Source organism: Photinus pyralis, unplaced genomic scaffold, assembly GCF_008802855.1.
Source record: "Photinus pyralis isolate 1611_PpyrPB1 unplaced genomic scaffold, Ppyr1.3 Ppyr1.4_LG5, whole genome shotgun sequence".
Taxonomy (NCBI): Eukaryota; Metazoa; Arthropoda; class Insecta; order Coleoptera; family Lampyridae; genus Photinus; species Photinus pyralis.
Window position 1 is genome coordinate 10,057,385 of NW_022170596.1, and position 72,089 is coordinate 10,129,473.

A 72,089-nucleotide genomic window follows, 5' to 3' on the forward strand; every position below is an offset into this window, starting at 1 on the left:
CACGTGGAGATGTATTTTTATCCGAGTGCATCAGCCTCGTCCTCCTACTGTTAAAAATATCTACTATACTTAATAAAAAGGGTTCCAATAGGTACTTTACATTTTGATTTTACACAACCCCCTGACACAGCAATATTTCGATTCCTTGGAGCAAAGACAATGACTTCTAGAATCAATCTTGATTAAGCAAATTAAATTAAATGAAGCGTTATTATAGTGTTTGTTGAGCACTCCTCTTAAATAATGTGAACTATGAAGTGAATGTCGTTACGCCTTCCGATTCTAGTAGTAAACTTAAAATCAAAGCCCTGCTTCAAATGTGGAGCGGATTCACCCTAATGGCCAACATTCATAAGGTCAGTGCCCGCCCGCCACGACATACATCATTGACTACTAATTACTCTTACAGACTTTTCAAGCATTCTGTTATTGTAATCAAATTCGTATGTAGCGGAAAAGCAGAAGCCTTCTCGGTGGGAATGTCGAAAAGATTAACTCACATCGCTGAAAATATGCGAGAGTGGTGCCGAAAAAATTTGGGCTTAGGCGGCCCAATCCAGATTTATTTTTAGCGTCACTTGACTATAACTTAAAAATCTTAATTTCGAGTGCATCTTAATGACGCAAGTAAAGCAAAAGGTCTCGGGTCAGTTAAATTACCCAAGCTATTTTTAGGTGCCGCAGACACGTCTTATAAAAAATTAGTGAAAAATCGTTTACCATAAAATAACAATCAAATCTTTATCTATTCTTCCTGTGATACTTGCCTACGTAGGTTGCATAGCACCTATAAACCAATGGAAAATGTTGTAATTTATGGTACTTCATCACACCGATGAATAATGATATTCAAAATGGTTTTTGGCATGGAGTTGCAACATTTATATCTCGGAAAGTGTATTGCAGGTGAGCCCATAAATCAAATTGAAAATCTTGAAAGCTACCGAATTATACGCTGCTCGTAACGAAGAAAGTCATTTAGGTGAAAATATGCAGGAAATGCGTAACTTACACCCAACTAAGAAATGAAACTGTCATCCTTACTAAGTATGTGTAAACCGCTATTTTAGCATTCAGTATTAGGGGAGGCATGTACCTAGGATACAACTTTAAATCGGTTAGTCAGACTTTTTCGACAAAAAATGTTTTCAAGCAAAAACTGACATTTGGACATTTAAGCTTCTTTATATTTCGACTAAGATCTATTTTCCAGGGTGATTATTTCTTGAGGCACACCGTTAGCGCGTTTTCCAAGGAAATATCTTCATTCATTCACTTGCATTTTGGTAATTGATTTATTTATTTATGTACTTTTACTTAATATACTTCAATGACGATTCAAATTTATCAGTTAATTGGGGCACAATTACTATTATCGGGTACTTGCGTATCCACATTTTTGAGATTTCTGTTTGCTGGCATGGCTTTTACAACTTAAACATAAAACGTCACTTCAAGAGGCAGTTAAAATCTGAAATAAAAAGCCTGGAAGCCGACCTCTCTTATTACAGATCTCTTTTATGGCAGACATCTTGAGAACCGAAGGTCACAGTAGGTTCAATGGATATCGTCGGCGGCGTCTTGGTTAGCTAATACCTTAGTGTACTTTACACTATGCTAATACTAGAACAGAATACATAATCAAAAGTGGCATAGCGCTGACATTACATTTGATATGGTACTGGCTATGCTCAGTTTGAAATTCATTTAATTCGGTTCATAAATGGTCGAGATGACAAAAATGATCGAGAGTCCTCGTGTGAGATCATTGTGTGGCAGATCAGTATTCTATATTACCCATGTTTGAAACCCAAACCACCATCAGTGGTTGTCGGGGACTACCATTTTCCCTTTGTCGGTACCCAGCTCCGACGTCCCGTTTTCCCGCAATTTACGTTTGAAGTTTTGACTCCATCATCAGTAAGATCTTGTAGGGGGCTATCATATTGGCTTTGTCGGCACCCACTTCCGGCGTCCCGTTCGTCCGCAATTTGTAGTAGGTAAACAACACCCACTGAAGGTAATCGTGGTTGTTGCTGTCTAATTAAAATGTCCTGGCTTCCTATTGGTTTGAAGTTTTACCGTCGAGTTGTTAGCGAGATGCTTATGCTTTCTCCCAACCGTCCGATCGCATGTTCATCGATTTAAAGGAGAACGGATGGACCAAACTGGTAGATCGGAGTTCGTGAATTGGCAATTTAGGCAAAAAATAAGGAAGGCCATCTCTGTTAGTTATGAATCGAATTGCATGAAAATCAAACTGGGCATAGCTTTAGCGATATAACGCGAAATACCAAAAGTTGAACCTAATCGATTTGGCATTCACAGTGCCCTTTTGGCATTTCGACCATTTATTGTACGAAATTTAAATTGGGAATAGCCAGTACCATATGATATGCAATGCCAAACTGTAAATCCATTCAATTCAAAAATACCATTTGGCCTCTTCCTCATTTTTCGATCGAAATTGAAACTGGGCATAGCCAGTACCATATTAATTGTAATGTCACCGATTTGGCACTTTTGATTATGTATCGTCAAGGTGGCTTAACTCGTGCATGTTCTGCGTCCGGCTCGAAGGACCACAATTTTCCTGCCGCTGGTGTTGGCTCGAAGGACCTCGAATAATATCGAGATTTGCTCTCAATATGATTTAGTGTGAGCAGGAGTGGTAGACAGTCTCAGGCACCGAGTTTGTAGACATAGAATCCCTATGTCAATAGTTCCAGCTTGATTTCCTGTAGCTTTAAATGTAGCTGCATGCATGCATTTTTTTACCCTTGGACCGTTTATCTATAATATTTATTTTTTTTACCTCCTGTTCTTTATTGCTTTATCTCTGTTGCTATATGTGGCGTAAATCCTCATAACTTTTACTTCTTAATTTGCAATACACCTTTCCATTCGTATTTGGGTCGTAGTTTCTTCCTACATACATACAAACATTCATTTTTATTTATTTATTGTTGAAAAAATCGATTGATTATCGATTTTTAACATTGCGTTAGTAGATTGCATTGGATTGGAGAATGGCAATTTTTTCCTTTTTTTTCCCCCCAATTGCAAACGCTCTTGACTTCGCGGTAAACCGAACCTTTTTGTATTTTCCGAAGAATTGTTTTTATTGCAACATACGTAAACCACTAACTGCGAGCGTTACCTCGACAAGTCACATTTTTTTCGAGGCCAAAATAGTAAAATTATATTGTTAATAATCCAAATTAGCTCAATTAATTAATTTTGGAGCAAATGTGAGCTATAAAACGTAAAAATAGTTAATGAAACGGCAGTTGTACCATGTAAATAGTGTAAGTAAAACACTTTTTTTCATTTTACAAACGATTGGTAAAGTTTCGTGATTCTTCGTACTACTACAATTCTACTAAACAATTAATGCAAATATGACAAATGCTTCTTTCACATACAGGGTGTCCCAAAAGTATAGAATGTCGGAATTTTTTATTTAATAAAATTTTTTTATTGACTAGTTATATCTATTGTCAACTTATTTGATGGCGTTTATACCCTTTTCCAAAGTGTGAAGTATTAATACATTTGCCTTGGAAATCCGCGAAAAACTGCGCGTAGGGGTATTTCAACAACGTTGAAAAACTTGTCACCCTCGACCGTTTTATGCTCATCTAGATATAATTACAAGTGAAGGCACCTCCTCCTCCTTCTTCCTCCATATCTATCCTAGCAGGATTAAAAATTCAGTACGCTGCCTTTCGGATAAATGAGCCATTTCTGTTTACTGCAAAAAGGTATTTTATTCACCAAGTTTCCGTACAACTTTAAAGGTTCTAAGGTGCAATCGATTGCTTCAATATCTAGATGACAAAATGGTGATGAGTGACTAAGTTAATGAGCATTGTTGAAAGTTGTTTGCAGTTTGTTGTTGCGCTTTGGTTTTAAACAAATTTACAAAATCAAATTTTAATGGAAAGCACTTTTTTTAATATGACAATATTAATATGCCACTGTATAGTTTTTAAGTTTCTAGATTTGTTGAAAATTGTTAATTATTTATGCTACAATAAATTGCCGTGAGAAATCTAACAATAGATTAACGGGTTTTTTAACGCAACTAGGAAAATTATAGAATTATAGAATTGAGTTTTTTGTGTTGCTAATTCCAAAAAAAGTATACTCTTTAAGAATAGCTATTGCAAACTAGAAATCCTCATTGAAAAAATGCAAAGTGATTTTAAAAAACTGTTCGACAATTTTGTTCCTTAACTCATCAAGTATCTAACAGTTTCGTGCAATTCTCTCGATTTCGATGTCCGGTCATGAATTGCAGTAGAATTTTTTTTTCGAATTTGCAAAATTTCGAAATTAGAATGTTGTTTGCATCCCCATTTAAAGGTGGGCCTTTTCCGAGGCCTTTTCGTGGTAGGTATACAAAAATGATTGCAAAATCGGAAAGGACATACCCCAAAATCTATTGAAAGACGTGCAACTAGTCTTTGTAAGTCTTATGGTTCCTGAGTAAAAATTAAAGATGAAATGCAATTTTCACCACTTTTTGTGAATATCCCGCTCTAGTCCAACTGAGACGATCCATGTTAGTGGTTTATTGGCCGAACATGACTACGATTAGAGCCGCATCCTCCTTCTTGTCGGCCTTTCTATCGTAATCCAAAAATCACCCCTTTTGAGGATAGATACGAAATGTAACACGTTGGACTCTCGGTTAATTTGGAAAAAGTGCTTGTTGATCCTCTTTACCACACAATTTTTTTTACATACTTAAGGACTGTATAAAAACGCATATTTACAGGCATATTTATTGTGCCGAGAAAAAATTATAGAAGGAATTCACGCTTCCCACTTGTTTGACATTATTGTACTGCACTTAATAAAAGTGGCACAATCGTTATTCCAACATTTATATTTCTTATACACGTCCAACAAAAATAGCTGCTGGATTGTTCTAATTTTGTAATGTGTGTATTTTTTCCCCAGTTTCCTTTGGCGGTACGTTGGAAGAAAATAATACGCGGTTGAAACTGTTTTAATGTTAACTATTTAACCCCGTGACATATATATTCCGTGTGATTCATGAATGAATTCATTATGTTTCGTAACACGCGCATCCATTTAAGGAAACGCCAGGTGATGGATTCTTTTGAAAATCTCATCCACGCGCACCTGTTCTTATTTCGTACAAGTAGTGTAAGTATTTTCATTTGCACCGAGTTAATAGAAATTCAGAACATGCGAGAAATAAAGTAGGCTACTATATTATTTTTTTCTGAATAGGAACTTTTTTGATTTTTTGTGGCTGGTGTTGGATGGCGAGTCTGCTCAGAAGTATACCTATGTCTCAACTGAGAAGTGATGAGCGAAAATATCATTTTCAGGTTTTTTTGGTTTTAAGTTTATATTTCCTGAAATTTATTAGATGCACTTAGTTTTAGACTTGAATAAGGATTTGTTGAGCACTTTCGACAAAGAAAATTTCCATGGTTCCTTAAAAGCTCTCTTAGTAAAAATAAATCTTTGGTAAATACGCTACACAAGAGGTACGTACATCAGGTTATGTATCTACGTTATTTTAATAATAGAGAATGACCTACACACGTCTGCATTTTTTACATGTATGAATACACGTCCTACTTTTCATTTCTTGTAAACAAGCCATAAAAGTAAACATATACAAGATTTGGAATGTAATGGCGTCCGTTCTAATTAAGATTCGCCATTTTGCAATGATCCTTGCGAAAATATTTCGGTACCAATTTAGCGTAATTAGAACAGGGAGGATTGGCAAAATTGTTCTTTAAATATTACACAACTGGGTGAGCGTAACTGTAACGCACTTTCTTCAAACGGGAACCGCTTTCAAGAGCACATTGGTAACCTCGTTGGTATTACACAAAACTCTCTCCTCTGGTGTCCGTGCATATGTGGCTCAATCTCACGTTATCTCCTTAAACGGTGGCAATTATAGCATAAAATTGCTATAAATAACACGTTTTTGTGAGCAAAAGTAACACATTTACAAAGTAGGGTGCATTCCTTCAGCACGGTGGGGTGTTTTTGGACGTTTAGCTGCCGAGTGTGCGAAGCTCGCACCTATTTCCGTTGTACAACGTGTGGGTCGTGTGTTGTTTTCCCCTTCTTTTGATTTCGGCTCGGTCGGCTTCTGTTAATTTCCTGGTGCTCGATGCTGATCATCTTCGACCTCGCCACTCCCACATATGTCTTATATTTTACTTGTCTATTCATATCATCAATTATTAAACGTTTATGTAACTAAACGAGGTCTTAATTATATTCGCAGCAGCCTATCCTTTTCCTTTGATTTTAAATGCTGCATACTGATACATCTCGTAACCATTGTTTCACATTTTTTCCACACAGCTAACTTTTTAATTTTGCCACGCAGTTTTAATCAGTACAAATGCGCATTTTTAGAGCTTTGGAGGGAAGTTCTATATTTTCATGCCCAGAGCAGAAATAATAGTTCAACTTAGAAACAATAAACATTACAGATTGTAATTTATCTTTACATGCAACCCCTTGATTTAGTAAATACGGAAATGTTTGTTACATATCAAATTGACGATACTTTTTTTAAGATTCCATAGCACTAAGGGGATAAAAATCCAAAGGGACGAACGATCTAAAACAACATTTGCAACAACAATTATAATGTACCTTTCAAAAAAAAACAATAGGAACTTTAAATAAAAGCTACTTTTACATACCTATAATCTAGGGCGAGGTCTAGGGATTTATTAAAAGGAAACTGGATTTTATGTAGAAATCAAGCAGTTTTAACTTATTGTGGTGCCCAAACGGTTCCACCGATTAATAGATTGGTAGTTGTCAAAGACGTCTTTAAGTACGTATTTTGTATTTGATTGGTGAAAAAAGCAACGCAGGTACTATTTAATCTAATATCTATGTCATATTACTTATACACTAAACAATATAAATGAATGTGTTCGCTAGTTCGTGAATTGTAATTGTAACATACCGGGTGGCGTGTCGAAATCGAAGAGCTTATTTTCGAATAATTCAGTGAAGACGCTCGAAGGTGGCTCGTTTGCTCTAGGTTATCTCTTCATTCATTAAACGCTGGAGGGACCATTCTCCTAGAGACCTAGATTTTTAGGTACACACATCGCTGCAAGTACTTGAATGTTACAATGTTTGCTTGAACATGTAACCCTAATTTTTATGGCTTTCATCGTTTACTTTGTATAAAACATTTCACATTGACCAACCAGGTTCTTCGTTTATACCCATTGGAATCGTAAATATTTATCCTAAAATTAATATGGCGGAGCATTTTTTGGCAATTTACATTTAGTACAGTAAGTTTATAAGGCCAAACTGGCACAAAGGCAGCTCGTCTAAACATAAAGTTTCACAACTGTTTCATGTACAGGGTGACTAAATTTGGTCGTTAGTAACTCTTAGTGTTGTGAGGTGCGAATAATTCGAAGCGAATTTTGCAATATTTCCATTTTCCCGAAATATACGGGTCTATTAGCATTGCTAAGAACGAATGTTCGCACACTGGAAATTTTAGGCGAATAAATACTTCCCATAAATTCTTGAGTATTTTACGAAAACATTCTTCCAAAATCTCCAGTTTTAAACTAGTTTTTAATGGACCAACCCCGCGAGCTTTAATAAGCTTCAATCCTTAGGTTTTGAAGATCTGCATCATGGAATTTTCTGCATTTTCGTGAATGTTTTCGATGTTTAATGAAGTTTTTGAATTTGCGAATTTTTGAGCGAGTTTTCTTTAATTTGTCTAAATGTTTAGTTTTGGCCGAGGTTTTGGCTTGAAGGTACAGTATTTGTTATGGGATATGAACTGAATAGCAGAGTTTTTCTTTTTTATATAAATAAGCCGCTTTGGTTTTGCTCGAACTGGTCGTAATGAATGGAGAAATCCCTCACGACACTAATTTCGTCCAAATGGTGGCACAGTTTTTCCTTAAAATTCGGTATTTAGCTTCAACTTTCGCAATAAAATATAGAATTACGATTATGCGGGTGACGATTATTTGATATACTTCGCGTTGTCTCCAACCTTTAATTGAGAATGAATCTTTACGCGTGATGTTATGTTTCATTAAAGCTTTTTCTACATTTCTCGCGAAAGGGAGAAACACTATCTTTGCGATATTCGATTTGCTCAATGACTTTCTGCAAGGAAAATTTCGCCAATTTTCTCGTAATAAACTTTTATATACTATACAAAAGGAGCGCTCTAGAATTCATTAGAGAGTAATCGGCGAAGAAAATGCTAGAGCACTTCTTAAAAACAACTCGCAAAAGGATAACAATCTGCTATTAATAAACCATTACACATACAGAAGGAAAACCCCAGTGCTTATTTGGTTAACCAGTATCACTAGAAGTAAATGGTTGATAATATTGGTATCGACGACAAAAGCAATGTTACTTCCTTCTTATTCAAAAGCTAAGGAGCATCCCGAAGACCTTTTAAATATATGAAGTAAACTGAGAAACTGAGATTAATGCTAACAAAATTCATACAATACCAAATACACATCTCTTCATTAAACGTACAATATGCCGTCTGTTGAAATATTGTGCAAATTCCATTAGAAAATACCCTCTAACGGCTAAGGTTAAAATTAAAAAATTCTAACAAAAAGTTAATAACAATAAAATAATTACATCACCAAGCTGAAGTGATTCGTCGTACTTATTTAGTCAGAGTTTGAAAAATTCCAGAATTGATATCGAATTTGTCAGCCATGAATGAATAAGATTTAAAATATTTAGATTTATACTTTTTTAATATTTGAATATAAGCAAAATGCGATAATGTCCATCCTATATACTGTTTATGAAGGCCAGTTCTTTGTGACATTTCAAAAACACTTATATGACACAACCTTTTATAAATGTTAATTATCTGATTATAATGATTGCTCACTGATGGAATATATAATTTTAATAAATATTTTTAGTGTTCGTGACGATTAAATTATGCGTAGCACAAGTTATGCCCCGCACCCTACAGTCACGTTAAACACTCGAATTAGTCGAATATTGTATTAATTCGTGTTTCTCTTGTTACAGAAATTGCAAAAGTTCGAGCTAGTTTATTTCAAATAAATGGAGTCAAAAAGGAACCCCTAATATTACCAGAGCCAGATGGAACGGTCACGACACTTACAGAAAAAGTATATGTTCCAGTTAAGGAACATCCAGATGTAAGTATTCAAGTTTTGTGTAGAATCCGCATACTCAAAGCTTAAGAGTTGAAATACCTAGAATAAGTAATAAGTTGCGGTTTAAAAGTATTTCCCCTCCAACACCAAGTCAATTGCGTTACTTATTTGTCATATTTTTATGTCTCTACATTTGTACGTTTGTTTCAGTTTAATTTTGTTGGAAGAATATTGGGTCCAAGAGGAATGACAGCTAAACAATTAGAACAAGAAACGGGTTGTAAAATAATGGTACGGGGAAAGGGATCAATGAGGGATAAAAAGAAGGTAGGTAATATTTTCTGTTCTCGGTACCTTTTCTTTAATTTTCGATTAACATGACATACCAATTTTCACTGGCCAGACAATTTTTAGGGACAAATTTTTACTTCACCTTTTGGAGCGAAGTTAGTAAATATCTAATGTAATCATGGGTAAGTTGGTGCCCTGAAAAATTTGCTAGAGAAATTTATTGCTTGGAGTCAAAAGTCTCATATGAGTCAGACAAAGGAAATCGTTACTTGGTAGGAAGGTGAAATTTCTTTAACAATCAAGCATTACTTCAAAGTGACATCAATTTAGATCTACATGGGTATCTGGTGCGGCTGCGTTATCTTGAACTTGTGATGAACAGCGCATGACTTAGTTAATTTTTTTTATGGTTAATAGATTGGGTGATAATGTGTTTTAACGAATCCCGAATGACAACAGCAGAAAACAGCAGACATTCGGAATTCATGCCCATTGAAGTTGTGATGCTCAAACAATCAGGTCAACTCAGCATTTGCATTCTCTCGACTAGAAAAATATCAGACCTTGCATTTAAATGTAGCATAGATTATGTTTTTTTAAATCTATGAATGTAGTAGGAATCGTGTCCCAATCGCTGGTCAAGATTTTTTCGTCGTTTAAATTTTGTTCCAAAATGGACTTGAAGTAAAGATATTCATCATATAATATCTACAGTTCAAAATGTTATGGGAGATTCAATGATTTCAGAGTGAAAAAGTCACTGAACGTTATATACTCTTGATCTGTAGATATTAAAAAATGTTGATGACCACGTCACATCTGTTTCGAAACGTGTAATTTTCTAAGGGATAATAGCTCTCTTCAACGAAAAATGAAAAAATTCGGCTTTTTAAATGCTTGAAGATAAGGCGCTTTTTGCTGACTGACAGAATGCTCTTCATTTTTGTAATATATATTAAAATATTTAAAAGGTAAACCTTTTATCAATTTTTCCATCTTACATTGAATACATTAGTTCCTGAATTAGGTTAGGTCTACGTTTTCCTAAGTACAAAACCTACGTTTTTCCAAAATAACTTCCAGAATGTTTCATGAGCTACGTATCCAAAACTCCCAAAATGTGCGTTTCTTTAATTTTTTGCTCAGAAATACACATATCGAAGGCGGGAACCGAGGGGGTGTTTATTTCAACAAAAAATGTAGGTAGGCACATGTATTGCGGACATTTTATGGTTTCTTTACAATTACTGCGGTTTCTACGGTGACACATTTTTCTCATTATGTCTTCTGCAACTGTGAGCGGTTCCAAATTCTCTATTCCGGAGTAGATTTCTGGAGATTACGTAAGACTACTACGTAGATTCCCAGTGATTTCCTATGAATGCGGGAATTTTTTTATACGATAGTATCCACTCTATCCAAGAGGAATTAATATGTGATGCGATCTTCTTCTTGGAAAATTGGTCCATGTAAAGTTCTATTCTATTCAAAGAGCAGCCCAACAAGGCAAGCACTTGGGCATACCAAAGGCCGATTGTGCCTACCCCCGCAATTAGCTTCAGAGCATGTTCTCTCAATAAAGGATAGGACCCTGTTTAGCCTAAGTTGTTTCACCCTTCCCGGTTCCAGATATCTGTCGCCAAAGAGCTGATGTCTCTGAGACTATTTTCAATTTTTCAAAAAATTAAATCGCGTCTGTTCAATGTAGATTAGGGTAACTGTGATACAGTTACTTTACTATCAATCAAAATTTATCAATATTTACTCTCCAAATAAGATTTTCCCATACACGAGCACATTTTACTTATTTAGTTCCGCATCGCATTGCTAACCTCGTACGGTAATTACAATCATCAATCATCACATTTGTGTGTAGGGTCCAACATTTAAAATATACAGGATGTACGATTTACGAAATTTACTCTCACTTCACGTTTATATACTGTTAATAACAGTATTCATTTTTTCTCTCAAAGTTTTATATTCAGAGTCAAGTCTGCTAAAGTTACAGGGGTAAGTCTAATTTGGGATGCACTTATAGGGTGTTTATGAAGCTAGGTCTGTTATTATATGTAGGTATATGAAAAATGTCTTGATTTCGGAAAATTTGTAAATAAGGGTTATTTAAATTACTCTTTGCTGTTAAAATATTTTAGTTTGCTACCTCACGTCATTAAGTTTATAAAATTAATTTAAGTATAGTCTCATTTGCGACACTTTAGTAAGTAGTTAATAAGTAATATAGGGCGTCATGCGTCATTTAAGAGGTACAGGAGAAAATCAAAAACTATCAATTTCAGAATGACCCTATGTTTTGTTGGTTAAGAGAGGGACAGAAAAATGTTTTATACAAAAGTTTCTGTATAATGATTGTTATTAATATACCGTTTTCAGAATAAGTAAACGGGGTTCGGTAAAAAGTTATCCGACCTAACCTCATTTTTTTTTAATGGACACTGTAGATTTTAATTTGAGAAGATAGTGTAAGATTTTCTTTTTTTTTTAAACTTTTTGTGTTCTGAAATCGGCAGATTATTCGACAATGGTTATAAAGAAAGTTTGACCATTTTCTCCTTTATCTGTTAAGTGAGTGAAAGGTTTCATTTTTTATTTTGCCATTTGAAGTTTGAACTAAAAAGAGCACATGACGTTTACATTACTTTTTTCAGTGTTTCAGTGAAAACATTAAGAAAAATGATGACAACCACAACCCGCAAGGCCACTTGGTTTCGGAAATAGGGAATTTAATTGGCTTCAAACTGAAACCAGGAAAATTACTATTCTCCCTTCTATTACTAATTTCAGTTCTGTGAAAAGTTTACATTATCTCTTAGATTCTTACTGTACTTCATTTATTCAATATTTAATCTCGTCAAAAACAACTTATGCCTTTAGGAACTGTTCAGGCAATATTATAAGTTAGTTACTCGAAAATCTGAATCCTTCTTAGGATTAGGCGAGGGATTAGGTTTAGGCTCGGGTTTAGGTTAAAATATTCGAAAGAAAAGGGCTCTGTGCATTGAATGAATTCAACAAGTTCATGTAGGTGTCATTTACACTAATCGTTTACTTTATTTTTAGCGCATTTTTTTAAGAATAAAAAATTTTTTATGATTGGTTGGGTTTTGTCCGTCCGTCCGGACCCATTTCTGCGGTTTTGAACTACTATACCGTCCTGTAAATCGCACGTAACTCACATTGATCATTTACGGGGTTGGCTTACCCTCAAATCTCCTCGACGCCCCCTTTGCAATGCTCGAGAATGTGCTGTAAACGTAGCAGTATATGGTTGTCGCTTCAGCGTCAAAATTTTTAACCTGCTCGGGCAGGTCGCGCTTGACAAGAGAAAACTGGAAGAAGAGGTTACAGATAGGTTTGTAAACTAGGTGCTGCTTACTTCAGATTTGAGGTTTCCTCTAGCTTGTCGTAGGCGTGGTCTTTGCTAGAAGCATCCGTCAACAACACCCACGGTGTCAAAATCTTCAGCTGAAGAACTTTACTTGCACGAGCTGGAAAAATCTCACCTTGACTCGTCAATTACACGGAATACTTACGCCGTTTTTAACCGAACCGAATGTGAAAAAGTGCTGCTATCTTACTCTCAAACCGTTGCCAAATTTGAATTCGTTTAGCGCTTTTTCCACGCCAAAACTGTCGTCTCATAAGAGTGGAAGGTTATTAGTAGTAGAATGGGTTCACTTTATCACCACTTCTTTTTATCTCATTTGCATTTTACCCCATTCTTTTTTTTTGCGTTTTAATTCGCGGGATCAATCAAAGTCAATTAAATTGATTTGTGGTTTTCGCGCTTTATAAGTCCCTCATCTAAAGCGCGACTCAAATTAAATCTCGAATTAAAAGGAGTGCAGATGAGCGAAGGGATAAAAAAGAAGGGGGGGTAAGTAAAACGAATGCCTACTGATAATACCATTTTGTTTGGTTTCTTATCACCTGCCTGGTATCAGATTGAAGCTACTTACATTTTCTTCAAATGTTTCTACAAAGATCTTTATTGGAAAGCAAGCATTTAGCCAGTGTACAAATACAAAATACTCTAGGAGTATTTTGGCATTTTGCAAAACGTTAACGGACGGAATTAATGCAGATTAATAAGTATCTGGTATTTGTCTTTCCAAAAATGTTTATTGTAGTCTTTTTTCTTTCGCTTACATTAATGTTTCAGCCATATAATTCTCATGTCCAGTTAAATGGAAGCGTGGCCATGAAAATTATATGGTCGCACCGAGGGCCGCACATATGAGTAAGCGAAAGAAAAAAGATTTTATAATAAACATTGGGAAAGACAAATACCAGATAAGTTATTAATTATTTATCCCAAATAAAAGAAGAATAACACTACATTAACGCAGATTCGTTGCATTTTTTACTGAAAGTGCGTTATAGAATGTTGACTAACTGTTACTAGCAAGTAATTTTTTTTTACAAAAATGTTTCATGCATACGTGGAAATCAGATCTTGAGTCTTTGTTTGGTAATCAAATAAATATCAGTATGTGTGCCTAAAGGTGCTGGTGCACATGTAATTGGGTTTTGGCAAGCGATGCAGTAGATAGATAAATATGGTGCGGGTAATAAACACTAAACAGTAAAGTGTTTATTAACCGTTGATCGATTGTGCCAAAGTTATGAAGAGCATGACCACTTCGTCACAAAAGTATATACTGCGTAGAAGCATGAAATATAAATTTGGATATCAAAAACATGGTAAATTGCGCAATAGGGGAAAGTTTCTGCATTACAACAACATCAATTTCAGTGAAATGTTAATGTAATTTATAAGGAGTGATCATTGACATGTTAACTATAACAATAATTAATACGGCTTCTTCTCAAAAATCTCTTTTGTAAACTAAGAATATCGAACATTTAACACAATGAGAATGAAACCAGCAATTTAACCTTTGTAATGAGCGATGAAGTAATACCATTTAAATTCTTAACAGACCGATTTGTTCCAACTATTAATCTTTTGTCAAGATGTAATCAATGTATCATTTTGACTAGTTTGTGTAACACCTCCTTATAATCGTTCAATAGTTTTATGCATGCTTTATTAATATGACCGATAGCGACAAGAAACAAATGTGAGGGATAATCTGAGTAATTCCGTCAATTTAAGTAATGTTCTAAAAACGCTCCTTTCTATTTCACTGGATAGACACATTGGCTTCGTTCCAACATGTTCTATTTTTCCCTTCATTAATGTGATATGAGAATGGTTTCAAATAAAAAAAGAAGTAAAAGTAAAGCCAAGTCTGGCAGTATTAAAAATACAATAGATTTATTACACTTATTCTGTTTTCTTCCACGCTTTTAACCAATCCCTTGGCATTCTTGTAAGTACCACACAATTTATTATGCACAATCTGAACTGCTGTATTTTTTTATAGGAAGATCAAAACAGAGGAAAACCAAATTGGGAACATCTCTCAGATGAGTTGCACGTTCTTCTTACAGTTGAAGATACAGAGAATCGGGCGCAAATCAAATTGGCGCGAGCGGTCGAGGAAGTTAAAAAATTACTTGTACCAGTAAGTATAATGAGTTTTAATTGGTCACTTATTTAACACGCGCTGCCCACACTAGATAGGAGAATATGCATCACTTGAAAGAGGCTAAACCAGTAGAATTCAATTGAAATGTACTCTGTTTAATTAAATTTCAAATTCTGAAATAGTTACTTGCAAGTGTTTATATTTAATGCCATGTTTAATGTCAAGGAATTAGCAAACATGATGTGAGTCGTTTCAGCACTTGCTCGTTTGTAATGGCTTCTCCATTGAAAGTTGTTAGTCTCGCTTAGTGCATTTTCTTTTGCTTCTTTGTTTCTGTTGCAAGACGTGTACTAACCCAGATAAACCATTCACCAAACCATATAGACTTGTGCATTAAGTCACAAGGTAGCATAGATATTGACGTATTTTTTTAATGAAACATAGTTTCAACTTACCCAATTCCAAGGTAGACCAAATCAGTGAATTAGATTACTTTTTGAAATACGTTTGTAAGTAGTTAGCCCTTTTCGCGGCGTTTTCGAAATACAGGCTACTTTAGATTATTTTTTGGTTTAAAATGTGTGGTTTTGGCGTACGCTTTCGTCTCTTTCTGGTGGGCCCTGTTAGGTAACTTTAATTGGTCAAACAATGGTAATTATTTCACAGGTATATCTACGCCATGAATGGTTTAAATGAGGTGTGTAGCCGTACTTGCTGAAGAGCTACCGTGAAACGGAAGTACACCTGAACTCCAGATCTGATCGGACCATCAGTAAAGTTTATAGCTCAAGAACGGAGAAGCGTTGGACGTTGTAGCTTTTGAAGTACCTACGAAGAGGCCATGGTGCAACCCAAAGAAATTTCCGACGGAACTCCTTGACTTTTATCACCTTCTACGTTACAGACGGTGACGAATTTGTATCTTATCACGACGACTTTTTCAAAGCCTCAAAAAGTTCCTTCCCGACTGTGAATCGCGGTCTCCTCGGTCTCGTCTACCTACCGTCAATTTTCTAAAAAATCTCATGTTAATGTTCGTTCGTTAAGCTCCGTATTATCACCGTATCTAGTTAAAACGTTAATATTCATGGTCGCACTTTTGTGTCACTTTTTCCCCTTTCGCTTTGGACGTGTACAGATCTTGTAGTTTCAATTTTCCTTACAAAGTACGTTACAGATTCAGATAAAATGAATTCTTCGTATTTCTATTCCGAGGTTCGATTTATTTGGAAAAATGCATCGCATCGTCCTCGTACGTGCTACAAAAGCGAAAAGAGCAAACTTTGCAGCAGGTTTTCATCTTGTGCGTTGTTCTGTATTCTGTAACCACAGTCGTTGATAAGATACAAATTCCCAAAATCAATTTCACCTTGAACATCGTGCGAAAGAAAATTTTACTGCGCGTCCTGCCCGGGTGCTCCAACTACCCTTCACATCTCGTTGGAAAGAACAAACTCTCGCATACTTTTAGCTGTCGTGATTCTAATGCCAGCTTCCTCCCCCATACAATGTGAATCAATGGGCGGTCAAATTCGTTGTTCGACTGTTCGAAACGTGTGGCGGTTCAGAACTTGTACAAACTGTAAAAGTGTTATTTCACCCCTGAAAGGACTATTCTAGTTTGGATCACTTTCGCGACTTCGGCACTATCACTTCATACGAACAGGGTTTCTGGAGCAACACGGAAAATTCTTTCCCTTAAAAGGTCTCATTACTTGCGAAAATTTGGCGTGCCAAAAAGTTTCGACTGGAACGCACCTTCGTACTCCTGGAAATCAAGAGCGTTGATCACATGCTGCGGTCTCCTGCTATCTACGTAGATGGGGTGCCATTTCTCTTACTGTTCAGTAGTTTTTTGATTAATTTTTTTATGCGAAAAGGATTGCTCTGTCTTAAATCCCGAACTACGTCGAGATTCTAGCCTGGGTTCGAATTTGACTTGTTGGCTTTTGTAGGAGTAATCTGGGAGATTATTTTGAGTAAAGGTATGAAAATTGGCACATATGCTCTTTGAGTTCCGACGTGGTGCGACGCTCATTTGCCCCTGGAACCTTCGTTAGGGGGAGTTACATACACAAATGATTGCTAATGATTGGATCATTTTCTTCGACTCTTATTAAGCTCCATGGTTGTGAAAACACGTTTAGAATATTTGGAGTCCACCGCTGGGAAACGGGTAATCTCATATGATTAGAGATTGCCTACCCATTAAGGCGCTAATGAACCGTTTTCTATTTTCATTTGATTTTCTTAAGCACTCAGGGGTATAATCTGAGCCCTTTTAGTGTGGCGTGCCTACCCCTATAGGTACTGCTAAACAGCTCCGTCACTTACGATTTATATGACATGCCTCTATCCACGGGGGGGGGGGGGGTGATTAACCTCGTGAGATATTAATCCTCGACTCGACTCCACTTCCACCTCCGTTGCAATATCTTTAGGAGGGGATTAGGTAATTACTTACGGTTTGTTGTATAAACGCAGTCCATCGCAGTTGCGCAGTTGTAAAGGTGTGAACACGGGAGTAGTATAGTAAGGTCTAACAGGTCTGTTCATCAGAAACAGATAAATGATCATCAGAAACAGGACTGTACATTAGACACAGGTCTGTTTCTGATGAACAGACCTGTTAGTTTAAACAACAATCATGATGACCTTCAATGACTTGGTACATGCGCAGTAGTTCAACCTTGGAATTAGCGCAGGCACAGAACTCAAGGTCAAAGTGAACTCATATCGGCCTTACCACGGGATGTTGTGCTTCAGGCATTTACATCGTGTTTCGTTGCATCCCTTTTTGCATCCACATTTCATTTTGAGTTTTCAGTTCCATGCACTCGTGTGGTGGGAGTTTTTGGCGTCGGTCGTCGGCGTCACCTATGTTGCCCCTGATAAAATGCATCAGACAAGTGTAGCAACATGAGCATGTCGTCCTCTACGTGGTTAGATGGACTTAAGGAGGTCACTTCAGGTTCTATGCTTGATAAGACGTGAGGACTACATGTAGTGATCAGTTGAACGCTATCCTAGGGCCGTTGTACTAACAATTGAGCGAGCAATCTGGACAAATCTTTCTTATTGCCACTATCCCGTTAAAAATTTGGCCAACTTTTTGGCAGCGTCGTCTCAAGGGAATCTTTTAGGTGGACACATCACCCTCGTTTATCGTCAGTGCGGTTCTTCAGGATATCGAGAAGATACCTGTCCCAGATGCTGTCAATGCGCTGTATATCACTAGTGCATTCTTTGGGAATAAACGGGCCGAATGGGCGCTCTGCATAGCCGTTGGAAGTTTTAGAGCTAGGCTTACAAAGAAGGAATTTGATCACAGTTTTATATATGTTACAACAAACCCTAATTACCTAATTACCAGTCATTAGCAATCAACATTTGTGTAGCGAACTTTCCCTAACGGAGGTTCCAGGAGGAAGGGTCAAAGAGCATATGTACCAATTGTCATAGATTTACTCAAAAGTGCAAACTTCATCTCATTTTAGGCCCTAAGCACCCAGACTATAGGGTGGATTATGAATAGTGGTTTCCTTAAAATGAATTAATTGATTATACGTCGTTTAGTACATGCACAGTCGCCGGTAGTCGCCCACTGCAAAACTTATGTTTTTTTCTTCGCATGGGGTATATAGAGATGAAAATTTAATAGCATAATTTGTGTACAACTCACAGGTGATCGGTTTTGCAGTGAGCGGCTATATCCGATGATTGACGTGGTTGTTTTTATACTAGAAGACGTCTAGTCAATTTATTTTTTAAAATTTAATTGAATTTAATTTCAATTTGTCTCAAATTTTATATTCTCGTCAATCTTGGGAAAGAATTTTATGTATTTATTTGGCCACCCAGTATAATAAGTATGGTAATTTTAACAACAATTAGGTAGATGACGAACTACTAAAGAAAACTGGCTTCTCATTATTTAATTAAACGAGCTGAAGAGGAGTTTCTCCTTGCAAGGATAAAAATTCCTCACATATCTCAATATCCTAATAACGTACTTCCCCAAAAATAAGTAGCTTCACTCTTTTTATGTAAATGATTCAGGATTTGCATGTTTTCTATGGAGAACTGCAATGTTTCTGTGATTTTTAAGTGTCTGGCGCATTAAATGAAAAGGATCTATCAATTAGTTTATGAACACTTTCTGATAATTTCAAGAAGTATAAGTCGATTACATTTATATTCACTTTTCAGTAAGGCTTAAGGCAACAAGCAGGGTGTAAATTGAGAAATTAATGTAAGTCTTCTAGTATTGCAACATGCTTTGTTTTTCATTTATTAATAAATTTGCCCTGTTCTTATTAATTGTTTAATTTTAACAAAATTTGATATTTAATTAATAAAATCCAGCCTTGCATTAGAACATTATTTTCTAATTTAAGTATCTCCTTTTAATATTAATAAATTAAGAATAAAAATCGTCGTGACTAGTTGCTAATATCTACTTATAAAAATATTGTATTAGGATTTCAAGAAACTAAATTCCTAATACATGAGTATTTAAAACACTAACCAAAGCCTCTATTCTACGATGAAATTTTAAATGATAAGTTCTAACATTCATTAAACATTTTGGGACAGCAATTAATCTTGTGAAATCCTTGCAGCAAGCTGATGGGGAAGATGAACTCAAAAAAAGGCAGTTAATGGAGCTTGCCATTATAAATGGTACATACAGAGATTCTACTTCAAAAGCAGCTTCGGCTGCAGGTTAGTAATTGCAGATTTAGTGAATGTCTGAGCCTACCATTCGCGCATTGTTTACAGTATGTGATGAGGAGTGGAGGCGCGTAGCGGTTGCAGCGGCAGCCGAAACTCAGCGATTGTTATCACCAGCGATTCCCGGATTGGCGACACCTCTCCGCACTCCAGCAACACCTTTGGGGGCGCCTCTAATTTTGTCACCACGCATGTCGGTGCCTACGACGGCGGCGTCAATCCTTAATGGATCTGCACCCCCCGGCTCGCTTTTGTCACCGGGAGACACTCACGGTCTCATATACACACCGTACACAGATTATACCAACTACGCTGCCCTTGCCGCATCGCCACTTCTGACGGAATACGCAGCAGCAGATCATTCTGGTGGGTTGTTTGCTCGCTGACTATATTATGGGTGAATTAGGTTTAAGTAGTTAGAAATCATCAGTAGCGTTTAGTAGTTTGTTTCTCATACGAGATTGTCCACAAAAAGATTTTATATTTATCTTAGAAAGTTATGCAAACATTGTACATAGTGTTACAAAAATCTTGTAAAGATTTGGTGGGGTGAGGGGTGGGGGGGGCGAAAAGAGTTTGCATAACTTGCTAAATTTTATAATTGTACAGGTTTAGTCAGAATTTAAATAATTATTGCATTTTCTGTGATACATGACTGCAACTGCATGTTGCATGTACGTATTTGTAGTAAGTATAAATATGTTGGAACGTTTATTATTTTTTAATGTTGCAAGTCAGAATTTCTTTTTATAGTAATAGGTGTATTATTATAAATTTATTTATGTTGATTCTTGTGTGTCTAACATACTTGCGATCAACAATAGTCATTGTTTTTATTGGGTAAAACATCACGATTTTATACTTTTTTTTAATTTTATATATACATAAAATGATTTAATTATAAGATTATTTGTGAAAAATCAGTTACATGCATTTATAAAATGTATTACGTTACCACAAAAATTATTTTGTGTTAGTCACAGCTTTAATTTTATTACAAATATGACAGCTTTATGAGAAAAAATATAACGAATAGGTTAGTGCAATAGTAATCAACTTGTCTCCAGTTCATAAAGGTTTGATTGTTATTGCTAAATAGAATTCATGTGTTTAAAGTTTTCACGTATGTTAAACTTGAAAGCACAACATTCGTGAAGACTTTTTGCATATTTTTCCATATACGTGGTGAGACTGCTTTGTATTATACGTATGCTTTAACTGGCACTCTGCATAGGTGCGGCTGCCGTTGCTGCCAAACAACGTAGACATTTGGGGCAGATCAGGGAACACCCCTACCAAAGAGCTGGCGCTCTGTCTTAAATAGGCAAGGTTAGTTTATATCACTTATTTATTGTTTCAGGTGTGTGGCCGCAGTGTATGTGTCATTTTCGTGTGGTTTATTATGTTTGTGTCCTTTAAAAGTACTTTTCATTAACACGCTTTTGATATTTTTCCAAAAGGATTATTACTCTCAAATGAAAAGTACCAACATTTTCAGTTGTTTGCCATTTTTTAAGTATTTATAGATGTATTCATATAAATATAGTGATTAGCCGTAGATGTCCATATTTAAGCCATTTCTTCAGTATTTAATATTTTAATTATGCGGGTTGTGACACAATAAGCTATAAAAGTTACAGATATTATTATAGCTCTCTCAGAAGGAAAGAAGGATTTTATTTTGAGTGTTACCAAGTATTTTTCATAAATATTGAGACATTATTTTAGTTCGTACCATTGAATAAAAATAAATAGAAATTCAAACTGAAATTTTCTTCGTTTAAAGTTCAACGAAATTATATTATCTGTTTCTATGTGATTGAAAAAGAATGCCACTTATTTGGTCTCAGAATCATGGCGTGCTCCAAAATCGTATTTTTTTCAGAGAGCGGTTGTGATTAGGGTTCACATTTTTGAGTACCAAATAACACTAACGCCTTCAGTACTCTCCAGTGTCTAGGCAAAGCAATAGGGTACAAAACATTAATTAATTGTACCCGAGATCTTACAATGTTTCATTAGGGTGGGACATTTGTCACAAGGGTTAGATGTAGTAATTAAATATGCAAGATAATAGATAAATGAATGAATTTTGCAGTTATCTACTTATTTAATTTGGACTTCTATTTTTTTTTTATTCATTGTGTAGAGAATCGGATAATATATGATAATTATAATACTCATCGTATTTTATACATACCGAAACAAAACTTTAATGAGTGGTTTTGCCTTTAATTGTTTTTATACTTCTAATAAACTAGAAGTTTCAAAAGGTAACAGTAATTGGATGAACTTCACATATGCAAAAGATATGTTTTACACATGGGCATGTTCACATTTTTTCATGTTTGCAAAAACTATTCATATTAATACTGAAAATAGCAATGCAAGTTTTGATATAACGAAGATCAACACAAAAACTGTTGTTCTTTGTTAATTGATCTCAGTTTCATCATAAAGTATATGGTTTGACATCGTAATTAGTAGGTTAATGTCTTAATATTTACACGAGTTGTGCTGTCCTAGTCGGAAATTGTGTATCACTGGTGCTTATATATTGTATTGTTTGGTATTTATATATTTTATCGCGTTACGTTAATTTTTTTGTTCATAATTCACCTCACAAAGATACAGATGTGATATTTTCGATGCGTCTAATTTATTTTTAATTTTCCTTCTTTCCTTATTTAGTATGTCGTAAAACATATGGTCTATTGCTAATTTCTTATAAATGTCATATATTTAATATATTTATATATTAGCGGTATTTTACTTTGCCAGTGTCCGAGACAGGTAAATATTTCATTTTGGCAAAGTTAGTTGTATTAATTATGTTGTAGTTATATGTCCATATAGCATTATATTTTTTGTATGTTGTTGACTTGCGCCAATGTGGAACAAAAATATATTTATATAAAAACCAATATTTCCGTTTTTGATTGAATATTACCTTATTCATTTATTTGATAGGATAAAGATTTAGAAAATAGATTAACTGCATTAATATATATTAACATATTCTACACTGTATGTTTTCGTAACTACTTCTAATTCCACATGGCCAAGTTCACTAATGTATGAATGGTAACTCGATTGTGTTCATAGCACTATATTAAAACTGCAAACGCTTTAACATTACACATCTTTTTACATCACAACTTAACACTCGAAATTACAGTACAAATAGCTTTTGATTTTGTCACACTTATTAACGCACTTCTTCTGTATAGCACAATTCAAATGGTTGTTTAAACATATCTTCGCTAATAGCACGCACGCATTTTAATGTAGTGTACTGAACACTTTTTCTGATGCAAGGTGTACGAGTGTACACTTTCATTATGATGATTTATTAATCTTTATGTACGAACAATTTTGCTTTACTAAATATTTCAGTGTCATTTATAATATCTGCATTATTAGCTGTGCATGGCTACTAGCTTTTCATGCATCGGAAATACATGCAGTGATAAGCATCGAATGACACTGAGATAACCTTTATAATATATGCAAGAGGTACAGCTAAGATACAATACTAACAATCTGTTTTCTTTTCTTTTCTTGTTAACTCGGTTGCCCGGCCTGTAGGCTTGGAGTGCTAACCCGTCACCTACGCCACTCCACTAACCGGACGCCGGACCACCTGCGGTAGCGGTACGTCTAACCTCACATCACTAACTCTCTCACCGTCATCAATGCAACGTATACTCTGGGAACAATAATACTGGATCATTACAAATATCATCCAGCAGTAGAACTTCCTAAGTATGCGATGTCTTAATTGCATATTTTATTATGCATAGCTTAACGTAAAAAGTCTAAAATACTAATATTATTAATAGTAATTACTAGTTATTAATCGTGAAGTACAAATTGATTGACAAGTGCCAACAATGTTATACGTTTAAAATTCTTTAGTTTTTCGATTAATTACTTGAGAAATTCTCTAGGCGAAATTAGAACTATTAAAAGCTTTGGTACTTAAGCCATAAATATTACAATAGTGATGTATAATTAAAAATAAAAAAAAACAATAAAAATTAAGGTAGGTGTAATAAATATTATATTATTAAGTGTTTAAATGCTTAAATATTTATATCAGTGTCATATAATTAATAATTCTGTTTGCACATGCTTTATTGTTGAAACTTTATTACAAATGATATTATTAGTTTTATTAGGCATAATTTTTAAACGCAACATTTTGATCGCCTCAATATAATTGAGAATAAATGGTTCAGAGATTTTTGAAAAATCAGATTGAGATTCGTTTTGTATTATCGCTTAGGGTCTCTAAAAAGCAATAACATCTCTGAATTTGAGATTATGTTAAATTTTGCAATAATTAAAGTTTGCACAATATTAATTTGTAGCATATTTGTAGCGGATTAAAATCTTAATTTGGCCATCCGTCCATCTGTTTAACTCAAAATATGTGTAATGTGAATACTCATATTTTAGGATAATTTTAAATGAATATTGTGACAAAATCTCACTATGTATAAAAGATAAAGTGCAATAAATTTGTTGAAATATACGAACAATTAGTGTGACTGATTGAACATCCGACAGTCTGTATTAAAATATGTGCAATTTGTGTCAGTTACATTTTTTTTAAACCTTTAATATGGAAATTTTATTGGGCAAAGTATTTTATTTCTTATGTACTTAGAATTATGATGGTTAAATTTAACATTAAAGTGGCTGCACAACCCAATAAAGTTACTGTAATTTTGTGGTAATGGGTATCTTATATGTATTTAACTTCTATCGTAGACACTAAACAATTACTGTTATCATTAGTGTTATAACTAATCCCCGGCTTGATGCATCAACATTATTAATTATTTTCGGAAAATGTACTTAGTAATCCAGATTTGGTCAATTTTGTAACTAAATTCACGGCTTAGTTATATCAAAATAAAATAAGCATTAACTTTAATGGTAGCTTCTATTTGTTTCTTAATGTTAGAGGTTAGTTAGGCATATTGTGTCATATTAATATATATGTACATTATAACATTGATAATATTTGCCTAGATCGAGAATTAATAGAATTATGATTATGGTTTCGTGTTTTACTAAACACATTATAATTAATAAATATAATTAACAAAAGTAACTTAGTTCTTCCATGGCTTTTTAACTAATTATCCCTTTTCACGCTTTGAATATGTTTTTAGCATGTGCGCTTTCATGCCAAGATATGGGCAGTATTAATATATTTTTAATTTAATTAAATCATTGTTAGAAATATACTAACACAATTAACTAATGCACTATATTAGGATGCTGTTACGTTCATTACAGTCTCCCAATCATAAGGTTCGTAACATCGCAATTGTAGATGGTGAGGAATGTGTAATGTCGTCCTCTGTATGAGGTAATTAATACGTGAATCAACAGAATGAGTTAGTGGAGAAGCGACTGGGTCATGTTTGGTAAGTGCTTTGCAGGGTACAAATTTTGAACCTCTAAACATAGGCTTAGAGGCCTACTCCATGCTTTTACTGAAATTTTAACATTCACTACTTTACAGGAGTAACTGTAAATCTTCAATTGTACTGGCTGCATATAAGTCATTAAATATTGGATTTAAATCTCCAATAGCGATTCGAAACCTCAAATGTGGACAGTCGAAGAATAAAAGTCTCCAGCTTTCAGCTTAGTAAGAGTCGGAATATGGAATCCCAATAATTTTGTTCCTCTTTTTATGTCAAAATAAAATATAATAGCATCAAGCAAAAAACCTATGTAGATTACTATATGCTGTTTGTTATTGGCCTTTGATATTTCAAAATTTTCAAGGAATATGTTCACGATTTGGTTTCTTGTATAGTGATTAGAATCTGCAGTGTAAATTGTTTAAAAAATGTTGCAAATCCTTTTCTCTTAAGGGTGTTTGGTTCCACAGGTCTGTTAAATGTAGGTACCAGGTGTAGCGAAGCGTATCTTATCTGATAGGTATCAGTTGAAGAGATACAAAACCCAATAGCAGCAGCAGTCGCTAGAAGGATGACCCTATGAGTTTCGGAGGGATTTAGTTCCAAGATGACCGATTGGTGAGCATGTGAGGGAACACGGCAGAAACCACCTCTTCTCAGCATTCTTTTTTCACCAAAATGGGAGTCGTCAAAATATATGAAATTCTATAAGAACTTTAGATCATAAGCATAAATAGAGGGCATGTACAATAAATTATAAAAACAAGTAAATGGCATTTTAATTTCTTCGAAATAACGAATACGTCTATAGGTACATAAGTACAACTTTTGGAACAACATTGAAATGCGTCGTGCGTCGTTGATGAACATCTATCGGTGATAAAGATTATACCCTCCAAGCATAAGAGGAACGGTTATTTTTCAAGGTTTTGATACGAAATAAATTAATTGGTGCAATTGGGCGGTCACAATATTTAAAAAATAGTGATGTGTACATTACATTACACCTAGCTTTGATATTGTAGAAATTTATGTTTAAAAAAATTACCTATACTTTCAGTATTACAGAAAATAAATTTTCACTTTTGCGGTGAAAACCCGTGGAACTACTATTTCATTCCATAATGCCCTGTATAGTAAACAGCGTACACAAATAATTCACTCTATGTATAAAGTGTAGGGTATTTCGAGTCATAAAGTTGTAGTACTGCAATTTCTCTCATTCTGTAAATTATAACCTATTTGTTATTCCTTTCAAACTTTCCACACGTGTTTGTGTAATTCTTGTGTTATTTAACAATGTCCATTCAGGACAAAGTGCTTCTTCGCAAAATTAAGAAAAGGGAGAAACAGAAGCTCAAATTTTTACAGCTTAAAGAATCGGAGAAGAAAAGTAAAGGTAGTATTTATTCACCATTTTTCAATGTGTGCAACCTTGAATTCTCTTAGAAGAAGCAAGTGTGGAAGACACGATTTCAGACTTAAAACCACATTCCGAAAAAAGAAAGCTAAACGAAGAAGCAGGACCACGTCAAAGTAATTTAACGTTAAATTTAATTTGTATAATTTAAGAGTCTCTTTTAGAGAAACGCAAGAGCAAAAAGGCAGATTTAATTGACAAAAATGACAGTGATGAAGTTGAAAATGAAAGTGGCGGAGAATCTGCCGATACTGAAAACGAGGACCACCCTAAAGAATCATGTAATTCTAATATAATTCAAGATCTTTTATTTAAGTGATGACATAAAGGCGAATATTATTAATACTCCTCATTTGAGTTGAGAATTAAAAATGATTTGAAATTATTTTTCTGAAGAACTTAGCCATATTCTTTAGTTTATGTAATTTCTTTAAGTTAACTTTGTATTTTTAGTGCCTGGTTCTGACGCGACATTAGAAATCTTAAGTAATCGTACCTTTGACTCACTGATTGATAAGGTATGCGAACCAACCCTCAAGGGAATTACAGATATGGGATTCACAACATTAACCGAAATACAAGCAAGAGCAATTCCTCCACTGTTAGAAGGGCATGATTTGGTAGGAGCTGCAAAGACGGGCTCGGGTAAAACGCTCGCCTTTCTTATTCCCGCTGTTGAACTAATTTACAAGTTGAAATTCATGCCAAGGAACGGTAAGTTTGATAAATTTGACCGCCTGTAGTTGACTGTCTTGTAGGTACGGGCGTGATGATTATCTCGCCAACACGCGAGTTATCGATGCAAACGTTTGGTGTTTTGAAGGAACTGATGAAGCATCATCATCACACTTATGGCCTTGTGATGGGCGGGGCAAGTCGTCAAACAGAAGCTCAAAAGCTTTCCAAAGGTTTTCTGTGCATTTCGGTGACTTAATTCTAACACCTTGCGCTTTTAGGAATTAACATTTTGGTTGCTACACCTGGACGTTTACTAGATCATTTGCAAAACACCCCTGACTTTTTGTATAAAAATTTGCAATGCTTGATTATTGATGAAGCTGATAGGATTTTGGAAGTCGGCTTTGAAGAAGAAATGAAGCAGTTAATTAATCTATTACCAAGTAACTATAATGCGCAATGAACAAAGTGGTCCCATCAAAGAGTGCCCTTTAAACAAGGGTTTCTACACTAAAACGTGCATGAATTCCTTGAATAGGGTGCCTGCAGTCTTACTTGTTAATATTTGCATTTTTGCAGAACGAAGACAAACTATGCTATTCAGTGCCACCCAAAATCAGAAAACAGAAGCCCTAACGAAGTTGGCCCTTAAAAAAGAACCAATTTATGTTGGAGTGGATGACGGTAAAGAAGTTGCAACAGTATCGGGCTTGGAACAAGGGTACATTGTGTGCCCTTCCGAAAAAAGATTGCTCGTTCTATTTACATTTCTCAAAAAGAATCGCAAGAAAAAGGTGATGGTGTTCTTCAGCTCGTGTATGAGTGTAAAATTTCATCACGAGCTGTTTAACTACATTGATCTGCCTGTTATGTGCATTCATGTAAGTTTTTAACCACCTCTTCCAGTGTTAATTGAAAAGTTTCCAGGGAAAGCAAAAGCAAATGAAGCGTACAACAACCTTTTTCCAATTTTGCAATGCGGAAACTGGCATACTTCTATGTACAGATGTTGCAGCTAGGGGTTTGGATATACCTGCAGTCGATTGGATTGTTCAGTATGATCCTCCCGATGATCCCAAGGAGTACATTCACAGAGTTGGAAGAACAGCAAGAGGGGAAGGCAGTAGTGGCCATGCTTTGCTATTACTTCGTCCGGAAGAATTAGGGTTTTTAAGGTATTTGAAACAAGCTAAGGTGCCCCTTAACGAGTTTGAATTTTCTTGGAGTAAAATTGCAGATATACAATTGCAAGTGAGTTAGTTTAAAATGCAATTTCCTCAGTGATTCTTTGTTTTTTTACAGTTAGAAAAATTAATGAGTAAGAATTACTTCTTAAATATGTCTGCAAAGGAGGCGTTTAAATCTTATATTCGTGCTTATGATTCCCACCATTTAAAAACTATCTTTGATGTCACAACTTTAGATTTAAGTAAAGTTGGATTGTCATTCGGTTTTACGGTACCCCCAGCTGTGGATATAAGTAAGTAAGACATTTTCATTTTTTTTTTATAACATTTTTCTTTTATAGACGTTTCATATAAGAAGCATGATCGTCCATCAAAGCGAACAGGAGGAGGTGGTTTTGGATATTATAAAAATATGAATAGTTTTGGTAGTGATAGTAAAACTAAAGTTTACAGACAGCCTGTAAAGAAGGGCGGTAGAAGCAGTGGTGGTCCTGACCGACGCCAATTCTCTCGATGATTCTGACATACTGTATTGTTGTGTTTATTTATTGTGGCTGAATAAATTTATCGATAATTACTTCCAAGGCTACTTTACATTGACATGTTTTGTTGTTTTAATTTTACAAATACATTTTGTATCTAAGTCATATTTTTATTTTTTCTAAATCTGAGCACCTTGGTTCAGTTGGTGTGTCATTCTGTTTTGAGAACTATAACTAATATTAACTTTTAAAAAATGAGCAAAATATAAAAAAAACTAGTTCGAATTCCTTGGTCGGCATGTTTATTAATAATATTGTCTTTATTTAACAAAAAAATGAACAAGAAAGAAAAGTGCAAGGTTAAATTCAGATTGACAGTAAAATAATGCCATCTGTTCTTGCACTTAACTTTGCTATTTTAAATTTTCGATCTACAAAAAAATTACTTTATGAAAATAATTATACAGTATGAGAGAAGATAAAAAAAAGAGATTAATATAAATCGCATCAAATTAGGTGTACTAAATCTTACAGTTATATACAGGGTGTTTTTTTGGGAGCTTTAGTTAAACGTTTCTGGGAAAGTAATATACCTAGGTAGCTTTTTGAAAATTTGTACTTAGGAGTTACTCTGAAGGTCGAATCGATGTAAAATATTTTCAAAATGACCGCACTTCCGGAAACACCGGAAGTAGATAGTTATTTCATTATTAAGGATCCTCAGATCCTTTATAGTTTTGTATTGTCCGTCCGTGTGCGCTCTAACTCTTTTTAAAAGTGGCCGATTGTGTTGAAATTTGGTGTACGGGTACGTTGGATATTAAGGACGGACGCTATTGATTTTCAGGAAGCTGGTTCAACAGGAACAAAAGTTATAGGACTTCGAGTGAATCGGGAACAGGAAAAACGGCGAACTCAATATAATAAAAATCAACATATTTCATTCCCTAGGTCATGTATCGAGTTCGGACTCTCGCTAGATTATTCTCTATGACTCTTAGAAGTGTAACAATTCAATATAACTCTTCTCTGTGGTCTAGGTCAAACGTTTTAGAGCAAAATGTACCCAAAATTATTCTTTACACATGAATTTAGAGTTGTAAAAGCTTTCAAAGGCATGTAATTCAAAAATGTTAAATTATTTTTCTGAGGCCACATGGATTTTGATCAAAATATGCCAAAATCGTTATTTATGCACCAAAAGACCAAGAGCATTATTTCAACGACCAAAACATGAATTTGATCTATTTTTGGCGCCCGCATGGATTTTGATCAAAACATGTCAAAATCGTTATTTATGCACCAAGATCGTTGGGAAAAAGACTAGGCGCATTATCTCAATGCCCAAGACATGAATTTGATGCATTTTTGGCGACCACGTGGATTTTGATCAAAACATGTCAAAATCGTTATTTATGCACCAAGATCGTTGGGAAAAAACCAAGAGCATTATCTCAATGTCCAAGACATGAATTTGATGCATTTTTGTTAAACTATAAAATGTATTTTGTAAGATTAAAATAAATTGTCGTTAAAAGTGATTGTAATACTGAGGATCCTTCGGTATTTCGTTGTATCGGTTTATTTTAAATGGAAACCCTTATTTTTATTGCATTTTTGGATTCTACGTGAAATTTCAGTTCTTTTGATACCCATATGTCGATATCTGCCATTTATGGTTTTTAATTTATTTTGACTTTAAGAAAAAAAATTGCGGATGCAGATGGTACCTTGATAATTGATTGCTTGAAAACGGTTGGTCATTGCAACCCATTTTTATCAGTGCATAGAGAATGAATAGGGATTTCTTTTAGTTTACTTAAAAACAAGTTAAGTAGCGTACAACCGCTCGAATGGAGATGCAAATTTAAGAAACTGCAAAGTCTAAAAACTCGGTTTCGTTTCGTATTTTTTCCATATCGCCAATCTTTCAGTTGTGAGGTGTGTTGCCTAACCATATGTATGTTACCAAACTGATTGACTGTTTTCTGTTTCTTGTATCGACATTCGACACAGCATACCATGGACACAGCAATAACGTACTATAGGTACCTATCGTTTGAAACTCTTAATCCAAACACCCATGGTTCCTTTTGTTTACAGTTACACAGATCTATATCAGAGTGATTACTCCCAAACCTGCAACAGTCCTTCGCCTCTGTTATATTTTCGATGGCAAAACGAGCCTCATCGATTTGGACGGGATCTTCTTCACTTCCACGATATTGCATGGAAATTGTGATTTCATGTGCTTTGTCTATGTTTCATGGTTTCATGATGTCCCTTGGCCATAAGATCTCCCAACCTATCGGTATGTGACCGTGGTGGGCGTACCACACAAGCCATATTTACAACCATAAACTGCGAAATTGGGATTGAAAAATGCAATGGCAATCACTTAAGCTAAGCACTAATTTTATAATTAATTGAGCATTATATTTATAACACAGCAAAAGAGCTTTCTCCAGAAATTTTTATTTCAAACATGGGACTGGAAATTATATGAGAAAGAAAAAGTTCGTAAATTCATTAAATTTAAATTGTCATACATTTAATTGTTAATAAAAAAATCAGATTTGTGAAAAAATGAAAACTTCATCTAAATTGTATGATGTGTTGTCTACCATGAGTGAGGCAACTGCAATATAATAATTGTAGGATGAAAATCTGTGTTGGCGCTCATTGGTCTACTTTCTCTTCTATGTTTGCACTACATCATCTACGATTGAAAGGACAGAGGTATGAACAAAGTATTGTAGCGATTTGTGTACTCCGCCAGTGACTGTAATGATTATTCAGTCCTTCAGTCCTTCTGCAAAAGGTCAAGAAGCCAATAGGTATTAGCATTGAATAAGCACCTTATGCTTATTCAATGGTATTAGTCAACAAATTGGACATTCGGAAATAAAATAGGTACACTTCTTTAAAATTTATGTGCGATCTGATACCTATGTATATGTGTGGTCCTTCTCCTTAACGATCTTTTAACCAAAATTTATTGAACCAAGAATCAATATTCTACACCCAAATGCTTCCTTATCTTGTTTATCTCATTCTGAACTATGCTTTCTAGCTTGTCTTTCATTTGTTTTAAAACCATCATAGTTTATTCTCTTAGTACGGTAGCTAGAACCGTCATCCATAATATAGAAACACTTTTATGGTAATACCATGGAATAATATTCAGAATCTTGATCAATGGTAATAGCGTAATACCTACCTTTCCATCTCTTCACGAAAGTTTACGTTCCTGTAACACATATTAGATTGTAGGCATAGTTGTAAGGACTTAACTTTTGTAGTTTTAGGCATTGCACATAGTTCCCCGTGTAGGGGCGGGTAGTAGAATACCCCTACCGCAGTGATACTGCGTGTCGTAAGAGGCGACTAATTAACGGAATGGGCGAGCATCACATCTTCGGGCAGATAGGGGGTGTTGAGGACGAAGGTGGTTATAACTGCAATGTTTTACAGAGATAAATATTAATATAAATTAAATTAATATATTAAACTTTATTTTTTTACTAACTCAATTATGTACCTATATTACTAGCCCTAAGATATTTTCGACAGTGATTCCTATTTTAGAAATGACACTGAAAATTGAATCAGAAAAACGGAATATAATTATTTATAAATCAAATGAAAATCTGCGAAACTAATTGGAAACAGTGGCGTATTTACGGGGGGGATGAAGGGGATATCCCCCCCCCCCCCCCCAGAAGAATTGAGTTATCATCATAGGTATTAGGTATTTAGGTAATACTCCGCTATCCGCTCCGCCCACTTTAAAATAAAGGCAATAATATATAGGTATATATAGAGAGAAATTTTGGTTTTGGTTAAAGTGGTTAAAGTCACTAAAATCTAAATATTCTGTAGTATTCAGTATTCACTATTCAGTGAGTGATCAGTGTTGGCAGTCAACGATTTGGCTATTCGGCATCGATCGGCAATTCGCTACATTGATGCCCAAAATAACAAATAGGTATCAGGTACTTTAGTACTGCTACCTGCGTCCTGCCTTTCACGAAATGACGAAAATAAGAATTTTAAATTTTAAAAACAGGAATTTTTTTGGGATCAAAGAAACTTTTTTAAACACGTTTTTATTGGTTCTATTGCGGCTATCGATTTCAACCTCGTAAGGTCATCTTCAGGCCGAGCGTCAATACTGTGAGATGAGGAGGCATGTACTATTATTAGCGGAGTAGTATGTGTTAGTTATCAGGAAAGATGTTTACTAAAAGTGAGGTTGTACTCACTTTTAGTAAACATCTTTCCTGATAACTAACACATACTAGGTACTCCGCTAATAATAGTACATGCCTCCTCATCTCACAGTATTTGACGCTCGGCCTGAAGATGACCTTACGAGGTTGAAATCGATAGCCGCAATAGAACCAATAAAAACGTGTTTAAAAAAGTTTCTTTGATCCCATTCTACATCGCACAACACGTTTAAAAACAATGGAACAATACATCAACCGAAGGAATTTTTTTGCCCATAACCAAAGAGTTATTCTTTGCCATAACTTTTGATTGAGACGTCTAATCGAAAAAGTACGAATCGTTTTGGAGTCTACGCACCCAAATTAATAAGAAAAAGTTTTTTCCCGAGAAATTGTGGTGTAGTCGATTTTTGGTAAAAAAGGAAAGTGCCTTTTTTTTGCCCAGAAAAAAAAATTGTCTCAGATCGACCGGAAAAAAATATTTTCTTATAGAATGTGGCCTGTAGAATCCATAATTCCAAACAGTTCCAAGATCGGACTACTAGATCAAAAGTTATAGCCCTTTGAATTTTTTGTCGAAATTGGTTTTTTGCCCATAAATATATACCTATTATTCAAAGTTTTCGTTGACTAATTAAACCAAAAGCAATAAAGGGGCCTGTCAGCAGTATATGAGTAGGTACCTATTATCATTGAATTTTATTATTGTTTATACCGAAAGTTGACTCAGACTTTGTGATGTCCTAGCTTTGATTCACCTTTTTTTTAAATTTACGGAAAATGTGGACTATATTTGATGTAAGGGACCGTAAGGCTAAATGGAGTGCTTCTTGAATTATTGAGTTTCATCGAAATTTGTCGAACTGCAGATACTTGCTCTTTCAAGATATAAATTACTTCTTATAAAGCAAAAAATTGGGGCGAAAAATAAAATGCCTAACTCTCAAAATTTGTGCTATTCGTTTTCGATTAGGTATACCATTTCGAATAGGTATCTAAACATGTTGCTGTCAATCCTACGGTTGCGCATCCCTAAGATATCACGAAAGAAATTTGATCCTAGCTTTTGGTTGGACAACATAAAAGATTCAAATTTCACGAAAAAATTACTCTATTTGCCATTCGATTTTTCAAAAAAAGGTTTGCGTTTTGTCAGAATCTCCACTTCATTTAAAACTAGCCGAGCATACTTCTGTCGAATGACGGCCGGCAGTTTAGCGACAGCCGTCCATATATAGTGCTTCACTTTCTGTATTTTTGTGAATATTTTCCACGGTGACAAACCTTCCGGTTCGAGAAGTTAACGTTTACTTTTGCGATTTTTCGCAGTCGGGGAAAAATTACGTTTTGGGAAAGAATAACAAATAATAATTATGAAATTTTTGGTTGGTTTTGGTTTGTATTTCCATATCCAAAACAGCCGAGGAAGAAACATAAATTTTTTAATTTGAAGATTGATTTTTATCGCTTCTACCATTCAATACAAACATACCTATACTACAAACTACACTAATATCGATGCTTTCATAAGAAGAACATTTTTATTGTTCTATTCCTCGTCTACTTTTCCAAGAAAATTCGATGGTGTAACGGGAGAAAGCTTTGTAGGTTTAAAAAACATTTTCGATTGAGCATTTTATTTCAATACAGGGAAATTTACATTTGTACCGCTTTATACAGAAAGTGAACTACAGTAAGACTGGCGATAAGCAGCAATAAACAAGAACGCGCTGTGCCGCGATGGCTTTGGTCCTTCATACTGCGTCGGTTCCGTTTTGAACCAACCGTGATGCCGGAATGCAAGGCTTACTATTGGTTAATAGAGCACGCTGATCGAGATTACCGCTAACAAAGATCATGATCTTTGCCGCTACACTTCAACCGCAAAAACGTATCATCAAGTGAAGTCTTTCTTCGTTACAGGTTGTGAGACTGCTTCCCGGTGGTAGTTCATTCCATTATCCTTCCATCCGATTGCCATAAGTTAAGCCTACATCTTTGTTTTAATGCAGTCTCACAAGCCGTAACGAAGAAAGGCTTAACTTATGGTAGCTTGGATGGAAGGGTAGTAACGGACACAGGCTGCTTGTTGAAAAATATCTCTTTATTATTCTAATGTACCCATTTTATAACAATTTGTGTTGTTGTTTTAAACACCCCCTATGATGCGAAGTTTTTATACCAATCTCCCCCATCCAATGAAATTCGCTTCTGAACTGCCAATCACAGTCCACGTCGACTTCCTTTTTTGATAAATCAACAAAACTTTCGCGGTTTTTCCACCTCTCATTAACTATACTCTCCGAATAAATTCTATGGATACCATTGTTGATACAATCGTTGTCAGGGTACCATACTTATTTGCCGAATAAATTTATCGAGGGATGGAAAAACGGACCCTAAATCGCGCAAAATCCATTTAGCCCCAGTTGCACCAACAAAATTAAGCCTTGATTAAAGTTAAGTCGAACTTAAAATCTATGGCAACGATTAATAAGACAATCGTTGCTATGGTATTTAAGTTATGCTTAACTTCAAGGGATACTTAACTTTGACGGTGCAATTGCCCCTTAATTTTACAACGCCTAATTTAAAAATCAGGACCGTAGGTACTCGAAACTACTTGCGAACGTAACAAAAAATGCCCATCTTAAAAAAAAAAGATATGGAATAAGTACCACTGTGTTCAATTTTAAGCAGAGTTATTTTCCATGTCAGATGGACAATTTTCGTACTCTGATTTTGGAGATACCTATTCAATTCGGAAAAGAAAATTATTTTCGAACGAAACGTTCTTAAAGAATTATAAGGATGGCATACGTCAAAATTAGACAAACTATCAATAAGACACAACCTCGGGTTTTTATTAATTTTTTTGGTTTTAATTAAATTGCAAATTTCGTAACAGCTATGCGTTTTCCTTACGTCATAAGTGAAAATACAAGAGAGGCGTATACGCCTTCATTAACAGCTCTTCAGTTAACTCTTGAACAACGAAGAAAAACGTTTCCAGAAAGATTAGAATGGGGTGACAAACACTGTTATTCTTTAACCAGATTATGCATTGAAGCAATATCAAAAAATTTCGCCAATCAGCCGGTTCTTAAAGAAGTATATGGTGCCGATCAAGATCTTCTCTTAGAAATTTTACCTACGAACTTACCTCTGGAAATTGTTGTCCCTTTAATTGATGCAAGTGTACTATGACTGTGCATAATTATTAAAGTAGGTAGTTTTAGGAAGAAATATACTGGAAAAGACGTTACAACGACGAATTTGGTATGGTATCTCAGCGCTTGTACCCAAATTGGACGTGGAAACAGGTATTTATCGAGAGGAACATTCAAAAACTTGTACAGCAAGCGGAGCCTCAATACAACGACGAGAACGATATGGAGGCAGTGTTAAAATTGTGTTGTCCGTATGTCAAAAGAATTCTAATTACGCAACTGCAAATGTGGAGACCTCCATTACACTGGGAAAAGAGCGAATATCCAGAGAATTTTCCGTTGCATCACATAAATTTTGAACCAATACTGAAACAGCTAACGGAAATTCAAGAATTCGATTTAGTATTCGGAATGAATTCGGTTGGGGATAAATTTTGCTGGGAAATGTTTAAGTTTACACCGTTAGATTGTAGTCGACTCGGTGCCGCTTTGTTAAATTTGCAAAACCTTCAAATATTAAGAGTGCATCGTAGCAATTTGGAGTACAAACAGTGTCAAGCTTTGATACAAGGATTGATGAAGAATCGGACACTAGCGGAGTTAGATTTGTCGTATTGCGAAATTCAAAACGAAGGCGCACTTTGTGTAGCGAAATTAATGATTGTGCATCCAGTTTTGGAAGTTGTAAAGCTCATGTATAACAAAATCAAACAGAAAGGTGCGGAGGGAATTGGATACGCTCTTTTACACGAAAATTGCTGCCCGTTACGGGTTTTGGATTTAAGAAGCAACCCATTGCGACACGGTGGAATTATGGGTATTTTACGGGCGTTAGTTAGAGTAGACAAACCGAGGGAGTTGAGTTTGGGCGGGTGCATCGCGGAAGATGAAACCCCCGTGCGCATTGCTCAAATGATCAATCTAAATGCGAGTTTGGAAATTTTGGATATAAGTGCTAATTGGTTCGGAGAGGAAGGAGGAGAGGTCTGTACATTCTACTTTAGGGTACTTACACTACATAACCATGTAACTTTTGGGTAGTAGCTCTTGGTATACTATTTAACAAATAATAAAACAATACAATGGTTGGATGTGCGTGAAACTGATATCACTATAGAGCAGTCGAAAGTAATTAACAAAATTTTGCGAAGAAATCGAGCAGGGGTGGATTGTTTGAGCGAAGATGAAGAAGTGGAAGAAGAGGTAGTTGCGACCGAGGAAATTGCTACTGAAGAAGTAACTGAAGAGGAAGAGGAGGGTGGAGCATGACATTTACCTACAGAATTCTGAAGTGTCGCTATATACATAATAAAGATATAGAATGGGGTCTAAACTTTCTAATTATGATCCAGGTTTACACAATTTCAGCAACCTTTACACAGTCTTAGATCACAAATAATTATAGTAATACTTAATTGAATAATCAATAAATCTTTATGCACGTCACCGTTCCAAGTTGTGATACCAAGAGTGCATGTTTTTGGTAGATTGATCTGAAATGTTGGTATAAAGATACCATATACTAAGTGCTCTTTCTTCTATGACAACATATTTTCATCTGCGCGTCCCTCTATCATTTACAGGAACAGTTATCTTCGTTTACTTGATTATCAACTTGTCTACAGACACTTTTAACGAAAATGTGCTCTTGGTCTCAGTTTTCCGCTCGTTTCTTAATCTGTTCACCTCTACAGCTACATTTGACTATTAAAATTAATTGTTGGAATAGGAATAGATCCTACGAATCTCAAGGAAACAGAATACGGTTTGTGCGTGAATCCCTCATGATTATGGAAATTAAGTGCAGTTTCTACTCACAGTTTTTATCTTTTTTTCTTTTTGTAGGTTAGATACAGGGTCAATTTCCGGTCTATGGAAATTGTAAGTACTTTTTCTCCTCCCAACCAAAGATACAAGCAAAAATATAACACATGACCTAAGGCCGACGTGACCAATGGTCTAATTACAGATAAGTTGAAAATTTGCCTGTGCTTTATTTTTTGATCCTTGTAATACCATGCACACCTATTGTCAATCCGAAAAGCCCAACCCATCTATATCAGCTCCAAAAGGTATTTCTTTTGTATCGGACTTTCGAAACAAAGTATGTTATGAAAATGCCAAGATAAAAAAATTAAAGAACACAAAATTTTGTATAAGGGAACCGTCTCTCGATGGTCAACTATTTTTAGGAGCAATCTGAAATCAGAATAAAAAGAAAAGCGTAAAATGGACAAAAATGGACATTTAATATTCTTGCGCAGTACATGAAAAACTATAGGTATCTACTATTTGCTAAACTTGACTGATTCAAAAATTTGTTGTTTATCGTCTCTATTCTTTTGTTTAGCAAGTAAGAAAACTGAAAAATATCCGTTTTTCTGTTTGCCTCTAATCACTATCAATTTTTTTTAACTTTTAACTTTAAACAAGTCAGATTAACTGTGAGTCATCACTCAATATTCCGTAAAACTAGTGTAATTAGTCCACGGTAAAACAAAACCCTTTTACTGCTAGAGAAACCACTAGGGGTTGTCAGAAAATAGTTTTTCATTAAGTGAAGAGATAATGGGCGATCAAAAAAGGATTGAAGTCGAGCTGCCGTTGGAAGTTCATTAAATATGATTTCCTATATAAACAAAAATCCCAAAGGTGACACGCCAGCAACTCCTTTTTAATCGCATGGTACTTGAATTTGAAGTATTTTGCCAATCTTTGAACCTTACTGAAATGCTTACTATAATAATTCGAGAGGGACGGAACATGTAGGTAATTGCTCTATTTAGATTCGCTGGTCAGAAAAACCACATTCAGTACATAGACACATAGAGAATAGAATGGAATCAGAAATCTTTGAATCTGCCCTCTACTCTCCGACAAAAAGAATGCAAAAAGTTGTAATTTTCGTAGGCCTAACTAAATACCTACTTTCATTTGTATTGTCGTACCTACAAAAACAGGAAACTGTATAAACTACACGTAAAAAGTGCAAAGTTCGATCGTGGCTTGTAATTTACACAACATAGAAGTACTGCATTTGTACGAAAGGTGCCCAAAATTGTGACCGATTGAATTCATGAAACGAAATAAAAGTGACCTATTTGACGATCGCGGTTTTTCTGTAAATGATGACCTTCCTATTTCGATAATATTTAGTAGGTACTTCCTTATATACATTTCCTACTTCCAGTAATTCGCCTTCATAGGTCAACGTAAAAGGTTTATTTTGTAGTCAATTTTTTTAGAGTTATTCACTTTCAGCCTCTTTCGGGTCCTTTAGGAGAATTCTGACTGTAAAACCATAGTATAATACAAATAGTAAGCCAACCGGTTCGCGCCAATTCTTGATGATTGTAAAAAGATGTACCGGTACATGCTGCCACCTAGTTGAGAGTAGCTCAATACGCCCATCTTAGAAACTACATTCATTATTGTCACGAAACGATCGGCATCAGTTATCGAAGCGGGAAAATACAAAACATGATTGGTAATTGAGTTTAAATATTCTTCCCATATCGTATTCCTATTTCATATCGTCATAATTAAGCACTATACTTGCAAGCAGAGCTGGAATGATTACTCCAAAAAGTATTCGAATACTGATTACAAATTACTTTATCATAAAAGTATTTACGTAGGTATTTGATTAGGTACCTACTTTACAAAATTTGTATTTAATTACTGATTACAATTTGTAATCGATTTACTTTAGCATCGTAATTACATTAACTACATTTTTAAACTTGCATCTTGCATGCGCACGTATCCATACTTTATTTATCGTTATCGAGTTCGTTGATTCTTTGTTATTACTTATTAACGATCCTCGTGACCGTTCATAATTTTGTATTGCTGTCTGTCTGTCCGTTTGTCGCCCGTATGCACGATAACTTTGTGTAGAAACGTCCGATCATTTTGAAAATGGGTACACATATCCTTAAGGATATAAGAAATGTCGCCATTGTTTTTCAGCTGAGTAAACTAACGCACCAAAAAGTTACAGCCCAAAAACTGCCCACACCTGAAAAGTATAATTTTTGTTGTTTGTACATTGAATGTCCGGTTTTCTGTGTTAGCAAATATTCCTTAAACCTCAAGAAACTACGCAGATACATAAAAAATTTGCCCCAACTTTTGTATCTGCGCAATCCAATTTTTTTGTTTGTTAAGATGGGAAAATGAAATTTTGTATGTAGGCACCTCGAATAGAAATAAAACTAATGCCGAATCAAGAAAATTGTTTTACAAGCTATGCTGATCTGGTGGGATCACCGAGTCAACCCCTTAAGATGTACTATGAAAACGATGGATGGAATCTCGAAGATCGTTCGGTATTCTGTTCTCTTGTATCAGATTTTTAGAAAGATATTTCAATAAATCCAGATATTCCATAAGCAAAAATATTAAAGAGAGTATAACCCGTGCACTTGGAAACCTCTATACTTTGAAGGTGTGCTAGACGACCTTCATAACTTTCCTCCGCATGAATTATTTTTCCCAGATGCTGTTTGCAGAGCCGTCTTTAAGCAATTGGGGGCCCTGGGCGCAAAAATGTATGGGGCGCCCCTTTGTTTGGAAGATACGGAATTCAGAAAAACGATCTCGTTAAAATCAATAAATATGGATATCGACAAAAAAGTATAACATTCCTCTCGCTCTTTGTATAATCCGATTATATTTTTAGCGCATTTTCCAAGGAAGGTGGGTGCGCTATTGCCAGCCACTTTCTCTGTCCGTCCGTCTGTCCGTCCTAGGTCTCTATTCCCACAGTTTTCAAGATATTTATTTCGTTCTTTTTGCATTCGGTAGCTTATAGCTTTGTCACCTCAACCAAGAAAAATCTTGACGAGTAATGTGCGCATACGCTGACTGTGCAATATCAACTTTCTTATTTATTAATATATTTTGTTGAAATTTTAACCACAGACACTTCTAGCAAATGCAAACATATCGCATATAGTAAAAATCAGATGTGCTAATGCGCGAACTGAGCAATGAACTTATTACTTAACTTATTCATGGAGATATTTCTTTGAAATTTTAACCAAATATGTTTTTAGTGAAAGCAAACGTATCGCATATTGTAAACATCAGATTAATGTGCGCATGTGTAATATCAACTGTCTTATTTGTCAAAATATTTTTTTGAAATTTTTATCACAGGTGCTTCTGTTTAAAGCAAACATATCTCATATTGTAAACATTAGATGTGCGCATGCGCCGTTTATACGCACTCTGCGCAGTGTCAACTTTCTTATTGATGAAGATATGTCTTTGAAATATTAACCACAAATACCTCTAGTAAAGACAAACATAGCGCACATGGCTATGGCTTTTGGAAAGTACTGATCAATGCCTGGAAAATGCGTTGAAGTTAATCGCCCTACTTTTTTATTTGTTATATTAATGGACAGTAACTTAAGCACACTTGCGTCTATGTAATGTCTCACAAAATGAAACATCGTTTATGGGGCTGTACGGTGTACCTTGGAATAAATTGTAAGAACTAGTTTGTTGTTTTTAAAGGAAGTTAATTACACTTTGAATTTACAAATATGGACAAAGAAAACCTACTATTACTAATTTATTTTAGTTACATTTGCAATTTGTAATTAAGGATATATCTAAGTAGGGTTGCCACATGGCCGGGATTTTCCGGGATTGTCCCGAAATTAGCTGCACTATCCCGGATCCCGGTTTTTCATACCTATATAAATCCCGGAAAAAATATGGCAACGTCTTGAATAAAAATTCAAAATTTGGTTGGGGGAAGGAGGGGCTGGTCCTTCATGGTACATGGCAGAAGTCTACTGCTGAGGTCAAAACGTTAAGAACGAATATTTGGCAAATAATTTAAAATTTATTGACCATAGCTGTTAGTTTCGTGAAGTAATTAGTTCTCAAAGAGACATGCAATTTTCACGGCTGCGTTTTAGGAGAAAAAATAGTTCGTTAGTGCCCGTTTGAGCACAATTAAGTTGTTAGACCAAAACCACGAGGACCGAAATGAGCGCCGGGACCGAATCGGTCTGACCCGAAACAGCTTCATGTCCATTTGGTTGATTGGGTTTAAAAAAAATTGTCATTGGTAGGTATTCCTTTTTCAGCAACACTCATCTTAGGAATTAACCGCACATCTCTATAATCATAATATGTATGTATTATACTGTGGTATAATTATTCGTCATAGATCATAGATAAAACCACCTTTTATTTATGATTACCCGTTGAATGTATTAATCGCAACCCAATATAATTTTATGATGAAGAAAAGGAAATAAACTAAATCAATATAGACCAGCGACAAGGTCGCTTCCGATTAACCAGTATTGACAAAAAATTAATCACTTAGTCGCTTGACTACTGTCTACCTATTACTGAAAACAGAACTGGAAAATTCGTAATTGTTCGGGAGTTATCATGTAGGGACACAGACGGACTGACAGACGGACAGAAATCATGAATTCGCTTAGGAGCTCTTAATAATGAAGAACTCCCTATATATTTTATTGCCATAATGACCTTTAATGGAACGTAAACGTGCTATACAGTATATTAAAATGACTAGAAATGAAGAATTAAATGGAATTGATATTCTAATCTATAAAAATAAATGTTAAATGATAACTGTAGCATGCACCTGGCGTGGTGTTACAGTAAGCCAGTGTAATATAGATATTACCCTGTTGAAGTTAAACACATTTCAAATGACTAACTGTACTGGGTTCAGCGACATCTACTGAAAGGAAGATTCAATTACAATTGGTAGCACCGAATGTTGTATTATGGGCACACACCACTTTACAAATATTCCGACTCGTGAGACATCTAGCAATCACAAATATGAACTAACCAAAATTCAAACGCGTTGTTTTACTATTGTGTTATATTATGGTATGACGGTATGGGTCTCACCTATGCTTATTTATCAAACTTTACAGAATGCGGTCTGCATACGCCCATTAAATTTCAAAACATCAATACAAGTGTAATATTAATAATTTACGCAGTGTTCGTGATAAAAGGGGTATGAAATTTCATTTCAAATGACAGCGGGCGCGACAAATGGCGTGGTGGGAAGAGGTGAGTTATAACCCAAACCGCATGTTGTGGGCTAGAAACCATATGATCAAGACGTCTCTCCGTAACCTAATTCTACGGTCGCGAGGGCAATGGCTGCATTGTAATAGGTACATGCGTAATTAATTCAGTAACTAGTTTTTGAGCTACGAGCTAGTGCTAAGCTCGCCTGTTCCTCCGCGCACTCCGATTGGGTATATTCAATGGATTGGGGTAGAAGGTGTCGTTGGAGATGACATCCTGAAGGGTTAAGAATGGAGCTCATACCTATATTAGAAAGGGTTATGCCGCGTGCCCTTGCAGTAACGTCGATATATGTCTGTCATTGCCCTCCCTGAGAACACATCTTCAGGTCAAGCTCACCCCCGAACTCCTCTATTTTTCGTGATCGGAGCGCATACGCAACTTAACTAACTGTCTTAACACCATCTGTTGTGCACAATCGCCCATACTTGACCAGTCAACTGTTAAGGATTACACCAGTGTGTTTACCTCCCATTAGGGTTAGTACTAAAATACCTTCTTGCACAAGACATGAAGAATGACATACGATTTTCAGGAGGACACTTTTTAGGGGATTTTTCAACAGAAATAATTCCTCTTATGTAAATGTTTTGTACGTCTGTTCCTCGTAACTCGAAAACGAAAAGAGACAACGATGTCAAAACTTCGCCAATCGATTTCTACTAGTTCAAGGATCAGTGCTATTGAAATTGAATATGAGCCGGGTTAAAAGTCTGGTTTCCGAATACGAACCGAGTGGCAAAAATTTCCCCTACTGAAAGTCGTATGCGATTCTTCGTATCTTGTGCGACTATATCTTATCTGTAAATTGAAATTCATCACAAAAGCTATAATAAAATCTATCAGAGAACTTTTATCTTCGCTTTGTGAGTACTCTGTTCTGACGGTTCGTTCTCCAAAATACGTTATATCTCAGTAGCTAGTGATATGGTACCGTTAGATGGGTCTCAGGGACACCTATCGCATTCCCTTACTCGCATTCGGAAACTATCCGATTCCTATTAAATGGTACCGATTCATCTTAAACTCTATAAATCGACTGACGAAGGTTTGAAAACGACGAGGAACAGGCAGACCGACGGACAAAACCACCACATAAAGGGAATTTTTGAAAAATTCCCTTAAAATCTCTTCTAGCCAACAGTGTCGATGTTTATAGTGAAATAGATTTTTAATGCAACTTAAATATTAAGTTTGAGTGAGAGAGGTGTATTGACAAGAAATACAGTGGTAAAACTTTCCACTTTAATTTTGTTAAAAATCTATGAAACAGTTAGATTTTTATTCTCAAATTCACTAAGTCTGTGCTCCCAGATGATCGTGATACTACAAATCACCATGATTGTGAATGTGGCTCATGCATATGCAAAGTAACTTCGACAGAATTACTCTGATGTAAAAAGTGAACCTATGTAATTCCCCTTTAGCAACTCAAAAGTAAATTACTCATTAGGCTTATACACATATCCACTAAATAACTGTTCCACTGGATATTATTTTCATTGACCTAAATTTAAGACAAAAACTGATTAGCTGCAACAATACCAACCGAATTTCATTATACCAGAGGATTACGTTAAATTCGCTTTCAAACTAGTTGCCGCAATTACAGGGAGATTACGTTTATTCGTTCCTGGAGATTTTTCTTCGGGAATCGAATCTGAATTAGTTTTTCATTTTTCATTTTAATTAAAAGTGCGGTAAAGTCTAAATCTTTATGAGCAGGGAACAGCAACATTTTATATTATACATCATGAAAAAGTACACATATTAAAACAGTATGAACTAACAGCTCAACCAAAATTCTGATGTAGGGTGAATTTAGTACTTGGCAGAGAGGTCGTCTCAAACAATATCTCGAAAGTGACCGACAAAAATAGTACCGTTAGAAGTATCACTTCTAGTGGCGCATCTGTTATTTTGACCGATAAGCCACTAAAAGTGCGTTGTAAGTCGAATCGAATGGAATATACTATTTTTTCTCCAAAAGTGTACATTTCATTCAAAACATTATTTTTAAGTTGCTCAATGCTTCATTTAAGCAGGCGACGAAGAATTTGTCACCTATAGGTGATATGTGTGTGATTAGTGTATGAAAAACGGATTACCAAAAATTTTCGACCTGAGGTAACGGGACTAAAGTTGAAAATTATACTTAGATTTTTAATCAAGTCCCTGTGGAGTAACAAATGGTTACTAATGAACTACCGAGATCATGGGCTTTCCCAAGGTCGTGCCTTTAGACTTCGACCTCGGCAACGTATTACAACTATTATTTTCCTAACACTTAGAAACTTTTTCATTAACCTACAAGACTGTTTTAAGAGCCAGAAAGCTTATTTCAGATATTTCCTTTTGCTTTTATTTACCCGGCCTCACCTCATAGATTGCAATAATAACAACAAGCAAATCCACTCCTTAGCCACGCAACCGGGAAATCTCCTTTATTAAGGCCATGGTTTTTTCCATCGGGAAAATCCCAAGAGCAAAATCTTGTAACGTAACCAGGGGAAATCCCAAGGTCACAACCTTGGAGCAAAGTGCAAAACTCAAGGCTATTCTAAATCTAAGGTCATAATCTTGATCCAACATCGAAGACTATGACCTTGGTTGTTTGGACCAAAGTACAAAACCACGATCTGAGGAAATCCCAGAGTCATGACCTTGGGAAATCCCTGGCAATGGCCTTGGGAAATCCCAAACCCATGGTCTCGGATTTTCTGGATCAATGACCTTGGGTAAATCCCAAAGTCATCACCTTGTGACGTGAGTGGGCAAATCACAAAGTCATGACCTTGTGACGTGAGTAGGGAAATCCCAAGGTCATGCTCTAGACCGGATGGGATAGTGTCCCACCCTGAGGGACCGGAGGAGCAGGGTGTCTCACTTCTACTTACGTTGGTTTCTAAGATACCTACAGGGTAAAAACGAAAACTAACTTTTTGGGATGTTATATTTTGCTACCCATGTAAGATAGAAAAATGGTAAAAACTATCTATTTTGGATATTTTTACGGAAAATCCAGTGGCGTAGTAAAAAAAATTTTTTGGATAGATTCTGAGATTTGATTGGTATTCTTTAAATACAACACTCTGTATATCTGTATCTGTATACAGGGTGATTCCTATAGTACCTGCCACCGTTTGGGAGCGTGTAGGTGGTGCGTAGGGGAGTATTTTGATATAGGACACTTGGGGTCGGAAATCTAAAATAAGGGTGCCAGAGCCAAATTTACCTTCTGGAATTTCGCGCCTGTAGGTAGGCAACCCAACCGGCCGGCGGTGCACACGGAGCGATCTCAGGCGGCGATGTGTGGCTGACACTTGATCAGAATTTTGTTTAAACCCACGAAATCCCGTCTGCAACGACGCGTATCAAGTGAATAAACACTATGGCAATAGTATAATAATAGTTGGCTAGATGTAGGAAGTGCATTGAGAACAACGGTGGCCACGTTGAACACTTGTAAACGTTATTGCTTTTGACTGTCGTTTTCCCTCCTTCCCTCCCATGTCGCTTCCTCGCGCTAACTCGCTCTGCATCCCTCCGCGCGAAACGTCGGTCGGTTGGGTTGCCTACATACAGGCGTGAAATTCCAGAAGGTAAATTTGGCTCTGGCGCCCTTATTTTAGATTTCCGACCCCAAGTGTCCTATATCAAAATACTCCCCTAGGCACCCCCTATACGCTCCCAAACGGTGGCAGGTACTATAGGAATCACCCTGTATAGTTTGACAGAAGAGTTCTACATATGACATGCTTTTATTATAAAATCTTAAAGTATAAAACTCCTCCTTACCTTGCCAACAAAGTAACATTTAGAACCGATATCCATAATATAAAGATTCGAAGGAAAGATCTTATTACAATTCCCCGCCACTACAAGTCAATTTTCAAACGATCGTTCTCCTACAACATTGCAAAATGGGTAAATCATTTTCGAATCAATGATCTCACTATATCATGTCGTTAAAATCAAAAATTAGAGAAAGGCTATTGATCGACGATTAGTATGTGTAACAATTAACAGTCAGCATATAACATATCAAACCCAAAAGTATTTCTAATGCTTCCGTGATACATACATAGTATCTGTACTTTTGTAAACGCCCTATTTTGCTTGGTAAATAATAAGAAAATCTCTTTATTTTAAAATCACAACTCTACTGCAATATTTCACAATTAGGTTCATGCGGAAGAACAGTATTCTGGCTTTGAGTCAGTTGTCTGAGCTTGAATCCTTATTTCATTAAGTGTACAATACAAATATTTTGTTTTCTTTTTTTTGTAAATTATTGGAAAAACCTAATGAAATAAAAATTATTATTATTATTATTATTATCGTCAATTTTGTTGCATTCTTTTTCATGATTACATTGATATTTCACAACCTATATTTTATAGCTATGAATCAAAAATAAAAATCTTATTTTATACGGTTTTTAAGTAGTAGGCCATGGATGTTGTTTTCTTTATTGTAGCCGTAGTAACTAATATCAATAAAATCGAGGATGGTAGATGCATGTCATTTCAAAATTTTGAAAAATATGATTTAATACATATAAAAAGTGTAGGTTGTCCTCAGGAGAACACGGGCAACTCGCGCCGCCACCTTTTGTGAGGTCACGACCTTGGGTTTCCTCCTGGTTATGACCTTGGGTTTTTTCGCGATCAGGACCTTAGGTTTTCCCGCAGTCATGACTGAGGGATTTCCCCGATTACGTCACAAGGTCATGACCGTGGAATTTTTTTTATTACGTTACATGGTCATGACCGTAGGATTTTCCCGATTACATCACAAGGTCATTACCTTGAGGGTTCTCTGATTACGCCACAAAAAATTTTACTTACATATCACGTCATCCTATTTCATTTTTGAAAATCGTTACTTTTTCAAATTTCAGACATGAAAGAGAAATGCACAAATGGTCACTATAATCGTAGTATGTAAGAGAAAATGATGGTTAAGCGCGCACCGGAATAGCCGCAAACTAACTGAAATTAGAACGCTATTTCACATCCAAAAACAAGTTACTTTTGGAAATCAGATGGAGGCCTCAGGTTATCCCCAAGGTCATGACCTCTGACTTTGATCTCGGGAGTTTTCCAAGGTCGTTGGCTTCGGGTTTTCCCAATCTCATGGCCTTGGACTTCGACCTCGGGAGACCCTGCAAGCGTTTTCGAGTTTAACTTTATGTGTTGCTAATAGTTATTTACATATGAGTATGGTAAATCAAGGTTTACGTTAACGAGTGAGATGTTTACTGCCGAAGCGTAGCTGAGGTAGGAATTTCGAAACGAGTAACGTAAACTGATTTGGCATACAAATAATGTAAAACATTTTATTTCATACTGCTCTATTTCTATTAAAATACCACTTTGATTAGAATGTTGTAGGTACACAAAAAGCAAAAGTTGATCACTTGATTTGTTTGATCTGACAGTAGTTTGACAAATATCAATGCATACGTTTAGCTGGATGTCAGTTGCGGTTGCTAGGCAAAATTTCCAGTCTGGTAAAAATTTTCAGTCTGGTAATAGTATATTAAAGTACAAGTGTCATTTGACGAAGATTGTCGCACGAGGTAGTTTGCCGAATAAGCCGCGTAGCGGCGAATGCGGCAAAAGCCGAGTGCGACAAGTAGACAAATGACACGTGTGCTTTATACTATTTTTTTCTATTTCGACTTTTATTTTAAATAATAAATTATACAAATTATAAATATTGCCTTTAGGCGTTGTTAGGTAATTTTAAACTATCATTCAGTGTATGTTGGTAATAGACACAGTTCATTTATTTTTACGTTGGCTAACCTGATTCTTGTATTTTCAAACTTCAAACTTTTAATTATTTGGTCATAATTCCATTTTGCGGCAGTTGTGATGAATACGGATGACAAACACGTCTCTTGTACCCCATCAGAGACCCAAGAGATTGCCAATGAAGCGACGTTAAATTTACTGCCTGTAAAATCGAAAGTAAAGTACGAGGAGTACAAAATTTTTGAAAACTGGCTGGCCGAGAAAAGAGTTCAAAAAGTAAGCAAGAATGTACTGCTGGCATATTTTCTACGCTAAGTAAAAATAAAAAAAGTTCTACCCTTGGGAGAATATATTCAAAATTAATCGGAATTAATACAATCGGTCAAGTTCCTCGTACGTTATTTACACTTTACAGGTTATGTTTAGTTTTGATTTGACGTATACCGTTGACGGCAAAAAAGCGAGGGATACCAATCCAACAATATAAAAAAAATAATACGTTTCTATTTCTTTCAGCATCATTTCTGTCTAGAAACGCACGCAAACTGGGCCAATCAAGTACGGTTTCGGTATTGTTTCCACATCGAAATAGAAAAAATACGATTTACCAGACTCAAATCAGTCTGGGAAAGCGGCGATTACTAGATAGTATGAAATAAAAAATTTTACAAGTTTTAAGAAATTTGGTCGTGGCCTTTGATTTTGGTTTCGGATTTTCACGAAGGTTGTTGGTCTCGGAATTTCCAAGATCGTGGCCTTAGAGTTTTTCGTTAACTTCGGGTTTAGGAAAACATTGGAAATGTTTTAGAACCTTCCGAGGAGCTTGCATGCTTTTTCGAGTTTAGTTTTATACGTTGGCCAAAAAGTTTTAAAAAAATATTTGAAATACTTGCAAGCACTTTCAACTGTAACTTTGTATGTTCCGAAATTAGTTTTAGGAAGTATCCGAAATACGTTTAAGAACTTGAATGCATTTTTTCAAGTTTACTTTTGTATGATGAGAAAGTTTTTAAGCTTTAAAAAGATATTTGAAATACGTTTTAAGTTTTAGGAAGACATTTGAACGTTTTCGAACTTGCAGGCGTTTTCGAATTTAACCTAAAAAAATTCACGTTAAGCTATACATACCTACAGGGCGATGTATTTAAAAAATACTAACTTTGGGTCATATTTCAGAAACGACGGTCTAAATTTCTTTAACTATGCCACTTGATTGTACATACATAAATATATCTAAAATAAGCAGTTTTTACCTCCCAAAAAGCCAAACTTTTTCGTTTTACTTTTAACAAATGTAATTAGCCTAATTCTATTTGTGGTATTAAAAGGTTAATGAAAAAGTGATCTTTAAAAACAGCTTAGATACACTGCAGTCTCGACCAAAATAGGACACACGGGTGGATTATATAGGTTCGGTACGAGCGACAGCTCACAGTTTCAGAGTTATCGAACGCCTTTCCCTCGGCCTTTCCTATAGTTCTCCCCTTCCTAAATTTTTTTTTTTTAATTTAATTTGTGTGCCTCGATTACTAGTGGCCATTGGTACGTCTACAAGTACCTTTACTTACAATGCACGTATTCTAATAATATTTCGCTTATTAGACTATTATATACAATTGTACAAGTTTGTAGGTATCTCTTAGAAAGTTTAGTACGTTTATAATACTTTTCGGTAATGAGAGGTCTTTTTTAAGGTCCATTCCAATATGGTATTTGCTTCGGATTTCCAATTGCAGTGGACACTGTGAGAGGAAGTGGTTCACGGACAAAGGCTCGTTGCATTCACAATATGGAGGGTCTTGATTTTCAAAAAGGTATCCATGGGTTTTCCTTGTGTGACCAATCCTCAACCTTCGAATTATGACTGTATTCTTCCTATTCATTGAGGATAGATTAGTGGTCATTATTGTAGGCTGAATTTCGGATAACTTTGAAACAGGCTGTAGAATGATTCAAAGCAGGAGAGGGATCCATGACAAGGTAAAAACGTAATTGGGCAAGCAAACTGATGTACTGACCGTATAAAAGAATATTGAGGTGGTCCTTTTCTTTGTTTTAATTTGTTAGACAATCAAAACAATAAAAAAAATAGCCCTCGTTGTCAGCAAGAGGCCAGGAGAGGACACCAAAACAGACATTTCTTTCCACTGAACTGAAGGTTCTAAGTATCTCGTTTGGGAATTGCCTTATCTGCTTACCTAGATTTCATTAAGTACATCTTGTCCAATTTTGTAAAAGTTTACCAAAATTATTACTCCAAAGTAGAGAATCTTTAAACCGACGTTTCTGATTCTGAAGAAACTTCATGTCAGTGGATCTTTGAATATAGGAGGTACCTAAATATAAAGAATTCAAAGTGTCCGCACACTGTAATTTATCGTGCTGATTTTCATGATTATTTTGAGAACTAAATTGATATAAGTACTCTTACAAGACGTGTTTTTAAAAAAATACTGTAAATGCGATGGTAATCTTTGCAATAGTTCTATTTTATTTCGATTTAGAGTTTATATGGGTTCGAGTCAGTTTCTAGTTCCCAGGACGATAGAATAATTCAGACTAAATAACGTCGAATTAGCGTGCAAAAAATCACTTCTGAAAAATTGAACATACATAAGAAAAGAAACGCAACGTTTTACTCTTATTCCAGGATAGTATTTCAAGGTACATTGTTGTAATTTTGTTGATTCAACACTTCGTTTCTAAACTAGTATTTCTAAAATTATCAATCCCCGAAGAAGGAGCGCATCTATTATATATCCCAATCACTTCGTAACTTTCCCAAATACAAATACATTATCTCTAGGAATAGGATAAGCGATTTGATACACTAATACACAAGTTGGTATTGTAATCCGCCTACCACAAACTACAACAGTACAATGCGTTTCTAATTCTCTAGAGGGAAATCAGATACAATTGCAACTATGCCAACATTTGTATTCATAGGCTTAATGCGGGTTTTCGGAACAAAGTAGAAGCTCGTCGATAAGTAAAGCTCCCTTGAAAACCCCGTATTAGAAAGAGCATTTATATTACAATGGGGTTAGCCTTTTGATCCACTTTGGATAACGATCTTTCAGTTTTTTATAATTTCTTTTACGCCTTTATATACATATTATATAAATATTTAACACTATGAAAAGACGTTTCCTATTCATATAATTTCTATAGCCATCTACTAAAAGAGAAAAGTTCTCATTCTTCTATACATTTTTATGTTATAGGCATTTTATGTATGAAATTTAAATGTATATCGTATATTATTGAAATCCAATACACTGCACATTCTATTGAAATTTATGGGCACAGGGCATACTTTTAGGTAATACATTGAAGTACTTTCGTTTTCTATAGCAATATATCGAAAAAAAGTTTGGTAGTATAGAATCGCGTATAAAGTAAAAGGTTATCTATAAATCTATAAATGGCGCGTACTTACCAGCCGAAGAAAATGCTGCTATATAATTATTTTTATTAAGTTTAAGAAGCAGGTTCGTTGCTAGAATGCTAGCGCAGATATAACACCCAAAATCGGATTTCATGTGCACAAAAAACACGGCTGATGGTAAGTGAAGTTTCATTAAAGTTTCATTCTATTTATAATACTCATCATATCCTGAGGAAAATTTTATGTTTGTCATCCTCAACTAATAGTCCGTAAAAGTTTCATAAGTGGTGATGTGACACACACATACAAATTAGGTTGTCTCGATACCACAGCCACAGCGTCGCTCATATGCGTCGCTCGTGGGAGACAAAATGACCGTTTATAGTTTTGTTATAATGGTATATTACGCATTAAGTTTTATAAACGACCACTTTAGACACAAGTTTTATGTTATGCAGGGCGAGCAACTTTATTTATTTATTTTATAGCAGATGTTAATTGACATTTCATTGGTTTGAATGAGTAGGCTAAGGGTCTTTTTAGGGGAATCTTTCAAAAGAGAAAAATTCCCGTTAGGTATATGTGATGGGTTTGTCCGTCTGTTTCTCGTCTAACTCGAAAACGCAAAAAGACAGCGATATCAAACCTTTGCCAATCGATTTCTACGAGTTCAAGAATCAGTGCTCTTAACTATGAGCTGGATTCAGTGGCGTAGCGTTTCAAAATAATAGGAGGGGCGGACCGAAGTCACTTGGCCCCCCCCCCCCCATCTCAATTTTTCTTTCGCGGTGTCGATTGGTCATGGTATCACAGAAAAGAACAAAAATAAACGACAAACAAAATGTAATTATGTATTTTTTTAAACCAAATTCTCAAATCTTAAATTGTTTTCGTCTTTTAAGTGATGCTAATTGCAGACTCACTGACACAGAGAGAATGTGAATTGAATCGGTTGCTGTGAGGAGCGGGGAGCAGGTTCTTCGCAGTTCTTGACAATTCTACGACTACAGGCAAGGCAATAACAGTAGCGCTAGCGCTGTTGTTGTAGTGTGTAGGGGTATTGACCGTATCAGACGTTCACCGTTCACGAAAACTTGCCAAAACCATACTTACCTAGGTATAGGCTTGAATCATGAAATTCAATTCATTTTTTTTTATTTTTTATTACCTATTATACATTTACTACTTACATAGTAGGGGCGGATTGGGCCCCCTCAGCTTTCGAGCCCGGGGCGGACCGCCCCCCCCTCGCTACGCCACTGGCTGGATTAAGAGTCTAGTTTCCGATTGCGAGCTGAGTGGCAAAAAATTCCCCTGCTGAAAATCGTTTGCGATTTTTCGTCTCTTGTTAACCATAAGCGTAGACAAAAGATAAAGTGAAACAAATTATTGTGCATTCCAATGACATCTGTGATTCTTATGGGATGCGACGCACGAAATAAAATGAAGTTTAGAACAGAATACAATAATACTCACTGTTACTAATTTAATACTAATGATGGCCCAGAATAAGGATAAATTCGAAATTAATGCACAAAATGGATATTAATTATGCTCAAAAGTGAATTGGAACTAGGAAGATGACATCTAATGTACAACGTAAATTCAACCAAAAATGCAGGAATTAGCAGTTTCTATATCACTGTTTAAAGAAATTGTGTAAAAAATAAACCAACATGTATTGCAAATACAATTGTTGTAGGTGGTAGATGTTCTTGTCAAGTGAGACTATTGCACGATGGGGTCTATGCTATGCAACTGTGACATGTTTATTAACGAGCTCCTCGCGAGTTTATAATTTTGCGGTGTCTGTCCGTCCGTCCGTCCGTCCGTTAGCACGATAACTCATAAACGAGTGAACCGATTACGATGAAATTTTGCAGGTGGATTCTTCATCAAATTTGTAGATCAGAGTTCGTGAATTGGCAATGTAGTCCAAAAAATAAAGTAGACCCTTTTGACATCTCCGTTAGCTATGAACCGAATTGCATGAAATTCAATATGAGCAAATTGCAAACTTTCTTATTTATGGAGGCATTCAAATGAAATTTGATACATAGCCACTTGGAATAAATGCAAATGTAGCGCTATTTTCCAAATTTGGTTTTGTGTAGGACGTGCAGTGCCAACTTTCTTATTTATGGAAGCAATTAAACAAAATTTCATACATATACACTTTAAATAAAAGCAAAACTAACATCAGGTTTAAAATTTGGTTTTGCACATGCTATAGCCATACCCAGGAACTCGTGTGCTATATTTGTTTAATTTATTTGTAATAAAATGTATGTCGGACATGCAAAAGAGATATACGATAGGGATGTACTTACTCACTTTGTGCAAATTTGTTGTATAACGCGATTCTATTACCTATTTTACACGTTTCGGGTAAATCGGCAGATTTGGTTTTCTTGCATAGTCATTTCTTACCCTCGCTTGTTAAACAGGGTTAGATGCCACCCTCGACTCGATGTTTCGCACCGTCCTCTCGGATATACCCAAATTGTTGGCTACTCGCTGTAAATTTGTGTTTATTGTACTAAATAAAAATATTACTGTGTGCAATAGCGCGAGATCACTACGCCACCTATAAAACACTTGTCCAGCTAGCTCAAAACAAATCAAAATTGAATGAAAATAATTTATTCCGAAACACATGAAAGAATTAGAACAAAATTCCTCAAAGAAAGAGAAGTTTACTCCGCAGGTCGACGACATTAAAATTAAAAAAAATTTAAATTAGGTTTTTTTGTTAATTCAAATAATCTGTTCGTACAAAGTTTGTACGACGTACAAGGTTTGTACGACGCACTTAACTTACACACAAACGCTGACAGCTTCTGAACTTCACTTTGCTTGATAACACAGAATTAGGTAGATGACGAACAGTTTGATGAATAAAATGGCAAATTCTCGGTGGCTGTTCGGACGGTAGAAACTTTTAACTTCTAATAAGAAGAGAACCTTAAGAAAACGCTTCGATGTACTACAAGTACTGCTTGCTTTTTCAGCTCTATAACACATTTTCCGTAATTGGACAACACGGGAAAACTTCTTATACTTCGTTTCAAGGGTGCTGAACCTTTCGTCACACTATCTGACGTCATATCAAAATTAAGGCAGGTCGTAAATTAGTAGTTGGTTTACATATTGTCACATTGACGTTTCAACTTATTTATTAAGGTGTCACTATCGTTCATTATTATCAGATCGTCCAAGTTGACAATCACTTGTAAGGCATCTGGTCCTGATAGGTTTTTTCCTTTTTCCCCAGGTTTTATAATGGCTAAATGGTCATGTATTTTATGTAGAGGAACTCCGTTGATATGAATTAAACTCGAGATTAAACTTTTTCCACCGTTTGTAATCACCTCATGTAACCGATTCTTTGCACCGACGACAGTCGAAATGGATACTGCCAGAGCATCAGAAACTCTTTGAGATGAAGTGTATGATGGTTACAGAAAACGCATAGGAACATTTGTAACTTAAAGTTTGTTTAGGCAGTTCGTAAATTAATATTTCGTTTAACTAATGTTGATGTGAAATTAAGCATGCTACCCGTGAAGAATACGCGTTAAGTTGCGCGAATTTTAATGACCCTTAACTAACCATTTGCAGAAGTAGAATAGGCCATGGTTTATCGGTAAGCCTTTCGCATTTATATATCTTACAAATTTGAGATAAAGCGTAGGCATTATACCACGTACAGGCTCATTGAAATAACAACGCATACTACTGTTCTTTTGCCACACACTCGAGATATTCGCATAAGGATCTTGAATAGGTATCTACTGTTCCGATTTATTAAAAAAAACGCAACTGTGAGAGAAAACAGGTAGTGAAGATATTTATTCCTGAAAAAACTCTCAAATGTTCATATTCAAATCGTATGTACAAAAGAAAAAAACGACACTACACCACAAGTAGGTATATATGTATAAACGGCCCAAAATAATATTCTTAAACACGCTGATTCTCTTCTGCCTCATGAATATAATCATCATAATAATCTTCGTCACTATCAGATTCGTCCAAGTTGACAATCACCGGTAAGATGTCTAATGTATCAATATGTTGTTCCCGTTCCCAGGCCTGGTTTATAATGCCTCTTGTATGATCAAAATATCTTTTCCATTTTTCCGGTGTAACCTAAACAATAAAGTTATTAAGTACTACTGTTTCACAAAACAGCATATAAAGAGGTTACTTTGTGCAGTGCCTCATTCCATAAAGACAAAACGGCACTGTGTGTGACAGGCTGAATTGAACCGATCCTTGCATCGTAATGCCGTTTGCATTCTGACCATACCATTTCGATTGGATTATACTCGCAGTGATATGGAGGAAGTCTCAAAACACGATGACCATAATGTTGTAATGCTAATTCGTTCAATCTGTAAAAATCAACATGGAGTGAAAAAAAACCATAACAATCAGCTTCCTATCCAAAGGTCTACCTAACTGCAACCAAACATTTAATTATCAGCGATGCCTACCTAAATAATTTTGGTGGTATATGATTTTTCACTACTTCCCAGATCTGATCTTGCATCATTGTTGGTGCTAATGTAATGTCTCGTGATGTTAGCCACTTTATAAGTGACATTTTTGTCCAGCATTGATTTGGACTTTTTTCTACCAATCCTGAATGGTAAGAAGCGTTGTCCATAATTATAAGAGAAGGTTCATCCAAGTTCGGGATCAATTGTTGTTCAAACCACATCTCAAAGTTAAGGCAATTCATGGAGTCATGATAGTCTCCGGACTTGCTACCAGATTTAAAAATTAGACTTGCGTTTGGTACAAATCCATCTTCTGATCCTGCATGGAGTATTATATACCTGACCCCTTCACCACTTTTTTTTCTAACTGTTTTGAGAGTACCATCTTGCCAGCTTCTTCTAAAAGACCCTTTACTGTATATCCAGATTTCATCTAAAACCACAGGTCGTAATGGAAAGAGTGAAGTTTCGTTGTGTTTAAAGTCTCTCAAAAATTGTAGTCTTCTTTGAGCTACATAGAGCTGTTCCATTAAAAATAATCTATTAGAAACGGTGCATCTCCGCCACGTGAATTTCAGTTTCTTCAAACTGCGGGATAAAGAGGTAGCAGATATTTCTACGCCATCAAGTCGTTGAAGATTACTGTGTAAAGAACCTATAAAATCAAATCCATAAGTGTTCTCGCGAACGTCTTCATTTGAAGCAAATCTTCCCTTAGAACAAAAAGAATGTTATTTACCTGTCGCATACATTGCATAAATCCGTGTCCTTATTACATGTTCATGTATTTCATGCAGCGGAGGTCCGTGAGATAAACTAATAGCCACACTTTTTTGCGATTTGTACCTAATCGTCATCTTTTTTAACACCTCTTGTACTAATTCTTTTTACAGTCCACAACGATACACCCAGGGCAGCACAAACCCTCTGTGATTAAGTAAGCATATGATTATAGCAAACGCATAGGAAACACTTACATCATATACTGCGCTTACGGGTGTTAAAGTTTTGCCTGCTTCTTTTTCCCCTTGGAAGTACTGAATCAACTTCAAAATCAAACTTTGCTCACCTTCTGTGTATCGGTTCGTCATATTTACCTAATTGTAACGGTAATGACCTAAATTCATGATATGAGCGAATCGAACGTTTATGTAAAATTTTACTTGTCTGTTAACGGCGTTGCTGCACTGTGGACTTGCCTAAGCGTTTTCAACTTTGATGATATTTACTTCACTTTTAACACAAACTACCTAATCAAAAGGCATTTAACACTGGAAATCTGTCTATAACGAAAATCGTTTGACGGATTGATATTATTGACAGATCAATAATTGGTTTATTTGTCACGACTTACGTTAATGACGTAATTTTTTTGTCTCAATCGATTTAAATGTAATGAAGAGAGAATCACATTTATGACGTCAGGTTCAGCACCAGTGAAACAAAGTATACAGATACATTGAAAAGTATTCTAATACTATCAAAGGTATTCGAATACTATAAAAAGTATTCGAATGCTTTGAAAAGTATTTCATTAACTTACTTTGAGAAGTATTCGTATACAGTAAAAAGTATTCAAATTCTTGTCACCCAAATACATTAAAAATTTAAAATAGTATACTAGATAAAAGTCTTAATACTACTTAAAAAATCAAGTTATACTTTGTATGGGGTTAGCTTTTTTTATATTTCTATTGTTATATACAAATTTAAGGGGAGTAAAAGCGTAATATTATTATTATATTATTATCTGCCAGGACCTTTCTTATACCAGTTATATCCTTAAGAATACGTGTACCAGTTTTCAAAGCGTCGTGCACATGATACGTACGCCTTTCTGAAATTAATCCAAGCGATTTTGGAACAGATCCATTTTTTACCATCCGTTCGTTCGTGTGCATGATAGTTTTATTAGAAACGTGCGATCGCTTTGAAAATTGGTACACAATGGTCGTAAGGATATAAGAAAGATCCCTATTGTTTTTAAGTTACGTAGACTATCGAGTAAAAAGTTTCACTCCAGGATCGTTCGGTATTCAGTTGTATCGGATTTTTATATTTGATTTTGTGACAATGGAAACTTTCCCTAAACATTTCTAAATTGTTCTCAAATATTTGAATAACTTAAAAGTACTTTTTTTTTAGGCCGAAAAAAATTGTCTGAGATCGACCGAGAAAAAACATTTTCTTATAGAATTTGGCCTGTAGAATCCATAATTTCAAACAGTTTGAAGATTGGGCTACTAAATCAAAAGTTACAACTCTTTGAATTTTTTTTCGAAATTGATTTTTTGTCCATAACTTTTTATTGAGAGGGCTAATCGAAAAAGTACGAATTGTTTTGGATTCTACGCACCAAAATTAATAAGAAAAAGTGTTTTCCCGAGAAACTTTGGTGCAGTCCATTTTTGGTGAAAAAGGAAGGTTATACACTGCCTTTTTTTGAACCCCGAAAAAAAAATTGTCTCAGATCGACCCAGAAAAAAAATTTTCTTATAGAATGTGGCCTGTAGAATCCATAGTTTCAAACAGTTTGAAGATTGGGCTACTAGTTCAAAAGTTACAACCCTTGGAATTTTCTTTCGAAATTTGTTTCTTGTCTATAACTTTTGATTGAGAAGTCTGATCGAAAAAGTAAAAATTGTTTTGGATTCTAAGCACCAAAATTAATAAGAAAAAGTGTTTTCCCGAGAAATTTTGTTGCAGTCCATTTTTGGTGAAAAAGGAAGGTTATTAAATCAAATATTTGAATAACTTAAAAGTACTTTTTTTTTGAGGCCGAAAAAAATTGTCTGAGATCGACCGAGAAAAAACATTTTCTTATAGAATTTGGCCTGTAGAATCCATAATTTCAAACAGTTTGAAGATTGGGCTACTAAATCAAAAGTTACAACTCTTTGAATTTTTTTTCGAAATTGGTTTTTTGTCCATAACTTTTTATTGAGAGGGCTAATCGAAAAAGTACGAATTGTTTTGGATTCTACGCACCAAAATTAATAAGAAAAAGTGTTTTCCCGAGAAACTTTGGTGCAGTCCATTTTTGGTGAAAAAGGAAGGTTATACACTGCCTTTTTTTGAACCCCGAAAAAAAAATTGTCTCAGATCGACCCAGAAAAAAAATTTTCTTATAGAATGTGGCCTGTAGAATCCATAGTTTCAAACAGTTTGAAGATTGGGCTACTAGTTCAAAAGTTACAACCCTTGGAATTTTCTTTCGAAATTTGTTTCTTGTCTATAACTTTTGATTGAGAAGTCTGATCGAAAAAGTAAAAATTGTTTTGGATTCTAAGCACCAAAATTAATAAGAAAAAGTGTTTTCCCGAGAAACTTTGGTGCAGTCCATTTTTGGTGAAAAAGGAAGGTTATACACTGCCTTTTTTTGAACCCCGAAAAAAAAGTTGTCTCAGATCGACACAGAAAAAAAAAGTTTTCTTATAGAATGTGGCCTGTAGAATCCATAGTTTCAAAAAGTTTGAAGATTGGGCTACTAAATCAAAAGTTACAGCTCTTTGAATTTTTTTTCGAAATTGTTTTTTTGTTCATAACTTTTTATTGAGAGGGCTAATCGAAAAAGTACGAATCGTTTTGGATTCTAGGCACCAAAATTAATAAGAAAAAGTGTTTTCTCCTTTGGAGTGTTGTCAGCTAGGGATCAGAAACGTGTAGTATGCATAAGCAAGAAGAAATGTACTTAGAAAGCTTTGAAATGCGGCTATGGATGTAGCAAGTAATGTGGGCAAAAAGAGGAACGAAGGAAGATGTTTTGAGAAGAGTGGGTCATATACAGGATGCGGATGCCGGAAGCGGTGTATGCACGTGTGGATAGAATTACTAATACGTGTTCCCTTACAGCAAGAGCGGCATTTAAAAAAAATAAGAACCAATCCAAGGATTATTAACCGACGAGCAGCCCAGGCATATCAATATAATTGTATAATACGAACCACCCCCAATTTAATTAATCAGAAAAAGGAGGAGAAGAAGTAAAATTTGTAACATCCGTTACACCGAACAACAAATTTCAGAAACTTTGCATTTTTTTGTAAGGTATGGTATCTAATGTATATGGGTACCTATCTAAAATCCAATAACAATTGGGATAGGATCTAAAATGAGATTAAAATGCAAAGGGAGGTGTAAAAATTAAAAAGGGCATATGATAAACCACCATATAAAATGGGAAATATTGTTGGAGACAAAAGGAAAGCAGTAGTTGATGAAAACAGTAGCTCGTTAGCTAAGGTCGCAAAACCAATTCTCTAATTGCAAATTGAGTGATGAAATTTATCTTTTTGAGACTCAACAAATTATACGTCCTTGACGAACTTCTTTTTCTGAACAAATGCTTGTCGGACAGTCTCTGAATGAAACGATCGAAATTGTATTTCAGTACACGATTTTGGCAAAGTTACCCAAAAAGCAGACAGTCAAGCAACCCATTCATTTTATTCAGACCAGTTTTTAAAAAATGTCCCCGTGCGTCCTTTCAAAGGCTGTTCAGTTTTTCAGTTCGTTTGTAACCAGTTGGAGATACGCGCGCGGCGTCTTTTTGTCATCCCAAATAAATCGAGAAGCTGTTTTAAAACGCATCGCAACCTCTTTTTACTTCAGCATCTTTCTTCTATGGACTAAGTGGTAGTTGCATTATCTGCACCGGGTAGAACGAAAGTTCTTTGAACCTCTCACATTTGACAGAAATATGACCTTTGTTTTCCGTTTGTAAAAAATCCCTCTGACTTGTTACTCGGTAACAAACGAGTCGGCTATTGCTGATCTAAGTACGTCTTTGTAAGCGATGGAACGTAGAAACGCTTTACTGTTAACCTAAAATGTATGTAAGCGAATAATCTGGAGATAAATCGAATCCTCCTCAGTAATTACCTTTGCAACTCTGGCGCCTAGAGCGCTACAACTAAGCTCTTTTTATCAAATTTTTCTCTCCAGTACGCTTTTGTCGGCTTCATTAAACGTGTTGAAAAGAGAAAATCTCGCGAACGTAGCGAAATCTTTATTTTAAATGGTCATTGTTTATGTTTAGGTGGTTTAAAATGCGCCGCATTTCCTACATTCGCCTTCTACGAACTTTACCAATCGCGTATTTTCACAACACCGCAACTGGAAAACTACAACCTCTACAACGATAAATACCTTTATAATTTAATTAGGTACTTCAATGTGTAGCAGGAAGGGTTAACAAATATGTGATGAAAATCACACTATTCGCACTGATAATAATTTTAAACTCGTTTATTTACATAATACCTCGGAATTTATGGAGGCATTTTGCAAATATAGGCAGGAAACGTGTTCGCTCTTTTTTAAGTTTTGTCACTAATAGACAGGGCAATTTATTTTACGCCCCCCTTTGAAATACTTGCATTTCAATTTCTCGATTGGAGATTAAGTATATAGGATTCCTACGTACTAAACCGAAGAGCGAAATTTTTCGTGCCATCGCTTCTAAAACGGGTAATAAAACTAATTGGAGATAAATCAAAAGTCACTAACCAAAGAAAAAGGTTGCATGTACCGTTTGTAACTTTCTGTGCAGTTTAAATGTCACTCGTCAATGTCCAGTCTTCAACGATTCTTCATTTGTATACGTCTCTTGGTAAATGCAAAGATTATAAGGGGTATTGTAATCGTATCTTCTGCAAATAGAGGATTTTCTAAAGCGGTAATGCCTATTTGAATTGCGCATACCGAAAGGACAAACCCCGTTTCAGCTAAAATAAATAATAATAACAAAACGAATTTAAATATTCCACAAGAGATCGAAGACGATGATGTTTCTAAACTTTTCGTATTAGCAGAGCACGTTTAGGGGTAGGTTGCAAGGTTTTAAAGCAAGGGCATCCATGCTCGAGAAGCGTTCTTATTAAAATTATAAATCACGCAATTTGGCTGAATAGAAAACTTCCATTTTCGTTTAAGTTTTCGTTAGGCACGTTGGTCGAAAGCTAATAGCGGGTCCTTTAAGGTGAATTGAAGTTTTCATTACGAAGCTGTTTGCTTTGTTGATTCGCTTTTAATTGTGATTTCGAAATGGAGTTTTTTCCATTTGGCACTGATCGCGTTATTGAGGATTTGAATGGGAATTTTCACACGTAAGTGATACGGGTATTTCCTGCTGAATAATACCAGCCCTGCTCCAGGGGCTTAAATACTCGACCATTCTCAATTGGGGGTTTGGTTAATTGGGGAATTTTAGTTGTACAGTGAAATCGTGAGTAACGTAAGTCATAATCTTGAATATTTGGGGAATCTTTTGCATTTTGGTGATACGATATCCAATTGTGAAGTTTTTATTTTTGCTATTGATATGTGGAATAACCCAGTATTTCTGTTGGTACCTAAATTGATTTGTACTATTATTACTACCCTCGTATCTTCTCAATTTCATAAGGGGAGAGTTAAGAAAGAAATTGAGTAGCCCTCAAACCCATTAGAAGTGCAACGAAGTTAAGAAGATCATATGCCCAGAACCAACTACCGCTGTGACAGATTTCAAGCTTTTATATTATTTTACCCAAAATCGTCATGAAACCTTCATTTTCATGCCTACTTTATGTCAGGAAAGCGTCAGTTTCTATCACGGAAGCAGACCAGTCTACTTTTCCTGCCGCCTGTCACTTTACCGGCCGCACCTGTCACTTTACCGGCCGCACTTGTCACTTTACCTGCGCCGCACCTGTCACATTGCTAAATGTCTATAAAGACTCCTGTCATCATTGACAGATTGACATTAATCAAAAGTTCTAGGTATATGAAAATTGAAATTTTATGTTAAAATACGATTTCGGGTAAAATTTAATACAAAACTCGTCAGTAAAATGACATTACCTGACTCGGAAATTAAAGTACTCGGCCCCAAAGGGGCCTTGTACCTCAATATTTCCTCGCCAGTAATGTGTCATTTTCCTGACTTTTATGTAAATAACTATTCCAACCCTGAACTATTCGGCCGTTTATGAGGCGGGTTTGAGATAACGCAGCACCAACCCGCCTACCGTTATAAGTTTAGGAATTTATTGATTTGATTTCGATTGTAAATTTAATATTAGGGCGGGGAGTGTTAAGGATATTTAAACAGTGATACAGGGTGGTTATGTTGTCTCGAAAAATAACAAAAGTATCAAAATAAAATGGGATTTTATATTATAATTGAATGATGGGATTCTAACTAACGCATGTCGGCGAATAACGGGGTAACATGCTCATAGGAAGCCACTAATATGTGCAGGAGAGATTAAATTTGAAAGACATTATTCTTCTATACACAAATTTCGAGTAGTTTTAATATTAAGGAACAAACATTATGAAAAAGAGAATAACGTCTTTCGGTGATTGTCTTCTCCCGAGGGAACATTAGGAAATAACATGGTTGTTAGTATTTTCAAATTTACTATTATTATTAGGCGGAACTGTTCTAAGACAGATAGCAGCTGGTTCTCTACTTTCCACTATCCACTATCCCTACTATTGATCTTTCCTTCGACTATCCTTCTCATTAGGGAATGCAATCCAGGGATCGCGGGACCCCGAAATACCGGGATTCCGCACCATTTTTGCAGGATTAATCCCGCACATAAATGGAGCGGGATCCCGTGGGATTTGCGGTACTGAGGAATTTGTCGACCAAGGGGACGACTCTGTTTGCTTTGTTAATAATACGCATAACGGAGAAATTATTTTGAAAATAATTGTTAAACTTTTTTCGTTAAGAATGTACTATGATTTTTGAGGCAATTTAGTTCACCGTTTTGTGCTTTAGGTACAGGTTTTTTTAGTTCTAAGTTAGGCTGAAGGTATTTTTTTTGTTGAATGTTGTGATAATTAGCGTACAGAAGTTCATGTACAATAGCGCTAACCCTTGGACTCGTACATATCGATTGGCGAAGGTTTGGCATCGCTCTCTGTTCGTTCTCGAGTTAAACGAGGGAGAGGCGGACAGACGGACAAGGCCATCACATAAAGAGAATTCTTCGAAAAATTCCCCCATAAAAGTGTATCATCCAAGGCAATATTCAAAAATTCAGAGCTATAATAGGAAACCCTAACCAGAACTGAAAATTTGTATACAAAATGTTGAATATTTTCTTTAGCATTTAAAATATGAAAAATCCTCTTTAGTTGTGTGGCCATAGTTAATAAATCGCAAGTCTAACGGCATTTAATGAGCCATTTTGGAAACGTCCATTTATAAGGGTAAAAATGTCTGCTGAACCCGAATTCGGATGTTGCCAAGCTGATTTTTGGCTAATTTCAAAATGGCGGCCAATATGGCGGCCAAATATATAAATGTTTATGCCAGACGCATTTTACATAGTTTTTTGGATTGAGGTGTTAAAAAAACATACAGGAGGCACAGAAAATTGCAAAACTTATATATTGGGTACATTATACAGACAACACGGTAACAACATAGAGATAATTCTGACAGCAAATGTATTATCATAGGTATTACCTATATTTCGTTCAAAAATTTTAACGGAACTTAAATTTCTTATCATTCTGCTCATTCTTTTACGATTGAAGCAGTCGCCAAGACACTTGTAGATATTTGTGCACTTTTAGTTCATAGCATAATTTATTTAAAGCCAAGTTTTTAGGAGGACTAGTCTGACCATTCGATTTTTCAGTGTCTCTTATCGCATTTGAGAGACAATATGTATGGTACAAAATGTCCCCGGCAACAGCATCATGAGATTGCAACTCTACGCCCTTCTGTACCCACTGCACCCAATGTAAATTTTCATAAGAGCGTCCGCCTAAAAAACTCCAGTTGTTTTTGAAAAATAAAATTTTATATTAATAATTAATATATAAATTTTATATTTTGCAAATTTAGACCTTTATCTACAAAATGTTCGGAATATTTTTTTAAAAAGGTTTATAGCAACTGAATACCGGTTATTTAAAGATTAGATATTTTGCAGCGATTATTGCGCTAACCTGTTTTATTGTTTTACTCTCGATCAAGACGATTTATGGAAAAAGTAAACCGACAGTTTTCTAGATAAGTTACTTCTGAACATTACGCCAAAAAATGAAATCATATTTTTTGTAAATAAAGTCTGTATCTTGGCGGGCGGTAAATAAACAATTTGAGTGTAGCAAGAGGCGTCACTGCATTGTGTCGGCGGGAACCGAGGGGTAAACCACCTAGTTAATTCGGTGTACCAACAGTAGTTAATGAATTAAAACTAACTTTTAATGTAGTTAATGTTCTGTAAATGCAGTTAATTTCAAGTTAATTCCGTTAATGTAATTTAATGTGGTTGATGCTAAGTTATTGTAATTAATTTACATTTAATGCCATTTAATACTACTCGAGATACTACTATAGGTAGTGGCTAGGCTATAGCATGTGAAAAACCAAATTTTGAAGCTGGTGTTAGATTTACTTTTATTCCGAGCGCCTATGTATCAAATTTTATTTTAATACTTTCATAAAAAAAAAAGTTTGCAATTCAAAAAGGGCACTGTGAATGTAGAATTGATTAGGCCCAACTTTTAGCATTGCGTATTATATGGCTAAAACTATGCCCTCGACTATGCCCATATTGAATTTCATGCAATTCGGTTTATAACTAACGTACATTGCCAATTCACGAACTCCGATCTATAACTCTGATAAAGAATCCAAATGCAAAATGAACAGATCTCGGGACAGATGGACAGGCACCGCAAAATTATAGACTCTCTACGTCTTAGGAGATCGTCAATAATTTGAAAATGTTGGTTATTTAAAATATTTTTGCTATAGTGTTTTATAAACAATTTAATAACCTGTCATATTATGTAATAATACACTGGGTGTTCCATATCAAAGTCACATTTTTGTTATCATCTGAAAAATGCGATGTGGTTTTGTTTTTTTAAATGCAGACTTGAATTCATTGGAAAAAATACGCAATTATTATTTATATATATTTATATATATATATATATAGTTGGAAAAAACCTAAATACTTACCAACGGTTATTAAAAAGCACAAAATTTAATAACAAACAAAATTTGCCGAGGAAAATGTAAAACACTAATTTAATTAATTCACAGCTTTTTGGGGACACCCTATATATCACCACAGGATATATTTTCCTACATTTTCCGAACTGGCTATGAAGTTAATTAACCAACTCTTACGTATATATAAGTAATAAATTATAAAAAACAATTTAATACTAAATAGTACACAATACAATAGATAGTGGCGCCATCGTGCTGTATTTGTGAACTAGTGCAAAATTCGGCCTGGAAACATCCAGAATCGGATTCAGCACATTTTTTTACATCTAAAAAACCATGTGGCCAAAATGGTTCATAAAATGCCGTTAGAACTAAGAAACAGAGTCGTTTTTCGATTTGGCCACTTAACTACTTATCTTTATTATTAATTGTAAGGTTTAGCACAAAATTCGAAGTCTCAGAACTATTGCTGAACTCTACAGAACGACCAGACCTGATTTCAGGTACAAGGCGATCGTATAAAGTTTTATTATTATTAGTTTCCAGCATTATTACAGAAATTTTAATCGTGAGGTACTTTCCGGAACCCTAATCGAACTCAAAAATTCTCACCAGAAACAGTACCGAATACTTTTTCCCAATTTGTGAAAATGCGCTTAAAATGGTCACAAATGCTTTCTTGTATCGCCAGAATGTTGAAGAGGTTTCTTTATTTGTTTTCTATTTCATTGCATGAAATTTTAGAACTATTGAGGTTCTACCCAGAGTAACGAATAGGACTTTTGACATGCCTAAATTGTTGTCTACAATCAAAAAGGTATGGAATACTTTACGTTTACGAGGGTGCATTATACCATGAAATTTTCCCAAGCAACAATCATATTTTAATAGGGGTACAGAAGGTGTGCGTGAATTAAAAGGTAAAATGATAATGCCTATTCCACAGACGCATTTGTTCTTTCTGCATTTGTGCATACAAGAGTATATTATATAACAAGGGGTTTAATTTCGAGGGTGCAGTTTGTTACCCGCAAAGTAGCAGATGGATTAGTCCTTTGGTATATAACTACACTACTTGTAATCCAAGTCCAAATTTGAAAGAAAAAAACTTGTTTGTTTGTAGAATCACGATACCTTGTCATGTTACCTTGTGACGGTATAATAATACACTTGAAAGACGTTTGATGGTTTGAACTTGCATGAATTAGACCACGGAGAGTCATTTCTGTCCCTCTTCTTTTGTGCTCCTACTTGCTTTGCTTGAAAATGCCACCGCACTTTATAATATTTTTTCAAAATTGTGTGTCTAACTTCCCAACGAAATTTCGAAAAGTGCAAATTTAGAACCATGATGATATTTAGGAAACTCTAACAAAAGTTCACTTGTGACACAATGATGAACTGCGTGAAGTTGGCCTCCCATATTTTCAAAATTGATTTCTTATGACTTAGATAATGATTTATGGCAACTTTTTCTAAGATTTCTCAAGTATTCTAGAACTTAGTGGGGGATCCAGGCGAAATTTCATAAGCGAGGAGCTAACTTCACACGCGCGACAAGATCCATGGAAGATCGTGTGGATATACTGCAGGTGTTCTTAGTGGAAGATAGGGCTTGCATATTTATGCGCACATTAATTCGCCAAATAATAGGTCTGTCTAACAAACATCATCTACTGGTACTTTGGAGGCGTTCAGAAAAAACTCCACCTTGTTTATACTAACACAGAACGTCGAACCGTGATTAATTTCGCTCAAAATACAATTTAAATATAGCATCGGGTGGTATATTAACCATAAATCTGGTAGGCATATAATTTATTCGTAGGAGAACAATGAAAACACCTGTACGAAGTATGAGAGACGTTCATCCGAGCTAAATATAAAACGGAAATTTGCATAGGGAAATTTAGACAGAAATAAGCTGATAATTGACAAAGATTGAGAATAGCTATTATGTAACTCGGCTGCTGCAGAGAAAGACTTGTATTTTATTACAAAGAAGTTGTTTTTTGTATGTGTCCGAGACACACGCCATTGGCCTTTAGATAGTTAGTACTTTTTGCTCTTCGGCTTTTCTAATGTTAGAATTATTATCTTGCTAGTATAAATCTTTAAAACGTTCCCTTTAACCATGTTGTTAAACTAAAATAGCCAACGATAAAGGAGAAGTAACTAATGATTTTATAGTACAAAGAATTAAATTATTGCTTGGAGTAAGAATAATTTAACTGAATGAACTCTAAATGGAAACGGTTGAAGTAATGACTTCATCAAGAGTGGAAGACACTGAAAAGTTCTTCTGTAACAAAATATCCGAAGGTGGGGGCGTAGGGAATGATGTATGTTACACGCGAGAAACTGAAAGTACATGAAAAATACTTATATATCACTACTCTCTCTGCCATTGGTATGTGGAAGTCAACGGACCCCCATGCAAATGAGACTGACACGAGTTATAACTCTTACCGGCTACTTTTTTTCTAAATTGACGCACAAACACATTTACAACGTCCTTTAGTCTTAAATGTATGTCCAAAATCGAGGAATTGCCACAGTAGAAAGTCAAATTATGGCATTGTAAAAATACCACGATTGCGGTCCCTCGATTGTTTAATGGGTAGAAAACGACGACACGTCTATGTGTAATTTCGGGAAAAAACCGGAAAGTTTATGTTTACGATACGTATCGACTTCCTCTTAACACCATCGCTTTATGAACGACCTTCGTCAAGGCTGTCCAAGGAAAATGAAGAGGACGTTGACTGTAACCTAATTTTTTAGGCGGCGTGGTGTGATTCCGTAACCGGCAGCTTATTAGCGCGTAACTCATCTTGTAGTTTGTAAATTGTCACTTCTACTTCAACCCTTGTTTTTGTATGTTAGTCAGTTAGTATCTAGATGAAAACAGTAGGAATTTCTGATTACCATATTAATTATTTGGCGTACTTTATAATTGCAAAATCGCTAAAAAGAGGTTAATTTGCCCGTATCACCTAAACGGCTTTTTAAATTTTTAATTGTTATTAGTTTTAATAAATAAAACCATGAAATTAAATTTACCTTACAATATAATTATGGCAATGAAATGAAGCTACTCAACTTAATAACTTCCTCGTTCCGCATGCCAGAATTTCCCAAAAAAAAACGTACAGGCGACCCGCGTTAACCTGAAGACAAATGGGGGTTGAGCGGCAAATTCAAATATATCCAATAGCGGCGTTACTGAATATTCTAGCCAATGGTGGCTGAAAAACATGTATACGGCGATAAGTTGCACGCTAGTCCTTACGCATAACGCGGGTGGCTCGTATGCCAATTAAAAAACTACACGTCAGCGAAATTAAAATATTTCGAAAGAGCAGCATCCTTCTAGGAAGGTTTCCAAGTGCCAGAGCATCAACTATCACAAATTAGCAGATTAAGAAAAATGGATTAAAATGAATAGGGAATAGTGAGGTAGAGAAGAAGAATAAAGACGGTCAAGAGAAAAATTTAACAAGAGCATACGCTACAGATAGAACGAAGCAGAACTTGAGAAAATAAATAGATAAATAAAATATAGAAAAGAGGAGGTATCAAAATAGTGGAACGAAGGATAGTTACGATTGTGACAACAGCAAGGGGAAGAGAAAAGGCGAGTGGAGGAAACAAATGGGGTTTAGAAGCAGTGGTGAACGACATACTGTATATATGCACTGTATAGATTGGCGGTATAAGATCTAGATCTAGAACACATGGAGAAAAAACGTTCTTCATGAACCTGAAGGGAGCATTTGTTTTATTACCTTTTTTTAAGAAGATGCCCTACGAATAGTAGGGCAATCAGGAACTGTTTGGATACTCAGTTTACAAATCGTTGGATCAGTCGAGAAGGCCTTGTTCATTGACCCTTATCTCGCGACTTTACGAAGTCTGAAGTTTTGTAAAGACAGGGTTTATTAGATTTCTGTTATGCCCAAGTAGAAAAAACGAGGCACTTCGTATCTCCATATGTTAAAGAATGTAACAGTCATTTCGTACAATAATTCGTTTTATTATTGTAGCGAATATTCCAGAAATCCCTTTAAACATAGAAGCGCCATGAAAGATCACATCTTCGATAAAGAACGAAGACGGATATTTCGTAATCTTGCAGAGGCTTATTGGTTCGAGAACATTCTAGAATAATCGATGCCTACGGAAGCGTTCGAGATCTTTCGAGTGAGAGGGGGTGTTTGCTATATAAGCAACCGTTGCGTTTCAGTCAGTTCTTCACTCCGAAGTAAAAAATAGTTCGCGCTGCTATAAATTGTGTATTCGTGAGTGATCAATAATATTTTACTTTTATAAATCCATTCATTTCAAGTCTACATTTACTGTTAATTATTTGTAAATAAATAAACCATGTAATTAAATTTACGTTACATTTTTAATTTATTGCCTGTTATCGTATCGTAATTTTTTGTCTCCCTATTTCAAAATGCTTTCCAATAATATTTTAGATTCTAGACTTTTATGTTACATTTTTTTATCCATCAAATATAAAGTATAGGACATACTTCATAAAAAATACGTTTTCAGTTGATAAATATTTTAAAAAATTTGAAGTCTGCTTGAAAAAATTGAGTTTTATTTACAAATAACTGCCTTTAAGATAAACTATTAGAAATAATTTTTTCGACGAATCTGCAAATGTCACTTTTTTCATCAAACAACGGCTACTATTACCTTAGTGTAAAGTTCTATTCTTACACTGCTATTACGGAGAAATAATAAGAATTAAAAAAATTGTCATTGTTAAGGGGTATCAAAAAATATTTTTCGACTATTAAAAAAAACATGAAACAAACACACGACTTTTATGGATCGTCCTGCATGCAAAAAACATTTAATTTTTGAACGAACTAAAAATCTCCTTGGATAACTTTTTAAGAATCTTTAAAAAAACACAGTAATTTTGAAAACGTACTTTGAAAGCTTCGAAACTTTAATTTTATAAATACTTCCTTCAAGACAGTCACACAAACCTTTCTGGGAGAAATATTCTT

At 35.4% G+C, this 72,089-nt stretch overlaps 3 protein-coding genes and 1 long non-coding RNA gene across 6 annotated transcripts; 3 read left to right on the forward strand and 1 right to left on the reverse strand.

The window, feature by feature from the left end:
• The first annotated feature begins 9,054 nt into the window (after window positions 1-9,054).
• LOC116171733 (protein held out wings) lies at window positions 9,055-24,780 on the forward strand. 2 transcript variants are annotated; one of them, XM_031488711.1, is made up of 7 exons: window positions 9,056-9,212; window positions 9,381-9,497; window positions 14,873-15,013; window positions 19,600-19,702; window positions 19,760-20,077; window positions 20,946-21,040; window positions 23,300-24,780. In XM_031488711.1, the coding sequence occupies exons 2-6, from the start codon at window positions 9,417-9,419 to the stop codon at window positions 21,029-21,031; spliced, it is 729 nt and encodes a 242-aa protein (XP_031344571.1). In that variant the 5' UTR covers window positions 9,056-9,212; window positions 9,381-9,416; the 3' UTR covers window positions 21,032-21,040; window positions 23,300-24,780. The 2 variants fall into 2 exon arrangements, with proteins under 2 accessions (XP_031344572.1, XP_031344571.1); XM_031488712.1 differs by lacking the exon at window positions 23,300-24,780 and having other exon boundaries at window positions 9,055-9,212; window positions 20,946-22,637.
• Window positions 24,781-26,371: 1,591 nt separating this feature from the next.
• Window positions 26,372-29,024, forward strand: LOC116171732 (probable ATP-dependent RNA helicase pitchoune). The gene is made up of 10 exons (XM_031488710.1): window positions 26,372-26,554; window positions 26,605-26,691; window positions 26,740-26,856; window positions 27,029-27,289; window positions 27,334-27,483; window positions 27,532-27,696; window positions 27,833-28,134; window positions 28,181-28,504; window positions 28,556-28,733; window positions 28,782-29,024. The coding sequence occupies exons 1-10, from the start codon at window positions 26,455-26,457 to the stop codon at window positions 28,955-28,957; spliced, it is 1,860 nt and encodes a 619-aa protein (XP_031344570.1). The 5' UTR covers window positions 26,372-26,454; the 3' UTR covers window positions 28,958-29,024.
• A 6,968-nt stretch (window positions 29,025-35,992) lies between these two features.
• On the forward strand, window positions 35,993-37,644 carry LOC116172104 (dynein regulatory complex subunit 5-like). 2 transcript variants are annotated; one of them, XM_031489247.1, is made up of 3 exons: window positions 35,993-36,346; window positions 36,394-37,308; window positions 37,366-37,644. In XM_031489247.1, exons 1-3 carry the CDS (start codon window positions 36,065-36,067, stop codon window positions 37,366-37,368), a joined length of 1,200 nt encoding a protein of 399 aa, XP_031345107.1. In that variant the 5' UTR covers window positions 35,993-36,064; the 3' UTR covers window positions 37,369-37,644. The 2 variants fall into 2 exon arrangements, with proteins under 2 accessions (XP_031345107.1, XP_031345106.1); XM_031489246.1 differs by having other exon boundaries at window positions 37,369-37,644.
• Window positions 37,645-57,793: 20,149 nt separating this feature from the next.
• On the reverse strand, window positions 57,794-58,306 carry LOC116172488. The gene is made up of 3 exons (XR_004145668.1): window positions 58,250-58,306; window positions 58,064-58,203; window positions 57,794-58,013 (listed from the first exon to the last, which is right to left on the reverse strand). It is a non-coding gene; the product is annotated as an uncharacterized LOC116172488 (long non-coding RNA).
• Between the last annotated feature and the right edge of the window lie 13,783 nt (window positions 58,307-72,089).

Excerpts from the sequence above, each read along its gene's own strand:
- LOC116171733 (XM_031488712.1), top strand. The coding sequence starts at position 9,417 with ATGACAGCTAAACAATTAGAACAAGAAACGGGTTGTAAAATAATGGTA. Across the intron at positions 15,014-19,599 it reads TTAAAAAATTACTTGTACCA|CAAGCTGATGGGGAAGATGA; the intron begins GTAAGTATAATG and ends AAATCCTTGCAG. Across the intron at positions 20,078-20,945 it reads CGCAGCAGCAGATCATTCTG|GTGCGGCTGCCGTTGCTGCC; the intron begins GTGGGTTGTTTG and ends CACTCTGCATAG.
- LOC116171732 (XM_031488710.1), top strand. The coding sequence starts at position 26,455 with ATGTCCATTCAGGACAAAGTGCTTCTTCGCAAAATTAAGAAAAGGGAG. Across the intron at positions 27,290-27,333 it reads GAAATTCATGCCAAGGAACG|GTACGGGCGTGATGATTATC; the intron begins GTAAGTTTGATA and ends ACTGTCTTGTAG. Across the intron at positions 27,697-27,832 it reads GTTAATTAATCTATTACCAA|AACGAAGACAAACTATGCTA; the intron begins GTAACTATAATG and ends GCATTTTTGCAG.
- LOC116172104 (XM_031489246.1), top strand. The coding sequence starts at position 36,065 with ATGCGTTTTCCTTACGTCATAAGTGAAAATACAAGAGAGGCGTATACG. Across the intron at positions 36,347-36,393 it reads TTGTTGTCCCTTTAATTGAT|GAAGAAATATACTGGAAAAG; the intron begins GCAAGTGTACTA and ends AGGTAGTTTTAG. Across the intron at positions 37,309-37,368 it reads TCGGAGAGGAAGGAGGAGAG|CTCTTGGTATACTATTTAAC; the intron begins GTCTGTACATTC and ends TTTGGGTAGTAG.